The sequence below is a fragment of the Ctenocephalides felis genome, unplaced genomic scaffold (assembly GCF_003426905.1).
Source record: "Ctenocephalides felis isolate EL2017-DRISC unplaced genomic scaffold, ASM342690v1 CF-g0.4_SCAFFOLD_03570, whole genome shotgun sequence".
Classification (NCBI taxonomy): domain Eukaryota; kingdom Metazoa; phylum Arthropoda; class Insecta; order Siphonaptera; family Pulicidae; genus Ctenocephalides; species Ctenocephalides felis.
Genome location: NW_020539724.1, coordinates 25,290,896 through 25,362,984, shown reverse-complemented (window position 1 = coordinate 25,362,984; position 72,089 = coordinate 25,290,896). Strand labels below are relative to the sequence as shown.

The 72,089-nt window shown below is 30.1% G+C and overlaps 1 protein-coding gene, 7 non-coding genes and 1 pseudogene across 8 annotated transcripts in view; 4 read left to right on the top strand and 5 right to left on the bottom strand.

The window, feature by feature from the left end:
- Positions 1 to 13,408, bottom strand: part of LOC113383655 (venom serine protease Bi-VSP-like) — a 19,139-nt gene extending 5,731 nt beyond the window's left edge. Inside the window, exons 1-3 of the mRNA XM_026621907.1 lie at positions 13,330 to 13,408; positions 9,277 to 9,449; positions 6,888 to 7,062 (exon numbers count right to left, since the gene is read on the bottom strand). Coding sequence (XP_026477692.1) covers positions 6,888 to 7,062; positions 9,277 to 9,449; positions 13,330 to 13,408 — 427 coding nt within the window. The remainder of the gene's footprint in view (positions 1 to 6,887; positions 7,063 to 9,276; positions 9,450 to 13,329) is intronic.
- LOC113383818 lies at positions 1,970 to 2,182 on the top strand. The gene has a single exon (XR_003367785.1). It is a non-coding gene; the product is annotated as a small nucleolar RNA U3 (small nucleolar RNA).
- On the bottom strand, positions 3,472 to 3,684 carry LOC113383953. The gene has a single exon (XR_003367903.1). It is a non-coding gene; the product is annotated as a small nucleolar RNA U3 (small nucleolar RNA).
- A 13,979-nt stretch (positions 13,409 to 27,387) lies between the features above and the next one.
- On the bottom strand, positions 27,388 to 27,600 carry LOC113383948. Its single transcript, XR_003367900.1, has one exon. It is a non-coding gene; the product is annotated as a small nucleolar RNA U3 (small nucleolar RNA).
- Positions 27,601 to 47,921: 20,321 nt separating this feature from the next.
- On the top strand, positions 47,922 to 48,134 carry LOC113383970. The gene has a single exon (XR_003367919.1). It is a non-coding gene; the product is annotated as a small nucleolar RNA U3 (small nucleolar RNA).
- A 2,334-nt stretch (positions 48,135 to 50,468) lies between these two features.
- LOC113383969 lies at positions 50,469 to 50,681 on the bottom strand. Its single transcript, XR_003367918.1, has one exon. It is a non-coding gene; the product is annotated as a small nucleolar RNA U3 (small nucleolar RNA).
- A 2,130-nt stretch (positions 50,682 to 52,811) lies between these two features.
- LOC113383827 lies at positions 52,812 to 52,993 on the bottom strand (annotated as a pseudogene).
- Positions 52,994 to 54,545: 1,552 nt separating this feature from the next.
- Positions 54,546 to 54,629, top strand: Trnal-uaa. Its single transcript has one exon. It is a non-coding gene; the product is annotated as a tRNA-Leu (tRNA).
- Positions 54,630 to 57,039: 2,410 nt separating this feature from the next.
- LOC113383979 lies at positions 57,040 to 57,252 on the top strand. Its single transcript, XR_003367927.1, has one exon. It is a non-coding gene; the product is annotated as a small nucleolar RNA U3 (small nucleolar RNA).
- Positions 57,253 to 72,089: the final 14,837 nt, after the last annotated feature.

Below are 72,089 nucleotides of genomic sequence, written 5' to 3'. Positions count from 1 at the left end.
TGTATCTCGATGAGGACTATCGTTTGCGCTACGATCGGCCGTTTCTTTGTAAATCGCAGAAAAGTGAAAAATTTTTCGTCCACGTTTTAGCCCGCAATTCTGAATCGATTCTGAAAATTCAAAAACCGTTAGAAAGATATCGGTTGGGAATCGTGCTGACTAGTTTTTGGTGCAGATCGGCCTGGCCGTTTTCTTGTAATAAAAAGTTAAAAAAAAAATCTACAATTTTTCTTATTATTTTTTTGGCGGTAGATACCATAGTCTTCTAGATCATACTAAAATATTACCGCCCTACGACAACTCGTTTAGCTTTAAAATTCGTCAAAGTTTGCAAAAATTGGTGTCGTTTTTTGGCATTTGTTAAAATTAGACCTTTCATCGACGTTTGCTCAAAAACGCCTGAACCGATTTGAGAAATTTAAAAGCTATTCGATGTATCTCAATGAGCAATATAGTTTGTCAGTTTTGTGACACGATCTGCCGAGCCGTTTCTTTGTAATTTGAAAAATAGTGTTAAACATTTTCGTCCACATTTAAGCTCATTCTACCGAAGCGATTTTAAAAACTCAAAAACTGTTCGAAAGATATTAGTTGGGAATAATACTGATTAGTTTTAGGTGAAAATCTTCCGAGCCGTTTTCTTGTAATTACCTATTGAAAAAAAAAATTAAGCCGATTTTATGAAACTTTCTTTGGCGATGTATATCATGGTCTTATAGAACTTACTGAAATAATACCTTAATAGGCCTTACGACAAGTAGTTTAATTTTCAAATTCATCAAAATTTGAGAAAATGAGTAGTTTTGTTGACATTGCTAAAATTAAAATTAGATGATTTACTTGGTACAACGATAGATTACTTGGTCTTAATGAACATACTAAACCATTAAAGTCCTACGAAAATTATTGATTTGTGAAAATTTGCTTTTAGAAAATACCCCGAGTTAACGTGTTCATTCGTTTTCAATTATGTGTAATAAATCCTCTCGGAATACTCCTAATCACTCATAAATTAATTTGTTTATTATTGATTAAGTCGATTATTTACACATATCGAGAAGTTCATGTAACTTGCCTCAAGGCTAAATAACAATACCAACTAGTTTGGGCATTTTTTTAATTATAAATTTCGAAAAAATATCTTATCTTCTAAGAAAAATTTTCAGCTAAAATTCTAAAGCTCATTTATATAGTTAATAATTTTTAACTTTTAGTTATTTAGTTTATACAATTCTTATGAAAATTAGACAATATCCTTCACTTCAAATGCGGTTGGTTAAGTTTTATTTATTTACTCTTCATGTAAACCAATATAAATATCGTCGTTGGATTTATAAACCTTTATATTTTGTCTATAAAATATTACAAATTATGAAATTTACTGCGTTTATAATAATACATTTGGAACTATTTAATATTTATTTCATATAATGGAAACTATTTAATTTCATTACTGGACGTACGGAAAGTTCCAGCCATTTGCCGTGAACCACTAGTTCAAATTCGGTTTTTTTCTATTCAGAATGACTTGAAACATCGAGGAAACGTAAAACTAGCAAATCAGATTTTTTTGCAAAAGCAAACTTCTCCTTCAAAAAGTTAAATATTGTTTATGCCACATTTAGTTTCATATTTCATATGACTACCATTTGCATTAGCTAGATAAATATCAATTATCAAGTTTGAAATAAAATTTCAGAAAGCATGATAAATGCTGAATTGGAATAAATGACATATTATGAAGTTCCATCATGTACTCGTTATAGGAACTCGTTCACCTAATGCACTTTTCTAACTATAGAATAAACGCGCATAATACTTACAACACTCATTCTATAAACAGCAAGAGTTGAAAATGGAATGTTAGATGTTAGATGTCACCGCATCGTATACCTACGTCACGTTAACCTGTAATTGCCGCACAAACCTGAAAGGATTTTGCTTGTTTCGGTCGAAACGTCGTTTCGGCAAGATCATACTTCACAGGATCATTTCTGTAGTGTGTCTTCACAATCTCTTAACTCAAAAGTGGAGTTGATGCGACCTCGACGATGAGTCATACCATCGCACCCTGAGCGTGAGAAAGGTGATCAAACTTCATTTGGAGTTTGATCATCATCGATGACCGTTCGCCAAAATCTCTCGTGGAATCTGGTCATGGGTGTGATGCTTTCTGAGAGGTTTCTTTTAAACTTCATATTATTGTGGTGATGACCTTTTTGCGAATTTTAGCTTCGCACCTAAACAATATTGCAGTGAGCATAAAATTATGTGCAAAATGCAACAATACTACTGTTTTCGCGCAGAGTCATCGTTTTAAATATCGAAAATCTTTGAAAAGTAAGTTGTGTGCTAGCTCGTTTTTTTTCACGGGGTCTGTTGTGATTTTATTTGATTCGGAACACTTACAAAATAATATTTGTGAATTTGTTGGCAAAACTAAAAAAACAACTAAATTTATTCCTAGGAGTCGTAATTTTCAAATGTTTTGTACAGTTTTTCTTGATCTACTTCTTCACTTTAAGTATGAGCTTTTCCTGGTTTAAAAAAAATGTTCAGTTGGAGTTCGAGCAATATGTAAGATGAGTAAATCAATATCTTCACCAACTACAAAAGTACTTTGTCACACTAAATTGCTTCATCGCTGTTTCAATAATTAGTCATCAGCATCATTATTAGCATGTTTAACTGATATTTTTTTAACAGTAAATTTAGTTTTGAACATTGAAATGAACCGTGATTTGTTTGTGACTATTTGCGAGGAACTGCTCGAACTCGAACTGAACAAATTATTCATTTCTTTAAACCAGGAAAAGCTTATACTCAAAGTGAAGAAGAAGAAGATCGAGAAAAGCGAGACGAAAAAGATGTCGAAACATTTGTAAATTATAACTCCCTGGAATAAATTTTGTTGCTTTTTCGCAAAAAGGTCATTTTTTGACTTTTGACCTTGTGCCATTTTTTTTAGCTCGCATCGGATCGATGAGGACATTTGAGATTTCTTTTATAACATTTTTAAACAATTTTGTTAAGTTATTAATTATTGTAACCCTGATTCAATTAGAATGAAAAATGGAATAAAAAGTATAAAATATATAGATTAGCGATGCATGCTGCAAATGCATTTTATTTTTGTAGGTTCTGTGGTGTGGTTGGTCATCACATCTGCTTTACGCGCAGAAGTAAAATTGACCGGGCTCACAATCAATTTAAAAATAAGTTGACGTTTTTTGTATCTCGCTGAAACTTTAACTGTCCTTGTATCTATCATTCCTTAGTTTTCTTTAGTTTTTATTTCTGTTTTATTACAATACATTACAATATAGTATACAATAACCATGATTTATGAGCTTACTACTAAAAATCTATCATTCCTTTGAATAAGAAGAAACATTAAAAGTGCATAAAATTGGGGCGTCGTTGTTATTGAAACGCTGTCAAGATAATACAATAATATAAAGTTTAAAAGAGACCTCTCAGAAAGCATCACACCCATGACCAGAATCCACGAGGGATTTTGGCGAACGGTCATCGATGATGATCAAACTCCAAATGAAGTTTGATCACCTTTCTCACGCTCAGGGTGCGATGCTACGACTCATCGTCGAGGTCGCATCAACTCCACGTTTGAGTGAAGAGATTGTGAAGACATACTGCAGAAATGATCCTGTAAAGTATGATCTTGCCCAAACGACGTTTCGACCGAAACAAGCAAATCCTTTCAGGTTTGTGCGGCGATTACAGGTTAACGTGCCCCAGGTACACGATGCGGTGACATCTAACATCTAACATTCCATTTTCAAGTTTGCTTATAAAAGCAGCGTTGAACGTAAATGAGTACATGATACACAACTTCATAATATGTACATTATTTTTTCTATTTCAATATTCGTCATATTTTCTTTAATTTTATTTTTACCTAGCTAATACAGATAGTAGTTACGTGAAACATGAAATTAAATATTACATGTCACATAAAATACGATTTTTAACTTCCCGAAGAAGTTTGTTTTCGCCAAAAAATCAGATTTGCTGATGTTATGTTTTCTCGAAGTTTCAAGTCATTCTAAATCGAATGAGACAATATATAGAAAAAAATGTGTGTGTATGTGAGTCGAGCTTTATTAACTTCCCGTAGGGTAAGTTATAGTAATCGCAAAAAAATCGAAAATGAAAATTTTTATATATCTTTACGTTTCAGAGGTTTCTTAACATTTTGGCATACCTTAGAAAAAATGGATGTATGTGTGTGTGTGTGTGTGTGTGTGTGTATGTATGTATGTATGTATGTATGTGTGTGTATGTATGTGCGGATACAAATTTTCGTCGACGATTTCGGGAACACGGATCAACCGATTTGAATAATTCAAAAAACATTCGATTCGTATTGATAAGGAGACGTGCTGATTAGTTTTTGGCGGAGGCAGGTCTAGCCGTTCCGAAGATACGGGGCAAAAAGTGCCGAAAACGGTAACTTAGTTTTTAAGAGAACGGAGCGTCCGATTTGAATAATTCAAAAAACATTTCACTTGTATTGACAAGATGAAGAATCGATAAAATTTTCATGAAGGTAGGTCTAGCGGTTTCGGAGATATGGAGGAAAAAGTAAAAAATGAGCCATTTGGCGGTCAAAAATGATCATTAGACATATGCACATCAAATTATCAGATATTTTATAGAGATTTTAACAATAAGTATACATTTTGTTAACATTCCTATGGGTTCCGTACCAATGCTTATGCGTTAAACAGCGACGCGGGACTTACGTCGCTTTGTCTCTATGCAGTTAAAGCAGTACGATTGCTTTGAAAAGAAAGTTCAGATCTTCCACAATATGTCAAAATAAAGAAAAAAAAAATTTTTTCAAAAAAAAAAAAATTAAAAAAAAAAATTATTTTTTAAAAAAAAATTTTTTTTCAAAAAAAGTAATTTTTTTTTCCAATTTATAGTTTCTCAAAAATCTTATTTTTTCAAAGTAATTTTTTTTCAAAAATGTTGATCGTTTTTAAAAAAATAATAATTTTGGTACGGGAAGTTCCAGCAATTTGCCTTAAGGCACGATGCCCTAATTGCCTTAAGACAGAATTCCACTTACAGCTAGTTTTCGATTTTTTTGCGATTACTATAACTTACCCTACGGGAAGTTCAAAAAAAAACTAGTTTAAAAATTTGGGCATACATTATGAAATATCATCAATAATTACACAGATCCACAATATAAAAAGTTGTCTGTATAGGGTGTACGACCTATCTTTTCCAATTTAGTGCTTACCGCCAAACACAAGTCAAAATGGGGGTCAAATGGCAAAAAATTGAATAAATGTAAAAAAAACGACAAATCTCGGATCTAGTCATTCTTCTGCATACTAATCAAAATCTTATAATTACTGTCGCTTACTGTTTTTTCACCTCAAATGAGTATTGAGTTTCAATTAAAATATCTATTATTTTTTTTGTATAATTCAGTAGTAATTTGCAAATATATTTTTTCCCCATTGCCCCTGAGTGATCTGAAACTATGTTCCAAATTGTATATATAACTAGTGGTGTATGGCATCATGCCTTAAGGCAAATTGCAGAAACTTTCCGTACCAAAAATTAAATTTTATAAAAAAAGATTCTTTGAAAAAAATTGATTTTTGAGAAATTTTAAATTTTTGAAAAAAAATAACTTTTTTTAAAAAAAATAACTTTTTTTTAAAAAAAACTTTTTTTTTAATTTGAAATATTCTGGAAATTTTGAACTTTTTTTAAAGCAATCGCACTGCTTTAAATGCTTAGAGAATAAATATAGAAGCGCGTAAGCGCCGCGTCGCCGTCTAACAAACAAACGATGTCTAACAAAACAAAGATCTCCGAAACTGCTAGCCCTGCCTTCTCAAAATTTAATCAGTTCTTCATTTTTTCAATACAAGTCAAATGTTTTTTGAATTCTTAAAATCGGTTGCTCCGTTCTTCTCGATCAGCCTTCGCCAAAAACTAATCAGCACGTCTCCTCATCAATACTAATCGAATGTTTTTTTGAATTATTCAAATTGGTTGATCGGTGTTCCCAAAATCGTCGACAAAAATTTGTATCCGCACACACACACGTACATCCATTTTTTCTAAGGTATGCCAAAATGTTCAGATACTTTTGAAACGTAAAGATATATAAAAATTTTTATTTTCAATTTTTTGCGATTACTATAACTTACCCTATGGGAAGTTAAGAATGTATTGGCAAAATACTGCTGTATTCTACAAAAAAATAGTAGATCATTTACGTGACTACTAAAATTATTATATCTTAAGTATCATGCAGAAGAAATACTAGATCGAAAATTTTGTCAATTTTTATTATTTTTTCAATTTCCAATTTTACCCGCAATTTGACTTTAGATTAGTGTCCAGCGGTAAAAAGTACATTTGAAAACATATGCCGCACACCCAATACAGACAACTTTTTTTACTTTGTATTAAATAATCACATTACAAAATATCCAAATTAAAAAAATACAGTGTACTGAAAAGTAGTAAACAATACAACGAATGGACACACAAAACAAGAAACATTAAAATATTTCATCTAGTTTTAGATTTTTTTTTTTTGAACAGCAATCAGAACTATCCTTAGTGTTCAATAAGTCCTTAGTCTAAGTTCTTAGTCTTGGGACATAATTTCATTACCTATTGTTATAGGAAAGCCAACCAAGTGGTTGTTATAGATTAAATATTTTAGCCCCAAAATATATTTTCACTTGAAATTATTTTTAGATGTATATTTGGAAGTGAACGATACTAGAACCTAAAACTTTGTGTTTACAAGACCTATGCTTTTCTTATTAAATTTCCTCCTTCTAATGGAATCAAATTTACATAAATGTGTTTTGAATTAATTTGATTACCTTGCTTAGATGTAATTCCGCCTATGAATGCAAATCCGCCGTGATCCCGCAAATTTCTACTTCTGTTTCCACATTGCTGCAATTCACCACTAGGAAGTTCAAATCTGTTTTCAATTTTCTCATTTTTTTCTGGGTTTGGTTCATCAAATGGAGAATGCCCAACAGGGCAACATACCTAACAAATTTTGAATTAACAATATAAATATATTCATACATTTACAGTATAGTTAAATATATTCATTCAGTTTCATGCATTTTTTGTTTCATTCAAGACATAAATATGAGTAATTACTTTAACATTAATTACTTATTGATATACAATAGATATATACCTACAATTATTATAAAGTATTTTTCCTAAATAATAACTATCACAAATACAGGAATATATATATATATATATATATATATATATGAAATATGGGACTATTTATTAGGGGGAAGTGGCGGACACCTAAGATTATTTATAAGTAAATCAAAAAATATTTTTTGTAATGTTTATTAAATTATGACTTATGTTAGATAAAAAAGTTAGAAATCAAACTCAATTAACTAAATTAACTAAATAAACAAAACTAAATTAACAAAAACGAAAAATAATTAATATTATCAATCAAACTTTGGTAAAAAAATATGATTTTAAAAAGTGGCACCTAGTACCGGACATTTCAAAATAACCTGCATTGATCATATATGTAGCAATATCCACATTCTGGAATGTCTGCACATGTGTGTTTGACGAATATTCTTGGATATTGCAAAAAAAAATCACTATTCATCCACACTTTTAGCTGGGCCACACCGATGCTCTCAGCTGGTGCATTTACCATAAGCTTTCATTCTTTGACTAGGATATACGAAAAATGGGGATATGTAGTGATCGTTAGCACTCATACTGAACAAAATTAAATAATCGAAATAATTACGTAAATTTTCACAAGAAATATCAATATGTTTACTGTCCGGCATTACGGGACTTCTCCCTATGATCCATGCGTGTTTTCAAATCAATTCAATTCAGAAATATATATTTCATTACAATCATGTAATGTACTGTTATATATCAATATAACAGTACTTTCGTAGACAAAAAATTCAAAGTATATGATATACGTGTGGCAAAAGAAATCTGAAAAAAAATCATAAACATATTTTTTATTGATAGTGTGTTCCATTTACCGCTTTTGGTTGATCAGGTTATAGTTTGGCAAGACATTTTTGCCATGCCAGACTATCTAATGACTAAATTGCCGGAGGTACTATGGTCGTGATCCTAGATTTAAGGTAGAAATTCTCCGTTAGCTTATTAGATTGTTCGTGTGCTGTTGGTATGTCTGACTGTTTATAATTGTGTTCGGTAGGATAGTAACAGTTGTAGTGTCCTGTTATGTGTAGTCCGTATTTTAAAATTACTTTTATTTTGTCCATGTCTGTCAGTTTGGTGGAGTTGTCGCACTTTATGAACTATTTGTTTGCGTGATCTGTCAGTATGTCTTTGAGTTTCTGCAATTTTGCAATTAGCAGTCTGCGAATGTCGATGATTTTGTGTTTGCGTCAGTGGAAATGTCGTATATGTAGGCGGTCCCAGGATGAAGCTTTGCGTTACTCCTGTTACACCCTGTTAAATGCCAATTGTCAATATGTACTGAGAAGTTGCGGTTTGAAAGAAAATGAAAATAATAATATTGTGATGTAGGATGAAAAATTAGGGTTTAATAATTTCCTCTCATCCACATGCCTTCTCGAAGTCGACCGATATTATCGGGTATGGTTTTGTCTGTTAAAGTTAAGTACGGTGATTTCTATAAGTTGTCCCAATAGATCTGATGTCGATTGCTGTTTTTTTAACCCTGTGGTGTGTATCTAGAATATTTTGTTTTGTCTTATGTGTCTGTTGATGAAGTTACTTCGTTCATTGTTCTGAGGTGGCTGTTGGGTCTGTAGTTCTGTTTTATGTTTGGCTGTTTCTCTGATTTTAGTACGAGAAATATCGTGGATTTATTCCACAAAGCAGCGAAATCCAGTACTTGGTTATTATCCGGTTTGCTATAGAGTAGTATTAGTGCGTTTGTAAATAGTTCTTTGCGCAAAATGTTTTGTAGTTCATTTGGTTCTGGTACTTTCCACTTGGATGGTTTTTGTTTATGATTTTGAATTTCCAAACTGTGGGAGGGCCATACGTATAGGTGGGTTGTTATCCTTGTATTGTTCATTACAATTTCAAATGTTTTTCTATTAGTCTCGTCTCAGGTCTGATTTTGACTTAAAGACGTTTTCTTTGTGAACGTCTTCGAAGTTTGTTGCCAATACTTTAACTTATGGTATTGTGGCAAATACAAGTAGGTATATAAAAATTTAAATAAAAATAATCAATTTGAATTTACATTACCTTGGGTCCTAGTTGATCAAAACCACAAGCTGATTGTTTTAAGTAGTTTAATATGTTTTCATCCTTTCTGGAGGTTGGAAGTAGTTTCATGAGAGAATCACAAGAACGAATGCTAATACATGCTCCAAGAAAATTTTGCGGTGTTTTGCACTGCTGCAGGCATTCCTCAAAATCTAAAAATTAATATATTACAGAATAAAATTTTTTTTGACTGAAGATTTATATAAATATAAAAAATAAGCTGATAAAACGCAAACAAATAAAAATTGTTTATGACAAGATGCAAGATACCGTAAACAAATGCCACTTAGTCAGTCTTAGAAAAAAAAAATTAAATAAAATCATAAAAAATATATTTTAAATTTCTCATGATTATTGACAATGGCAATCATTAACTTCTCTCAGTTATATAAGACTAATAATCGAATGATCGTACTAATATGTAATATGGTTAATGGCAACTCAAACACTATAATATGTAAGAGGAACAAACATACTTTATTATAGCTTAGTGTAGTTTTTAATATTGAAACACATACTTTTTTATGTATTTTATACGCTTTTGTTAATATTTCAGAATATAAAAACACACAAAATAGTTTCATTAATCTGAGAATTTTCAACAAAATATAAAGTAAATGGAAATATTTGTTGATTGAAAATCTTTCTTGATCTGTGCAATGAACTAGTTTTGAGTGAAATCTTTTACTTGTTGTTGCAAATGTTTCCACAAAATTGCAAATTATGAATCATGAATAGCAAGCAGAATATAATCTCAATAATTTTGATAAGAAAAAATTTTAGGCATAAAGTTACTTGTATTTTTACAAAGGTGGAACTGAAATAACAAGAATATCTATTTATAAGACAAAAATATTCAACAACAACAATAGTGGTGTATGGCATTGTGTCTAAGAAAATTGCTGGCACTTCGCAAACTCAAATTAAAATTTTTAATAAACGTTTAACATTATTTAAAAACTTTGAGAATTTTGAAATTTTTGAAAAAATAGATTTTTTTTATATTTCAACATTTTTTAACTTCCCGTAGGGTAAGTTATTGTAATGGGCCGAAAATCGGCATTGAAAATTTTTACATTTCTCGACGTTTTGAAGGTTTCTGAACGTTTTGGCATACCTCAGAAAAAATGGATGTGTGTGTGTGTGTGTGTGTGTGTATGTATGTGTGGATACAAATTTCCAGTCACGTTTTAGGGCGCACGGATCAACCGATTTGAATGGTTCAAAAAACATTCGATTCCTGTTGATAGGAAAAAGAGCTGATTAGTTTTTGGCAAAGGCAGGTCCAGCCGTTTCGGAGATACGGAGCAAAGAGTGCGGAAAATAGAAATCGAATTTTTGAGAGAACGGAGTATCTGATTTGAATGATCTAAAAAACATTCAATTAGTAATGATTGGGAGAAGTGTTTATTAGTTTTTGGCAAAGGCAGGCCCAGCCATTTCGAAGATACGGAGCTAAATATGTAAAAAATGGCAGTTTTTGAGAGAACTAAGCGTCCGATTTGAATGATTCAAAAAACTTTCTGCTTGTCTTAACAAAATAATTGAGTTTGGAAAAAAAAATTTTGTTTCATTTTTTTTTTTTTTTTAGTTTTTTGTTGAAACAAATAATTTCAACTTTGCAATTCAGTTTATATAATTCTTATAAATATTAGACAATGTTACAATATTTATAATAATCTATTTGAAAACATTCAGTATTCCTCGAACATTTCGTTACGGTACGGGAAGTTCCAGCAATTTGCCTTAAGGCACGATGCCACCCACCCCACTAGTTTATACTTTGAATTATTCTGAAATTGAATTTTTTTCAAAGCAATCATGTTGTGTGGCTGTTTTAGAGAAAAAATATCGTAGCGCGTAAGCACCGCATCGCAGCAAAACATGTTAACAAAATTCATATTATTATTAAAATCTTTATAGAATATCTAATAATTTGATGTGCATAAGTATAATAGCGATTACCGAATGGCATTTGTTTCTACTTTTTTCACTTTGAAACTGTTAGACCTGCCTTTGCAAAAACTCAAACGGTACTTCATTTTGTCAATACAAATAAAATTATTTTTGCACCGAATCACCGGACCTGCCTTTGCCAAAAATGAATCATTACGTCTCCTTATCAATACGAATCGAATGATTTTTTGAATCATTCTAATCGGTTGATCCGTATTCCTGAAATTTTCTAAAAAAATTTGTATCCGCACACACACACTCACCTACATCCATTTTTTTAAAAGTATGCCAAAATGTTCAGAAACCTCTTAACCGTAAAGATATATAAAAAAAATATTTTGGATTTTTTTGCGATTACCATAACTTACTCTACTCTATAATTTTTTCTCTAATAATTGCCTAATTTAATACAAATTCAGAAACAGAGAACCCCACGTATCTTATTGAAATAAATAAAAAATAAAATAACTAAATATAAACAGTTATGAAATTATTGGTATGTATATTACTGATATCAGTAGTCAGTAATTATTCACATATGAAAAAAAAATATTTGAAGGTAAACTGGTATTCCCGGTTAATATTGAGAAGCTTGATTCCAACATTCATTGAAATCATTGAATTCATTCATTGAATCATATTGAAATATTTACTTAATAACAGAATATGTTATAGATACAAGACAAAATGTTAATAGTACAGTGAAATATAATATATGTTAAATTAATCAAATTGTTGTTATATAAATAAAATTGTATGCGGCAAACATTCATAAAATTTGCTCATATAAAATTATGAATTTTTTTTAATAATTCTACCATTCTATAGTTAAAAGTCTATTAATACATAAGCAATTAAAAAAAATTACAAAGTAAAAAAAAGCTAATATATTATATAGTTATTGATAACCCTTACTGTACAGATTAATAAATCCTAAAATTTTATTTTTTAGATTTACAAAAAAAACTTTTAACTCATACAGTTTAGTTTTACAGTGTGATCAGAAATTGAATATTTAACAATGTGGTCACAATTAACAAAATTAATACAAAATAAATTTATTATAAAATGTCAAAATCGAATTTTTAAAATATAAAATTTTTAGAAATAATATAGTAAAGAATTACCCACAGGTAAAATCTTTTTCGACTAATATGTAAAATATCATTTCTCAGTTTCATAAAAAGAAGATGTGACTGATGACCAAACAGGGGAAATACTACTGCACTTTGGAAACACCATATAAACTTTCTGAAGAAGTTTGTGTTTTTGCTAATTTTATGTTTTCTCGACGTTTCAAGCCATTCTGAATCGAATGAGATCAAATTTGGAAAAAGAGGGTGTGTGTGTATGTGAACAGATGTTTTGAAGTAAAACTTCTATAGGCGCGACTAGGGTGTAAATCCGTACAAATGCAACGGAAGTCCGTTACGACCGAACTGTTCATCAATCGCTCTCGATGAGATCATTTCTATACGGGTCGATTGTGATTAGTCGTCGTGTATGTGAATAGAAATCTGTCGTTGTATGCATGCCGGCATCAACATTGTATGCGTACCGATATCAACAAGGAAATCGGCATAAATAAATAAACATTTTAAAGTTACATAGTAGTACAAATCTTGATTTAATAAAAAATGCCTGAAGCCTGAATGGGTGAAGAATATTTCACCCTGTTTCTTGAAAACAATAAAACAAATGAAAGATTTGTGCCGTGTACTAAACGTAAGTTTATTGATTATAAATAATTTCTATATTATTCGTAGTTTCTATAAATCATTGAAGTTATTAAAATGAAACCTATTTTTAGGCAAAACAGATATTACAGCTGTTCAAAAAATGAGATTATATCACCAGCGAAAAAGTAAAAAAATACAAGCAGTCAATGAATGTGTGTTAATTTTAATTACATGAAGTTCTTCAAACACAATTGCATGATGAGTGAAGTTGCAAAAACAATATTTGTTTAGACGTTGTTTAACATAATCGACTATGTGAACAAATATTATAGAATTGATTAATCAGCAATTATTTTATTTCTCTAATGAAGGTTTATTTCTAAACCATTGGGCTTACCTTGTCCTGCAATTTCACCAATAACGATCAGAAAAATTATTGCAACACCTAGAATAGTTTTTTGCACAATTTCACACATATTAGAATAATAAAAATTGAAAGTTCTGAATATATAGCAGAACGATAAAATTATAAACCCTAAAAAATTTTGCAATAGATTTAATTTAATTAACGTTAAGTAAATGCCAATATCATCAGCAACACCTTTAAATTTTGCAAATTAAAGTTTATCCATTTCACTCATATATAATGTATTTTGCATATTTACTTGACAAGTTCAAAAATAATTTATTGAGTTGCTATCAATGAAGTATTTTACGAGTGAGTTACACGTGTAAAGTTGCAAATAATACTGACTCTTATTCAGACGTTTATTCCAATATTATATCCGATAAAAATGCGCAAAGAGGAGACCTAATATTTACACTTGAAAACAGGTCTTTTGCAAAATAAAGTAAAAATATACATAAAAATCCGTTATAATCATCAAGAGCGGTGACAAATTTGTACGAATTGTAACTTAGCAGAAGTTCTCAAATCGATGCAAAAATAAAATGTTTAACAACTTTTAAAAATAAAATAATGTCTTAATTTTTTTCTTTTTTCTTATTTCCTTTTTGTTATTTTTTAAAAATAAAAGTGATAATCTTAGAAATGTGATGAATCTAATTTTAACTAATTAAATTTTTTTGTATAAATAAAGGATATATTTTTATCCCTCAGTACGATCATATATACGATAGTTGTGTATAGCATTGTGCCTTAAGGAAAATTGCTCGAACTTTTCGTTCCGAGATGAAATATTCGAATAATCTGAAATATTCTCAAATATATTATTATAATACCATAACTTTCATTTTTTGTATTTTATAGACAAAAAATAAGAGCTTAAGTAATGATAATAAATTGGACGATGACGTTTATATAAGTTTACATGAAAAGTAAATAAACAAAACTTAATGAAGCGGCTGGTTATATCTTTGCATAAACCTAATCATCATTTCTCCCCATCATTACGAATTGAATGTTTTTTGAATGATTCAAATCAGATGCTCCGTACTCTCCAAATTTCGATTTCCATTTTATGCACTCGTTGCTTCGTATCTGAAAAACGGCTGGACCAACTTTTGCCAAAAACTAATCAGTACATTTTTTATCCATAGAAAAACTATAACTATTAATTTAATTTATCTCTTGCAAATTTGCTCTTCTTAACTTAATCTACTTTTTATTTACGATTTTTTTATTGTTTATTGCCAGTGTGAAGGTTTAGTTGGTCCTTCTTACCCCCCATAGAAATCGAATGGATTTTGAATAATTCAAATCGGTTGACCGGTGCTCCCATAAACGCCGACAAAAAATTGTACATACATACCTACATACATGCACACATACATACATGCATACATACATACATACATATTACATTCAACCACACACACACATCCATTTTTTCTAAGGTATGTCAAAATGTTCAGAAACCTCTAAAACGTAAAGACGTGCATAAGTTTCATTTCACCATTACCGACATTTCAGAAAACCGATTTTCTTATCTTAATTTTTTCCGGAAAACCGGTTTGCTTTAAAGCAATTTTGTTAATAATGAAAAAAATATGCAATTTAGCAAAAAATAGAAATAATAGTTGACCTAGATTGAATAACTTCAAAAATGATTATTCATCGTTTATGCATAGTAGCCAGAATAAACATCACGTACCAAACAATCAGCTATCAAACATACATCAATCTGTGGTCAGTAAAATTCCCAATTAAATCCTAATTATACAAATATATGTTGTTTATAACATTGTTTAGCTATTTTCCTAAAATTTGTCACATATCCTTCTCCCAAAATTTGTCATCTGTCTCTTTTTACTCCATAGGCTGGTTAAAAAGGGCCACCCTTCAGACAAACAGATCCGATGTCTTACTTTAAATAAATATTAAATAATGGTTAAATTATTCAACTAATGCAAAATAAAAATTTTATAGGCACATTTTTAAACCGTTTATAACATCGATCTGGTATATCGTGAGAAATATTTGACATCAAAGATAAAATAACTATTAGTTTAATTTATCTTTTGCAAAATTGCTTTCCTTAACTTAATCTAGTTTTTATCGAACTACTTTTTCTTATTGTTTATATCTTTGCCAGTCTAAAGGTTGAGTCGATCCTTCTTACCCCACTCACATGTAAGCTTTTAAAGAAACTAAATCTCTAACTCAGAAATAATAAATCATCTTATAGAACAAATAAATGCTTAAAAATTATATTAATTATCTGATAAACTAAACAATAGTGCTCATTTCCAAAAAAACTAACAAGAAAAGAAAATACTGTTGAAATAAATTTTCAAACATTGCCATTTATCTCCCTATAGCAACTCCGCAAAAATTAAGGTAATGGCTGTTTATACATTTTTTCCCGCTACTTTCAAATATTATTGATAAAAAATTCTTAACTTTAAAAATAAATGCTGCATAGAAATTATTTGTTCATTATAAAAAAAATATTTCGTGATATGAATATTTTTAGAGACTGCTGTATCAACCCGAATAAAAACATCGAGAGCGTTAAATTTACTGTTATTTTTCTGACGTAAATTGAAAAATATGCAATTTAATCCAATTTTTATAATATGCATATTACCAAATATTTGTACAGTGACGTTTTTAAAACAGTTGAGCCTTTTTTAAAAAAACAAGTGGTGTATGGCATCGTACCTTAAAGCAAATTGCTGGAACTTACCGTAATGAAATGTTCGAAGAATATTAAATGTTTTCATATAGAGTGTATGAATACTGTAACATTGTTAAGTTGCAAAGTTAAAATTATTCAATTAAAAGATATAAGTGAGCTTTAGAATTTTAGCCACAATTAAAATTGAAATCTGAATTATTTTCGAACCGAAAATAATTCAGATTTTCGGTTTCGAATAAATTTCCGAATTATTTTTCGATATACAAAAAAAAATTCTGAAAAAAGAGATTTTTTTCTAAAAGCAATTGTTTTTGCCAACACAAGCAGGAAGTTTATTGAATCATTCAAATCGAATGCTTAGTTCTCTCAAAAACTGCTATTTTTGGCACTTTTAGTTTTGTATCTTCGAAATGGCTGGACCTGCATTGCCAAGAACTAATCACCACTTCTCCCAATCATTACAAATTGAATGTTTTTGGATCATTCAAATCGTATACCCCGTGCTCTCAAGAAACCTCTGAAACGTGAAGATATGTAAAAATGTTCATTGTCGATTATCGGCCCATTACTATAACTTAACCTACGGGAAGTTAAAAATCAAGTACCTCAAGTTCTCATTATAGTTTATCGGTTATTGGTGTTAATTTCAATTTGAAAATTGATAGTTGAAAGTTTTTTTTAAATTAATATCTATATACTTAGCACCCTCATTATTCAAAATTACGATGTAAGTTTTATTAGATTGTAATTTTAGAATTCAAAAAACGCAAACTTGTAACAGAAACAATTATAAATTATAATTGCTAATTGAATTTAAACTTGTCTTCATTCAAATCACATGAAAGTTATTGATTATTATTCGAGTGTGAGTAATAAAACTTTGCTTAAAATGAGATTGTTTTTTTTTACTAAATAAAGATGTGAGAATGAAATAATAAATAACCTTATGCCAATACTGGTGATTGAATGGAATGAAATTTAGATTAATGATTATAATCATATTGATTCATTTTCGGACTAAATGCCATAGTACTATTTCGCCAGTTCTTTTGAGGCCGAGAAAAAAATTTTAAATCAGTCAAATGTGATTGACTTTTAACTTCTACTCTAATCACTTTTAAAAACAGACCAAAAGATCTATCGGTAAAAAGAAGAAACTCGCATTTGTTGCAAAAAAAATAGTAATCACCACATGCAAAAGCATCTAATTCCCAACTATAGTGCTTAACCAAATAACATTTAAATATTTTCATCTTAGTCCCTACTTGACTGCTAATGATTTATTACTGCATAAATTAAAATGCTTCGAACAAAATATTACTTAAAGAAACTGATTTTCATTTTTTTCATAAAACACAAAATGTATAAAGATATTTTACATCAACTACCAAAAAAGTAAAAAATAATCGTTTCAATTAATTTATGAAGCATAATAACTTAACAATTTTATGTATATTATTATTGCTGTAACTTTTCAACAATCCAAGGCATATACGCAGATACTCGAGTATATACCCCAGGAAATCCAGGTTCAGCACATCTGTATCCATAAGAAACGATACCTATTAAAAAGTAGACTACTCTGTGTGCAGATTCTCCTCCTACAGTCTGAAATTATATATTCAAAATACATCAATTATTTTTGTTAACTTTCCATTTACACACATAATTGGGTCTAGTAACTATTAAATCTATATAAGATCGATTTTAATTATAGCACTGCATATAAAAAATCATACTTACTCCTATTATCAACAATTAATATTAAAATTAGTAATTTGAGAAAATTATTTCATACCATGGGCCAAAAAAGAGGTCCTCCACTATCACCCGAGCAAGCATCTTTACCACCTTGTTCGTAGCCGGCGCATATTACTCTTTCATCTATTATCTGTAATAATTTTAATTAATTTTACTCAAAAAGGTTTAAACTCAAAAGGAAAAATTTACACTTGGCAGAAAATCCGACTCGGAAGTTTTCCCAAGGTTCCAGACCTAATTCAAAAAAGGCCTAATGTTTGACATCTCATCGACGATTTCTCACAAGCGCCTGATCAAAAATTTATATTTACATTCTAAAAATTTGTAATTTTATTGAAAATTTGTAAATTTTTTTAACTTCTTCATTTTTTTTGAAAATATTAAAATTTCTTGATAATTTTGAAACCCTTTCAAGTTGGTTGATCCATACTTTCGAAATTGTCAAGGTTATTTGTTTATATTTACGCTTTAAATTTTACGAATTTTGGTACGGAATCCATGGAAATGAAAACAAATATCAAGTTATTGAAGTAAAACTTCTTTAGGCGCGTCTAGAGTGTAAATCCGTACAAATGCAACGGAAGTGAGTTACGGCAGATAAGAGTCGATAAGATAAGAGTCGAGTGCCAATGTTTCGTCATTCGCTCTCGATGATTTCTCATTTCTATACGGGTCGATTGTGATTAGTCGTCGCGAATGTGAATAGAGATCTGTCGTTGATGTATGCGTAACGGCATCAACGTTGTATGCGTACCGATATCAAAAAGGAAATCGGCATAGACAAATAACCATTTTAAAGTTGCATTGTAGTACAAATCTTGATTTAACGAAAAATGCTTGAGAATGAAATCAGAAGAATATTTTACCCTGTTCGTTGGAAATAATAAAACAAACAAACCTAAGTTTATTGATTAGAAACTATTTCTATATTATTCGTAGTTTCTATAAATCTCTGAAATTATTAAAATGGAAAATATTTTTAGGCAAGACAGTTATTCCAACAGTTCAAAGAATGAGATTATATCGCCAGCGAAAAAGTGAAAAAGCAGTCAATGAATGTATGTTAATTTTAATTACATGGAGTTCTTCAAACACAATTACATGACGAGTGAAGTTTCAAAAACAATATTTGTTTAGGCGTTGTTTAACATAATCCATTGTGAAAACAAATATTAAAGAATTTATTAATCAGCAATAACTTCATTTCTCTAGTGATGGTTCATTTCTAAATGCTAACTACAATGACAAACCGATCATGTCATATTTGAAGTTTGACTTTAATTACATTATTGTTTTTAAATATTATACATATTTTTAATGCTATTATAAATATATAATTTCTAATTTATATAAATGAGTATAATGGTTCACACTAATAAATGTGTGCATCACGAGTGTTACCAAATCACTAATAAACATTATTCAAAATTATTATATAATGTATTTATTTTTACTTAAATTCCATCTTGTACTGTAGCAAATGTGTGTCAATCGCATGTGAACCTTACGCGCACTCTTTTTTTTAAGTTTAATTATAATTACCTTATTTGGAAATGCTGAGTAAGCATTTTGACACTTTTCTGTAGTTACTGCAGGTAACATAACTTCTTGCAAAATTGAACTGGTGGCACCACCTAAAATATTATAATATGGTTTTTTTTCTCGTATAAAATATAATTAACAAAAAACTTCAAGAGCGCCCTTTTGAAAACGGTTACTGAGATAAAAATGTAGAATATTTCAATACCTTTAATAGATTTTAAAAAACTATTTAGATCTTCAGCTTTAGAGTTACAAAGGAAATCATATCACAATCTTGCCGATATTTATTGTATATATCGAGTGTATATAGATCAAAAACTCGAAGTATTATAAAAATTTGCTTGATAGATCAGCAATAATTTCAACTATCCAAATAAAACCCTCAAACTTTTTTTCGTAATTCATTTAATTTAAGAAATAAATAAATTTTTTCCAACGAGCCATCACCGGATTTGCATTGTTACCATTTTTGCAGTGATACTCGTAGTTTAAAAAAATTCCAAGTTTTCAGCAAGTCTTCATAGCTCAAATTAAAATAATTTTCGAATTAATCTTAAATTAAATATTTAAAATACTGAGGCTATAGTATTTTAAATATTTAATTTAAGATTAATTCGAAAATTATTTTAATTTGAGCTATGAAGACTTGCTGAAAATTTGGAATTTTATAAACTACCAAAAATTAAAAAAACAAATTAACCGTCTCTATTTGTTGCTTAATATCTTTACTTTGTTTGAAAGTTTCACGTAATTTTTTTTATATAGATAAAATTTTCAAAAAATTATTACATATGATCAGAGATTATAATAATATTTGGCATTGGCATATAATAATAATTGCTGCAATATTATCTACATCAAATATGACGTAAAATTCAAACTTACCATACTGCGTGGAACCCCATCCGGCTCCCCAAAGGGTTTCTTGTTCATTGGAAGTAGCAAATATTTTATATGCCACATCCTTTCGATAGGGTAAGCATATAGGATATATTGCAACTGTAATACAAATTAATAAGACTTTATTGAATTTGTATAAGTAAACCATATCTGTAGGCCTTTAACGTTTTTAATAAACTCTATCATCCTAACCAGTGGCGGCGCTAGACCATTCGTGGGCGTCGGCGAAATTCGTTTGCGAGGCCCCCCTTTTTTGCCAGTTGCAAGTTGACTAGTGGTACATGGCATCGTGCCTAAAGGCAAATTGCTGAAACTTTTCGTGCCGTAATTTAAATTTTTGAAAAGCTTTTAAAAAATTTGAAAAGTGAAAGAAATTGACTTTTTTTAATTTGAAATATTTTGTTGAAAACTTCGAACTTTTTTTCAAAGCAATCACGTTGCGTTAGCTGCTTAGAGACGAAATATCGAAGCGCGTAAAAGGCGCGTTGCAGTCTAACTTAACTCACTATTAATTAAAATCTTTATAAAATATCTGATAATTTGATGTGCATATGCTAAATGGCTTTTGTTGTGCTTTTCTACTGAATTTTCAAAACCGCTAGACCTGCCTTCCTAAAAATGTAATCAGTTTGGCACTTTTTGCCCCGTATATTCGAAACGGCTTATCCTGCCTTTGCCAAAAACTAATCAGCACGTCTTCTTACCTTCAATACATGACAAATGTTTTCTGAATTTTTCAAATTGGTTGATCCATGTTCGCGAAATCGTCGACGAAAATTTGCCAAAATGTTCAGAAATCTTTGAAGATATATAAAATTTTTTGTTTTAGATTTTTTTGCGATTACTATAACTGTATATGAGATTTATTTTTAATCAGATAAATACACCAATTGAAATAGACAAAAATTACACAAGTTAAAATTAACAAACTCTTCGGCAAAAATGGTTTATTCTCCAGCTATTAAAAAAGCACTAAAATTAAATAATTATCGCAAAAAAGTTTCCCTTTGCCCAACCATTTGATTAGTTAATTTTATGTTTTTTCGATCATTATGAATAAAAAATAGTTGGAAATCACCGACTTAATAACTAATTAGACAAAATTTTGCAATCTGCAAGTGATTAATTAGATTTAAAAAATCTACGTTCATACTAATTTGAGTGCACAAATCCGCACATCACATAGTAGGTATATACATGGTCTAAAAGCTCGTCCCATTATTTTAAAATTTAATGAGTTTTTATAATTAATCATTTATCGTAGTTCCATAAAATTTATGTTAGATGATACTAACAAGTTTTTGAAAAAAGATTTTTACAATAAATTACGAAGAAACTGTGCGGTCGATCTTGACGAAAAACAATTCAGGACGATCGCCAACTGAAAACTTTCGATCAGTTTTTGAATTTTTAAAATTGGTTCAAAAATGCCAAAATGTCGTTTTTTTTAGGACGCTTTAATTTTTTGTCGACGACATCAGAGCCGATCAACCGATTTAAAGGATTTAAAAAACATTCGATTTGTGTTGATAAATTGTCAAAGGCAGGTTTAGCGGTTTTGGAGATACAAAAAAAGTTTAAAAGGTTATCAATTTTATTTGAAAGAACTGATCATCCCAATAGAATGTTTAAAAAAATATATTGCTTGTGTTGACGATGTGAAACAATGATTAGTTTCAAATTAACAGTTTTTGCTATTATCTCATTGTTATTTCTCACTGATAAATTTTTATTGAACATTGATTACTTTTATTCCTCGAATATTCAATTACTGTTTCGATGATTTACATAGTGCTCACATAAGAAATACACAAATATAAACAACCAGAGAATTAGCTTGCGCAAAGTTGTTTAAATTTAATAATCTATAGTGTTGACAGACGATATTAGATAATGTCCATAAAAGATAAAAGAGTAAAATGATAGTGCCTGTAAACCACTAATCACCTTTTTTACTCGCACATCCGTATGAAAATTAACTAAATTTTAAATAATTAAAATTTTTCCGGGGCCTCTTGCGAGGCCCCATCACGCGCGAGGCCGTCGGCGGCCGCCGACACCGCCGACGCCTCGCGCCGCTACTGATCCTAACTAAGAACGTTCCGCATGATCTTCACCAAAAAATAATCTGCACGATTTACAACTGATATCTTAAGAACTAATAATTGGTGTAGTCATTTTTATTTATAAACAAACACATAGTTTTTTTTTCAATTTCGGTGTCACAACAATTCAAAGTGACTTGAAAAGTGGAGAACGCAAAAAATTATCAAATTGGACTTTCTGGTGAAAACATAAACTTCACGTCCGGAATTTAAGAAATACTCAACTCATTAACAGCACTTACAAGTGTAAGAAGCTTCATCTTGTAAATAGATAATAGCAATGTCAGCCACACGCGTTTTTCTGTTATATTCTTCATGTCTAACAGTTTTAGCTATTTTCATATCAACAACAGCCGGTGAAGATTCGTTGAAATCAAATTCTCCAAGACGAACTAAATATCTGTAATAAAATAATACTGATTATTTTTAACACTTTTTCCATAATGTAATAACAGCTTTCTATGAAAAAATAGCAATTTATCAAATTCAAAAAATATATAAAAAGATATATTAGAACAGTCAAAATATATTGTACATTGAGGTAATTCTAATTGAACTTATAATGTAAGGTGCGGTGGACAGACCTGGGCCACAGATTGGAGTAGGCCACCTGAATAACTATAAGTCTAGTGACATGTATGTCGAGCCGCGTACATATTTATCATATTTTGATACTTGATCCATTTTAAAAAGCATTTGGGGGTTATAAACCTACTCTCACACTGTACGAAGAAACGCGCTATGAATTTCACACTTCTCCCTACATTTTCGGAAAACACAAGAAAAGAAATACTTCCAAACATAATTGTAAGCATTTGCTATGATAAAAAGTTTGCAACTTTGGCATATCTTTGCGACTTAAAGAAAAAACATTTTCATTTTAACTATTTTACAACCATAAATAAAAGCGTGGCTCACTTCTATCCACCGCATCCTACATTTTGGACTCTATCTTAATTTATTGACTTAAGTATGAGCAAGCTAATTCATGAGTAGTTCAATTGTACTTTAACTCCTTCGCTACAGAAGTGTTTTCTGCAAAGGTAACACGGGTCTACGGAACAGCAAGTCGCCCAGTAGCGCTACTGTACAGACCAGGCTAAACAACATATTTCAGAATTTTGAAATTTTTTGAAAACTTTGATTTTTTGTTCAAAGCGATCATGTTGCGTAGCTTTTTTAAAGATTAAATATCGATGCGCGTAAGCGCCGTATCACAGTCTTACGATTATGATTATAAATATTAGAACTCAAAAAAATGTAAACAAAATTAGACTTAGTATTAAAACCAATACAAAACATCTGATAATTTGATATGCATTAATCTAATAATCATTTTTGACCGCCGAAAGGAATTTAATTTTTTTTATTGGTTTTCTGAAACTGTTGGAATTGCCTTCTCAAAAATGTAATCAATTCTTCCGTCTAAACAAGTGAAATGTGAATCAATTAAATTTGATATTCCATTCACTTAGAAACTGAATTGAATTTTTTTGCACTTTTTGCCCCATATCTTCAAAACTGCTAGACCTGTGCCATAATATCATCATAAACTATTCAGCATGTCTTTTCATTACTAGGAATCGAATGCTTTTTGGGATCTGTAGATTCGTGCTCCAGTGATTGTGGACAAAAGATTGTATCTAAACATACGTACATACTATACACACACACAAATACTTACGAATTGCAAATTGCGAATTGCAAAAATTAAAAGAAAAGTATAATTTCAGAGAAAAAATTAGAGTATTATTGATTTTTAGGATCTTGTTTTGATTGAATTTGAATTTACTTTTCGAAGGACCATATGTAAAACACTTAATTGAATAACTGTATATATTTATTTTATAAGTTATAATAGTATTTATAACAAATTTAATATGTTTTGATTATGTATTGATTGAATTGACTTTGATTTTTATAATTATCTATTTGATGATTTTTTGTTTTCTATTCGCATAACCGCCTGCTTTGATCGGCGCGAACAATTATATTCATTCAAAAATTTTCGTTTTCAATTTACCCTAGGAAAAATTAAGAATGTTTTTAAAAATTACAAATTGCACTAATAAACTCTAAAATTGTAGTCACAAAATTTCCAATATTTTACTCAGAGTGATAAATATTTAAGCTAAGGTCTGTAGCGACCTGGCAACCCACATCGCACCTCAACTTGACAGTTAAACATTATCTTTGGCTCATCATGTTGGCAGCACTGCGCAAGAACCAAAGTCCAAGCTTCAGGATTCGGAACGCTCGCTTCTGTCTGCTGCCGAACAGTCAACTTTATGCTTATTTATCTATGCAGTGAACATCTTAAATTACAAATTTAAGAGCAAAAAATTTAAAATTTTAAGAGCACGGATCACCCGATTTGAATGATACAAAAAACAATCGATTCATATTTGTAGGGAACCTTTTTGATTAGTTTTTGGCAAAGGCGAATCCAGCCGTTTCAAAGATACGGGGCAAAGAGTTAAAAAAATGGTAATTAAGATTTTTAGGAATTAAAGCACCCGCTTTGAATTATTCAAAAAACATTGTACATACTTGTATTGATGAAATAAAGAACTGATTTTAGAGAGGCAGATCCAGCGGTTTTGGACATGCAAAGATGATATTTGAAGCTCAAAAATGAACATCAAATCATCAGACATTTTAATAATAAGAACGAATTTTGTTTACATTTACTTTACATTTACACTGAACAATTTAAATTTAAATTGTTTAATATTTGATATAATTTAATAAAATATAATTTAAGAGAATTAAAAAATACAATATAACAATAAATTTGAATAGGTGTAAGTATTGACTCACAGTCCAGTGCGAATGCAGTGAGCAGCGGAGAGCACATGTCTTTTTGTGATGAGGGCGCCTCCGCACCACCAGTTTGTGGTTCCGTTTTCACCACGGTAACCTAAAGCAGCAACCCATGGCCATTGTCCTGGTGAATTAAAAAATAAATATTTAATTGATATTGAAAAACACTACATCACAACTCATAACACATATCAAACAAACTATCGATTTCCTCATAATTTATCATTTTTAACACATTCCATTGTTTGCTATTCTTAACTTTCCATAGGGTAAGTTATAGTAATCGCAAAAGAATCGAAAATGTAAATTTTCATATATCTTTACGTTTCAGAGATTTCTGAATATTTTGGCATACCTTAAAAAAATGGATGTATGTGTGTGTGTGTGTATGTGTGTTTGGATACAAATTTTAGTCAACGATTTTCGTACGGAAAGTCAGAAACTTGTTGATATAAAATTACCTAATATTTAGTTTAATACTGAAATAAATGTTTGGGTTCACATAAAGTTTACCTTCTATAGAATTGACACCACCCACGTATTCAGGTTCAATAATTATACCCTCTGTAGAAATGAAACCACCAACCTTTTCAGGTTCAATTCGTCCATTATAAGATGAGATAGTGATATTACCACACTGCTCCAATTCGGCCAGAGGGAAGTCAAACTTGCCCCAGTTTTCTTGCATATCTTCTATAAATGATTGATCAAAAGCGCAACACACCTGAAGCCAAAGTCATTTTTTCATCATTAATTCATATTTTATATTATTCAATTTATTTATATCAATTTGTGAGTATAGGTAACTGGAATTTTAATTACAATTAGACTGAAAATGAACAAAAGTGTTTCTATCATTAAATACATATTGTTACCTCAGCATATAGTAATTATATACCTCTGATTACATATTTGTGAAACACATATATAGTTACTTTACCAAACTCTGTTTTTCAACTACTTTCATGCATATTATATTTACTTTGGGCCCAAGTTGATCAAAACCGCATGCTGATTGCCTCAAATAATTCACAATGGTTTGATTCTGGGCTGCTAGAGGTAATAGTTCCGTCGCTGAAAGGCAGGAACGAATTCCGATACAATTACCTGGAATCCCTGATGGTGTTTTACAACGGCTATCTGAAAATTTGTTAAAACTATAAAATAAACTGTATATATTGAATTTTTTTTATTTTTTTTAAAGCAAATCGACGCGCGTGATTTTGGACCTGCCTTAGACCAAAAACTAATCAGCACGTCTCCCTATTCGTGGAAATCGAATGCTTTTTAAATCATTCAAATCGGTTGATCCGTGTCCTTGAAATCTTCGATGAAAAAGTGTATCCGCTTTACAGATACACACACACGTATACATAGTGATTTAGTGCACTGTGGTATGGTGCAGAAAAGATATTAAGCCGAAGGATGACTCCAGATGCAGTTGCAAAAGTGATATTGAAAATTGAGGCTGCGTGGAAGGTCATAAACACATTTGCTATCAAAGTGTTAATAGGCTTGCGATCTTCTGAAAGAAGAAGATGAAATGGGAATAATTAGAAGATAAGTATAATTTTAGAGCGAGAATTATAGCATTCTATATTCTCTGCCCATGAAGTATTACGTAACTGCAAATTCGTGGAGACCATTAGGCACATGAAATTATCAGATATTTTGTGGAGATTTTAATAATACGAATAAATTTTATTTATATTTACATGGGTTCCGTAACATCGTTTGTCCGTTAGGCGCTTACGCGCTTCGATATTCCATCTCTATGCAGTTAAAGCAGTACAATCGCTTTGAAATAAAGTTCAGAATTTCCAAAATATTTCAAAACTAGTGCGGCGCATGGCATCGTGTCTTGAGGCAAATTGCTGAAACTTCCCGTACCGTAATTAAAAATCTTGGTACGGAACCCAAAAAAATTTACACAAAATATGTACACATTGATAAAATCTCTATAAAATATCTGATAATTTGATGTACATATGTACAATAAACATCTTTGACCGCCAAATGACATTTTTTAACTTATTTTCAGTCCACAACCTCTAGACCTGCCACTGCCTGCCTTAATGACTGCCCATTATTTATCACACTGAAACTTTTACTGTAGAACTGTACTTCTTTTCTTATCTATTTTTATTTAAGAAGAAGAGACATAAACATCGAAAAGATGTTGGCGTTGTTTTTGGAATGTACAAAACAATAACATTTAAATAGACCTCTCAGAAAGCATCACACCCATGACCAGAATCCACGAGGGATTTTGGCGAACGGTCATCGATGATGATCAAACTCCAAATGAAGTTCGAGCACCTTTCTCACGCTCAGGGTGCGATGCTACGACTCATCGTCGAGGTCGCATCAACTCCACGTTTGAGTGAAGAGATTGTGAAGACATACTACAGAAATGATCCTGTGAAGTATGATCTTGCCCAAACGACGTTTCGACCGAGACAAGCAAAATCCTTTCAGGTTTGTGCGGCGATTACAGGTTAACGTGACGCAGGTATACGATGCGGTGACATCTAACATCTAACATTCCATTTTCAAGTTTTGCTTATAGAAGCAGCGTTGGGCGTAAATGAGTACATGATACAACTTCATAACATATATATTATTTTTTCTAATTCAGTATTTGTCATATGTTCTAAAATTTTATTTTTATCTAGCTGATACAAATAGTAGTTACATGAAACATGAAACTAAATATAACATATGACATAAAATACGATTTTCAACTTCCCGTATAAATGACGTTTCAAGTCATTCTAAATCGAAGAAGACAAATTATGTGTGTGTATGTGAGTCGATTTTCATTTTCGATTTTTTGCGATTACTATAACACTCCCTAGGGGAAGTTAAAAAAAAACAAAAAAAGATTAAATATATGAATACTATAATAATTAAAATCATAATAGTAACAATAATAAACATGATAATTAAAATCATAATAGTAACAATAATAAACATGATAATTAAAATCATAATAGTAACAATAATAAACTTGTTGGTATTGGTATTTTACATGAACTTCCGATTTGTGTAAATAATCGACTTAATCTGTGATAGATAAATGAATTTATGAGTAAGGTAGGGCGGGACTAGTTGAGCATAGGGGCAAGTTGGGCAATCAAAATATCTCGAAAACTATTCACAGTCCATTTAGGCATTATATGGCGGAAAGATAGAGGTTTGGGAAAAATAAACATCCCGCGATTGCTAGTGGCCGCTGGACAAATGAGTGAGGCTCACGGGCGTTTGGTTTATTTTGAGACCAAAAAGTAAAAAAGTAATTCATCACGAGTTTTCGTCTGGTATAGTCAAATGTAATTTATTTTTAATCAGGTAAATGTTATTCTTCCATATAATTATAGTACTTTTATTATGCACAGAGCTTCTATGTATAATTCTCACGTTTTTTTATAAAGTCACTTTTATTTTAAAATTCAGAGTTGGGGTTAGTTGAGCATAGTTGCTAAACTTGTTCTGTCACTAAGACAATTACCATTAACTTCCAGACATTTTTTATTATTTTTAAGATTTAAGCTAAGTCTATGAGTAATAATATAAAAAAATAATGATTTTAAACAAAAATACTGAATATAATGGTAAAATAATTCCTATGATACCATATTGTTTTGTTGATTCTACTTTTGGTTAATTACTCAAAGCAAGTTACTATAAGTTTTGTTTTCTCTGTCAATAAAGACTATAAATATAGAACTGGTTATTAAAAACTTATTTTATATCATCAGTAATCGACATTAAACCTATGATTTCATTATAATTTCTTAGTGCTCAACTTGTCTCACCTATGGGGTACATTGAGCATACTTGACTTTTCGCATTTAAACAGCTGTAGCTTTTAAATTTTACTTATTACCACAAAATAGTATTAACACTTTTGTTAAGCGATAAACAACAAATCCATTAAGCCGTATAGCAATTTATTGAGACTTTTCATTGAGGAGCTACATCCGTTTAAGTAAAAATTTGCTCAACTAGCCCCGCCCTACCCTAGTTAAAAGTATTCGAAGTGGTTTTATTACACATTATTGAAAATCAAACACGTCGGAGTTAGGTCGGAGTATTTTTTAAAAGCAAATTTTCAAAAATCAATAATTTTTATGAGTGAGCCAGTTTTTTGTAGGACTTTAATTGTTTAGCATGTACTCTATCGTTATACCATATTCAGACCAAGTACTCTATCGTTATACCAAGTAAATCGTCTAATTTTAATTTTAGCTAACGTCAAAAAAACTACTCATTTTTTCAAACTTTGATGAATTTTTAAAATTAAACTACTTGTCGTAAGGCCGTAATATTTCAGTAAGTTCTATAAGACAATGATATCTATCGTCAAAAAAAGTTCCATAACTAGCGGGGTGTATGGAACTTCCCGTACCGTAAAGAAATGTTTGAAGAATATTAAATGTTTTCAAATAGATTATTATAAATATTGTAACATTGTCTAATATTTATAAGAATTATATAAATTGAATTGCAAAATTGAAATTATTAGTTCAAAATATATTAAAACTTTAGTCAGAATTAAAAATAAAATCTGAATTATTTTCGACATACAAAAAAAAATTTTTTTTTTGATAAAAAAAAAGATGAAAAAAAAATTTTGAAACATTTGTTTTTTCCAAAATCAATTATTTTGTTAAAACAAGCAGAAAGTTTTTTGAATCATTTAAATCGGACGCTTAGTTCTCTCAAAAACTGCCATTTTTGCACATTTAGCTCTGTATCTTAGAAATGGCTGGGCTTGCCTTTGTCAAAAACTAATAACCACTTCTCCTAATCATTACTAATTGAATGTTTTTAGATTATTCAAATCGGATGCTCCGTTCTCTCATAAACTCAATTTCTATTTTCTGCACTCTTTGCTCTTTATCTGCGTAACTGCTGGACCTGCCTTTGCCAAAAACTAATCAGCACATCTTCCTATCAATTGGAATCGAATGTTTTTTATCATTAAACCATTCAAATCGGTTGATCCGTGCGCCCGAAAACGTGAACGAAAAAATGCGGACACAAAAAAAAAACACACACACACACATCCATTTTTTCTGAGGTATGCCAAAATGTTCAGAAACCTTCGAAACTTCGAGAAATGCAAAAATTTTTTCATAGTAAAATTTTTTCAAAAATGTTAATTTTTTTTAAAAAAAACATATTTTTTGGTACGGGAAGTTCCAACAATTTGCCTTAAGGCACGATGCCATGCACCATTAGTTTTCTTTTATTTTTTTTTTCAAATTACATTTCCATGTAAGCGACACAAATTCATGTTACAAAATATGGTAAACTGTTATAAATATAAAAATGATAGGTTTTTTTTCTTGATGTCAAGTCGACTGAAAACTAAAGAAGGCATACGATCTGGGCCATTTTTTTCTCTTGTGTCCGCCTTCGAAATATAAAGTTGATAATTATTTTTTTAAATATAATTCATGCAAAGTCTTGTAACTATATTTTAATATTGCTTTTCTATTTTCAGCATGAGTGTTAAAAATAATGGTAAACATTTTTTATTTATCTTATAAATCTTGGATCATATTACCTTGTGCAATAACTTCGTTTCTCATAACTATAAACACCACACACACTAACATAACATTTAGTTTATTCATGATTAGTGCTTAACATCACTCATAAAAAATCTTATGATTATGATACAGGTTTTTTAATTATAAAAGAACAAGGAACTAAATTCACGATTGTTGTATTAGCATGTTGTACGTTTGACTATATAATTGTTACTGACATAAGATTTATTTTAATACAGTGAGGTATTCCCCTTTGACTCGACAAAATTCAAAGTACGTATACAAGTCTGTGAGAGCAAATCGAGAAGATCCACCGAACTGTTGAATACAGATGATAGATTAATATCAGCAATAACATCATAAAGTAAATATTTAAATTTATTAACATCTTGATCTTGAGATCTATATAGCATATACTCTATATACTCTAATAGGTATTATGGGAAAAATATGTTTTTTCAGAAAACAAAATTAACTATGTGTAAGTGACATTTTGCCTCGAGCAAAATTATATTGGTAAGTAGAATGAACTTTCTATGAATACTAATCACCGCAATTTTCAATTATGTTTCAATTAGTGATTTAAAAAAATATATATACGTCACTCAATAAGTCCGTAGGATAACACATAGATGATGTCGATATGTAATCATCCATATGATTTGTAGGAAGCAACATTTTTAAGAATATATATGTCAAGATTTCATGACAATCCGACGATTTACAAGTTACAAAGGTTCAAGTGACACTACTTTTGAGTTTTTCGAAACCATGTCAATTCAAGGCAATTGTAAAAATAATAATGCTGCCAAAGTATCGCTTTATTCGCTTTATTAATGAAGAAACTTAATGTTTCATAGATATCATATAAACATATTATTAATTATAGATGTTAATCAGTGTTATCTGGACTTTGCCCAATCGAATTAAATGTTGGAGAAATGGTTTGCCGATTTTAATCATGGCCAAACAGGCTGACGATGGTGAATGCTCTGGATTGCTAATAGAGGTGTTTACACCGAAAATATAAGAAAAGTCCACCGAAACGTTTTGTAAAACTAAAAAGTTGAAAATGCCTGAGATAGCTAACATCCTGAAGATATTAACAAAATATGTTGGACATATCGTCCGCAAATATTTGAATAGGAAAAAGCTCTGTGCTAAATGAGCGCCGCGCGAACTCACATTTGACCGATAGCATAACGAGTTGATGATTCATAATAGTATTTTGATTTTTTGCATCAATATGTTATCATGGATATTTCGCCACTACATTTGCGAGTCAAATAAACAGTAATCCGAGAGGGCCAGGCACGATGGAGAGAAAAAATGCAGACAATCAGCAGGCAAGATCATGGTGTCAGTTTTTTAAATAAAACTTCTTTAAGCGCGACTAGAGTGTAAATCCGTATAAATGCAACGGAAGTCCAAACTGAATAATCTCGAAATGGAAACGAAATAATAGATTTGAATTGAAAATTATATAATTATAGAATGATTGGAGTTATAGTAGAGGGAAGTCCCATAGTGGCGGACACCTAAGGTTATTTATAAATAAATCAAGAAATATTTATCAAATTATAATTTATATTAGATAACAAATGTAGAAATCAAACTAAATTAACAAAACCGCAATCTTTGCTAAAAAATAATTAATACTATCATTCAAACTTTGGTATAAAAAAATATGATTTTGAACAGTGGCACCTAGTATCGGACATTTAAAATGTAAATGCATACGGAATAAATTACGTAATTTCTCACAGGAAATTTCAATATGTTTACTGTCTGGCACTAAAGGACGACTTAGTGTCCGGTGCTAAGGGACAGACATTTTCGTTCATTTGGTGGTACCTACTAAAATTGGTTAAAAGATCTAATAATATTCTGCCATTTTACGGATAATAATCAAGTACAATTTTTATTTTTGCACTCAAATGTAAATGCATAATATTATTATTATTATATTAATATTAACATAATATTACTTCCATTGATATTTAGGTGACGCCGTGATTTTGCGCCAAAAACAGGAAAGGATTGCTATCGCCGTGGCCGTGTGCGTCACAGGCAAGGCTTGGCGCGTGATCCTATACCTGTGTGCCCCCATGACCCTTTCACTTGTATTTTGAATCAAAAAGATTTATATTCGCTTAAATAATATGTGTTAAATAGAGTGTCCGGTGCTTGGCGCCGTCCGGCATTACGGGACTTCTTCCCTATGTTCAAACGCAGAAACAAAGTAACTGCCAAAAATGTATTATTTTTTGTAGTTCTATCAACTGACGTATAATTATTTCTGATTCTATTCGTTTAGACCTGTGGAATTTTATTTTTATTAATGTACAATTCATTTTATGAAACTTACAAAAAATGTGATATAAATTTAAAAACAACACTAATGAATATAAAATTAGTTAATTTAAATATAGCGCTAAAATATAAACTCAAAATGAGAATAAATAATAACTTATAAAATAATGATTTTGAATTGCGTGAAAACTTACTCATATCACTTTTATTTTATGTATATATATATATGGAACGTATATTTTGAAATGCACCTCTAGTTTAATGTAGTGCAGGACGAGGCACAAAGGTCCAATCTGACTTTGAGTAATTATATTGTGAAAACCCAACCAATTATTATTATATTACACAAAAAAACAAATCAAACAAACAAAACAAAATAAAATAAAAATAAAAACAAATAATACAAAAATTATCTGACTAGGTTCAGTAAGACTTCCAGCTAATTCATTATTATAGAAATATTTTTTGTTTGTTCAAGCAGGTCCAATATTTAATTTTTATTTAATTTTTAGAAGGTTTTTATGAAATAATAGCCACATTGGTCCAATGCAAAATATAAAAATATAAATTTTATGGGTACTTTTTTTAGAGAGATATCACTGTATATTACCTTGATCTGGTCATTCGTCAGACATATTTAACAGCAGAGTATGAATAACTATTTATTCAATTTATTTTTTGTAAAATAGCTTTTTCCAAAATACTTTAGATTTTTTATTACTGTTTTTATTATTTATACCTTTTCAGGTTTAAAGGTTCAGTTGGCCCTCTTTACCCCACCTACGTGTAAGATTTTATAGAGGTAATGTAAAAAGCTGGTAATGTAAAACATTTCCAAGTATTTTTTTCAACTTAATCCTTTATGCACGATTTTTTTTGTTTTACATTAAAATCAGTAATTATAAACCTATATAAGCAAATAAGAAACAGAAAAAATCTTAAACAATTTTTGTGGTAGTAAGTAATTATTTCAAGGCTTTCAAGTCACAGCGATATATTATATATTTTATAAAATAGTAAAAGCATTGCCAAACTTCATATAATATGCCCAGATTTTCAATTGAGAGATTTATAATTTTCTCGATAAGAGAGATTAGACTTACACCACTTTCAAAATAGACGATCCATATATATGTAATTAATTTCAGGAGATGTTCGCTCTTATCCAGGGCAAAAAGGAAGTAACACGGGTGTAAACACCAGGATATCCTGGTTCTGCGCATCGGAAACCATAGGCAACCACGCCAACGATATGATATGTAATCACTGCATCTCCAGTACTAATATCGGTCTGAAATAAATTGTATTGCATTATATAAGTCAATAAAAAATATAAAATCTAAAATATTTAAATAAGTGGTGCATGGCATTTTGTCTTGGCAAAATCCTGGAACTTTCTGTATCGTAATTAAACATTCGAGGAATAAAAATAACCAATAATTTATAAAAATTAATCAATAAAAAATTAATCAATAAATGATTAATAAAAATTCCTTTCAACATTTTTAAATAAATATAAACCCTATCATGCTTATCATTGGGCACAGATTGCAATTTATTTACGTTTGCAAAAAATGTAAACATACATAAAATAATCTAGTCCAGTCCGATTAGAATAAAGACATCAGAAAATTTCATTATTAAAACTTCTTTTTCAGTATCGTAGTTTTTTTCGGGTCTGCTAATTCATGAAACAGTTAACAAATGACGGAGCAGCACATTTCTGTATAGTAGGATAGTAGTAGCAGGATAGTAGTTATGAGAGATAAACAAATATTTTAATATCTTTTATCCTATTGAAATACGCCTGTTACTACTTACCCCTACTACAACAAGCTTTTCGCTTCAATATTAAAATTAATATTAATATAAAAAGTGTCTGGTAAAAACTTTAGAATTTATAATCAGAATCAAATGTTACACGCTCGTAACACACAGAAGAATATTTTAATTTTTATTATGATTGTAGCAAATTATAAATATAACAAATAGAAATAAGAAATACATATCTGAATTTATTACAAAACTATATATTAGAAGCTTTATAGGTATATTACCTTTTTCAACATAAGCGGACCACCACTGTCTCCAGAACACACATCTTTCTCGCCGAGAGGATAACCAGCACAAATTGTTCTCTCATCAATAATCTATTATGAATAAAAAAATTTAGTTAATAATGTAAATATAGCTTAAAATTTATTACACCCAAATTGCGTTAGACCAGTGGTTCCCAAACTCATTTCATCTACCGCCCCCTTTATGATCTAACGGTTAGACCATAGTTAGACCCCTAAATTGTGATGATGTGAATATTTTCTTCACAACATGCTCAAATGAATAATTTTAGATACTTAACAACTGTTTGATTTAATTTGTTTATATCGTATAATTATATTTATAAAAATATTTTAATTGTTTAAACTTTTGGTAGATCTTGTTGTTCATATTTTTCTTAAATTTTGAATCTACTCTGATAGACTATAATGATTTTGAGATCGGGTCCAAGGAGAGGGAGAGAGAAGAAGTATGTTTGTTCGAACAAGTTTCCAATATTGCAGTCAGAGCCTTACATTAATATGATTTGTAGATCGCATTGTTTTTAAAGATTCAAAAGTAAATTTACAAAATTATTGCCGATCAAAAAAGTGGCACAACCGTACCCAGTCTTTCCTATATTCAATTTAATACAGCTTCACAAATTACACAATTTTTCTAAATTATTAATATAAAATTCAAAACTTAGTTTGTATCGCATTTTTGTATAGCATTTAAATTAATAAATATACATAAAGTGCGATTATTTGGAACTTATAGCTACTGTGAATAAAATTAACAAATAACTAGTGGGGTGTATAGCATCGTGCCTTAAGGCAAATTGCTGGAACTTTCCGTACCGTAACGAAATGATCGAGGGATATTAAATGTTTTAAAATAGATTATTATAAATATTGTAACATTGTCGAATATTTATAAGAATTATATAAACTAAATTGGAAAGTTGAAATTATTTGTTTAATGTATATTAGAACATAATTTAAATAAAAATCTGAATTATTTTTGATATACAAAAAAAAAAATTTTGAAAAAAAAAATTAAAAAAAAAATTTAAAAAAAAATTTTAAAAAAAAATAAAAAAATAAATTTGAAGCAAAAATTTTTCTTCCAAAATCAATTATTTTGTTAAACAAAGCAGAAAGTTTTTGGAATCATTCAAATCGGACGCTTAGTTCTCTCAAAAACTGCCATTTTTTGCTCATTTCAGCTCTGTATCTCCAAAACCGCTGGACCTGCCTTTGCCAAAAACTAATCACCCCTTCTTCCCGTTCTTACGAATTGAATGGATCGGATGCTCCGATTTCTCAAAAACTCCATTTCAATTTTTTGCACTCTTTGCTCGTATCTCCTAATCAGCACATCTCCCTATCAATAGGAATCGAATGTTTTTGAACCATTCAAATCGGTTGATCCGTGCGCCCGAAAACGTGGACGAAAAATTGTATCCATACATACATTCACACACACACATACACATCCTTTTTTTCTGAGGTATGCCAAAATGTTCAGAAACCTTCAAAACGTCGAGAAATGTAAACATTTTTAATTTCGATTTTCGGCCCATTACAATAACTTACCTTACGGGAAGTTAAAAATAAAAAATATAAAATATACAAATACTTCTATTTAAAACCCCTATTTACATTTAATATTGCAAAATAAAACATGCAATTTTTTATTACCTGATTTGGAAAAGCTGAGTAAGATTCTCTACATTCAGCCACCTCTACGTGCGGTATTCCAACTTCTTGCAAGATTTGACTAGTATTTCCTTCTATAAATTTCAATAAAATTGAAAATTATTTGGTAAATCATGTATTCAAATAAAATGTCTTACCATATATCGTAGCACCCCAACCCACCGCAAACAAATTTCCATCATTAAGGAGTTTCTCATCTACCAATGTAGGCAAGCAAATTTGATGAATTGCAACTAAATAGAAAAAGCATAATAAAAACAAATTATGACATGTCTGTTTAATAATATATCTGACCTAATAAAAAAGTTACAAGAACGCTAAATATAACAATTTGCGATTCAGAAGATAAAATAATTGGTACTGTACTTATTTTGCCATTTACATTTTATGCCCCACGGTCTAATTTTTGAAGTAAAACTTCTTTAGGCGCGACTAGGATGTAAATCCGTACAAATGCAACGGAAATGGCGTTACTGAAATAATATCTATTATTATTAATTACGGCTTGCTTATGAATAAATTAATAAATAAATTAATTTAATAATTTGTGTGCTAAACGTAAGTTTATTGATTAGAAATTATTTCTATATTATTCGTAGTTTCTATATACTTAAAGAAATCTAAAATCTTTGAAGTTATTAAAATGGAAAATATTTTTCAGGCAAGACAGATATTACAGCTGTTCAAAAAATGAGATTATATCGCCAGCAAAAAGTAAAAAAAATACAAGTAGTCCATGAATGTATGTTAATTTTAATTACATGAAGTTCATTGAACACAATTACACGATGAGTGAAGTTGCGAAAACAATATTTGTTTAGGCGTTGTTTAACATAATTCACTGTGTAAACAAATAATATAGAATTTATTAATCAGCAATTACTTTATTTCTCTAATAAAGGTTCATTTCTAAATGCTAATTACAATGACAAACCGATCATGTCATATCAGAAGTATAAGACTTTAATTACGTCATTGTTTTTAAATATTATACATATTTTTAATGGTATTATAAATATATAATTTATAATTTGTTATTATATAAATGTGTATAATGGTTGACAATGATAAATGCGTGCATCACGAGTGTTACCATATCATTAATAAACATTATTCAAAATTGTTATATGCTGTATTTATTTTTACTTAACTTAATTTTGCTACTTTGTACAGTAGCAAATAAGTTTTACTTCAATAGCGTGTGAACCTTACACGCACTCTTTTTTTCAATGTCAATATATTCTTATATCCATTTATTCCACATAAATCTCGTAAAATTCAAAATGAACAGAAAGTAAAATTGTGATTTACAGAAATTTATTAAAATTCACTTTAATCATAAAAATTAAACTCAAATACAGCTGCATCTTTTTAACTAGATGTCAAAGTTATAGGTATATAAGTTGCGTTCACTTGCTGATATGTGCACATAATCGACTTAATCTATAAGAATTGAGATATAACATTTTTTGATTTTGTCATAATAGAATCTAGTAAAAAACACTTCTGATTATTCAAAACTTCGCTTTTCATGAGCGGTTTATTCATAACATAATACTATGAACTTTAGCATCACACAAAGATTCATCAAAATCGACAAAAACAATTAATTAATTATTTGCGAAGAAATTGCCAAGCTAATTTTTACCGATCTTGTAAACATTCATGGACTCTATATATGTCTTCGCCAAAATATGCTAAATTTCAATTGTGGAAAAACAAAATTCTAATGAACACGTACGAATGTTTTTCTAATAAATGTGTTATATTTTAGAAACTTACATTCGCGTTTATAATATTAATCATTAAAATGAAATATTTTACTTACAATTATCAGGTGCTCTACTTGACAACGTAAGAATAGCTATATCCGAAGTTCTTCTCCTTCTATCATACTGCTCATGAACTACTGATCTTAGTATTTCTATATCAACAGCTGAATCAGTATCATTTGCTAAATCAATCTCTCCTAATCGTACCAAATACCTAATATAATTAAAAAGTATTATGATTATAAAATGTAATAATTTTATAATTTTCTCTGTTATAAACTCACAAATCTGAGCGATGAGCCACGCAATGGGCGGCTGTGAGTACATGCATGGGAGTTATCAGGGCTCCGCCACAAAGAAAACGGGGTCTATTTGACCCACTCGGACCTCTGTAGCCTAGTGCTGCCGTCCATGGCCAATCACCTGCAAAATATGATGTAAATGTAAAGCTAATGCTGATTTAGTTCTATATTTATATATAGAGTAGGGCGAGGCACAAAGTCCTCGCCCAATAAAGATTCAAATTTGATTTTGAGTCCAATTTGACTTTGAGCAATTATATTGTGAAAACCAAACCAATTATATAACAACAGATAATACATATCTAACAAACAGCTATCTGACTATGTTCAGAAAAACTCCCAGCTAATTAAGTCTAGAAATGTGTTTTGTTTTGTATATTTCAAAAATTTATAATCTAGTTCATTTTACCTCATAGAAGAGATAAATTGGAACTGCCTGGGGGCTAACAGATCCAATGGCTTACTTTAAATTGACCAGTGCAAAATGCAAATTTTATGGGTACATTTTTTATAGAGATAACACTGAATAAAACCTTGATCTAGCATTTCGTCAGAAATATGCATCATCAGAGTTGGCATAAATATTTAACTCCTAAAAATTGTTTCTTCCAATTTTTTTTTTGTTTACATCTTTGTCAGAGTAAAGATTTAGTTGGTTTTTCTTCCCCATCCACGTGTAAGCTTTTATAGATGTTATATAAAAAATCTCTTGAATCTATTTCAAAGATAACATCTCATCCTTATCTTATAAAACGAATAAATAACGTATACATAAAAATTATATTAAGGTCTCGTAAACTCAGTGTCAGATCCAGGGGATGGGTCACGGGGGTCATGACCCCCCTGAGCAATAAAATTCTTCATAATAATTTATTGTTTATCCCCCGATAGCAACGACATAAGGATCAAGATGATGGCTGATTATGCATATTAATCTTCTACTTTCAAATATTGTTGTTAAAAGACTGTTAACTTTACCTGTTTTAGAGATTACGCGGACCTTTACGCCCCGCTCTATCCCATGTGAATTTATTTTTCCGAATTAGAAGCCTCTTTTTTGTCAGGATATAAATTTTTTGACGTCTGTGTGAAGTTTTAAAGATTTTTGAAAAAGGAGTTCTAAGAATCTTTGAAAATGTTACAAATAAAATTAAATTATTAAAATTCACAGAAAATAGTACGATCGTACATATTATTTAATTTTTTTTAACTGTGGCTCACTTAATATATTCCCTTATAATTTAATTAACTATATATACATATGATCGTGAAAAGCAAAAAAAGAGTAAAATTTCGAATATTCATTCTTGATCATGTTCAAATAACTCTCCTTTAATTTTTCTTTAATTTTTTTGAATCGTTTTACTATTTTAAACAATAGGAATTTTGTATCAGATTTGCGTATACTTAGTCAAAATCTGATTCCATGTTTGTGTTTAAGTTACGTCGGATAAAAATATTTTAGACTTGTGTTCTGTAAAAGATACTGAACTTCAGACAAATTAATGTTCGACAAATTTAAAGCAAAATGTATTGTTTAAAACGAATTCTATATGAGTTCTATTTAAGTAATTATGGTCCTTTTCTGCCGCGGTATATGGTATGGGACCAAGATTAGTATTTGTTTTAAATAGATCTAAAGTTTCCAAAATCTATAGCTGTTTCCTGGATATAAATATTATGCTCAGATATAGACAATGAACAATTACAACTTTATATATTTTTACTTTATAAAACCAATTAGATAAAGTACCTTAACTTTTCATTTTACCTAAAATAGCGTCCTTTCCTCCAACAACAGAAATAAAGAATGTATTTCCATCTCCTCCATCTTCAGGATATCTCATACCGCATCGAGCATTGTTAAGATTTGTTGAATCGGTTTCAACCAAAGGTTGGGAACCTATGCCTATTCCTTGGACAGGTCTTGGAGTTTGAAATTGTTGTTGATTATTTTGTTGATTGTTATTTGACGGAGGTACAAATGGCTGAGGATTGAACGGTTGGGCCGGTGGCCGGTTGTTGATGGCACTGGGAAGTTGAGGAGATGTCTGAATATTGTTAGTTGGCCTTTGTTGGTTCGATTGCTGTGCTGATCCAGATAATAAATTTTCAAATGGTACAGTACCGACAGGGCAGCATACCTGAAAAAAATTGCGGGGTAAATAATTATAAACTTTATTAAACACTATCAATGTAATTCATTTTTTTAACTAGTGAGGCTAACTAATAATAAATATATTTAAAGCAGCGGTATTTGTTTTAGTAAACGATTAAGAGATATACGGACAAAATGGTATATATGGGCAAAATGATAATTTGACTAGTTTTAGTAACGTTGTCACAGTATAACATGAAGAAAACAATAATAATAATCCTGCAACAATAATAAGAAGTTGAACGTCATTGTCACAGATTTGTCGAAGTAATCGATTCAAAATCAATGATACCTGATCCCAGTACGAGTCATTTTGATCAGATTTTGGATCACTTGAAACTTTTAAGAAATTTGATTTGGATTTGAAGAAATTTTGACAAACAAAACTTTGAAGAAATTTGATTATTGAGCGTTTTGAAATTTCTAAAAAAAATTACTTTTTGAAAAATGTCTTTTTTTTCTTATATTTTGAAACTTTTTGAAAATGTTGAACTTTTCAAAGCATTCGTACTGCTCGGCTGTGTTAGAAAAAACATATCAAAGCGCGAAAGCGCCGCGTTGCAGTTAACGGATGAACATTGATGCGGAGCCCACAAAAATGTAAACAAAGTTTGAGCTCATTATTAAAATCTCTATAAAATACCTGACAATTTGAAGTGCATAATGTATAAAGTTTGTTTTTGACCGACAACTTTTTTTTTTTTTTTTTAGTTTTTAGTTTTTATTTCTGTTTTATTACAATATATTACAATATAATATACAATAACCATGATTTATGAGTTTACTACTAAAAGTATTTTACTCTTATTTAATACTACAAACTATCCACTTTAAATTATACATTTTGTTTTAAAAATAAAATAATGGTTTGTGATCGAAAAAAAAGAAAGTTCAAACATTCTTCAAAAAAATAATCACAATCTTTAAATATATATTTAATTTACATTCTTTAAATTATTAGATACTCTTATTTGTGTTGTCCAGAATGTAGTTTGGCATTGGATATTTGCCGTACCATATGATATCAGGCGTGTACTGTCCGAGGGTTCTAATATTATTATTGGTATGGTCTTTGCATTTTTCGTAGAAGTTTTCCGTCATTTTCTTAATGTGGTTAATCACAGTCGGTATGTCTGCTTGTTCGTGTAAGAGCTTTGTTGAGTAGTAGTGTCCGGTAGTTGGGTCACGTATCAGGTTCAGTATTAGTCTCAGTGATTTGTTTTGTAAAATTTGTAGTTTTTTCATATTTGTCCTCGATGTCATGTTCCATATTGGAGCAGCATACATCAGACATGGCCTGATCAGCGTTAGATATATTCTTCTTTTATTACGCATATTTAATACACTCTTTGTGCTCAATAATGGTCTTAAAAGATTAAGAAGCCCATATGTTTGCGCCAATTTCTTTTTTATATGTGTATTAAAGTTAAGTTTCCTATCAAGCGTTACTCCTAGGTACTTAACTTTATCTGTCCATTTAATTTTTTGTCCTAAAATTTTTATTTCTATAGGCTTTTCTTTCAACTTATTTCCTTTCCAAAAAATTATTGCTTCCGTTTTTATGGGATTTACTTTTATGTGCCATTTTTCTGCATATTTTGCTATATTATCTATGTGATTTTGTAGCTTGTTAGCTATCACCGCTACTGATTTTGATGATGTGAACACAGCAGTATCGTCCGCAAATGTTAATGTATTTGTTTTGCTGTCAGTAGGGATATCATATATATATATATATGTGTTAAACAATGTTGGTCCTAGCAAGGATCCCTGAGGCACTCCAGCTACTATACGTTTAGGAGTTGAAAGATTATTATTTACTTGAACCTGAAATGTACGATCTTTAAGATATGAAATAATGACTTTTGTTATGTAATGTGGAAATTGTAAATTTATTAATTTATACAACAGTCCATCTGTCCAAATTGTATCGAAAGCTTTTTCAAAATCTATTAGTACAAGACCAGTGTGTGTCTTTCTGTTAAAATTTAGTACAGTATTTTCAACTAGCTGTGCTAGTGGATGCAGAACTGAATGCCCATGTTTGAAACCATATTGCGTTTCTGGTATGATATTATTAACACTTAAAAATGTATTAAATCGAACAAGCAGCAATTTTTCAACTACTTTGCTTATTGTATTTAATAGACTTATAGGTCTGTAGCTTTGTGGTAGATTTGGTTGTTTTCCTGGCTTTAATATTGGTACCACATTAGAACATTTCCATGACACAGGAAAGTATCCATTTTTAAAAATGTTATTTGTTATTCGTGTAAGTAGGATAATAGCTTTAATAGGTAACTGTTTAATTGCTAAGTTCTGTATACCATCTGGTCCTGGAGCTTTCTTATTAGACAGTTTCTTAATAGTATTTATAACTTCCGCAACAGTTACTATCTCTATTTTGTGATTTTTGTTATAAGTATTGTTTATATATTGTCTTACACTGGAACTAACAGTCTGTTCAAAAGCATTTTGAGTGATAGAAAGATTGTACTGATGTGCTAATTCGAAGTTAGATGCTAAAATTTCGGTCTTTTGTTCGGGCGTTGTTGCAATGTTATTGGAATTTGTATGTAAATATGGTATGGGAGCAAAAGTTTGGGTCAGTCTTTTTGCAGTGTACCAAATTTTATTTGGATAATAGTTAATATTTGTTAATTTAGCAGCCCATATTTTATTACGATAAACCCTAATGTCCTCAGTAATTATTCTAGTAAGCCTGTTTAAATGTTCTTTGAGGAACGTGGCACCTGATTTTTGCCACAACTTTTTAATTTGATTTTTTAATTTAATTTTGGATATAATTTCCAAAGGTAAACTAATTGTTTGTGTTGAAGTGGACTTTCGCAATGGAATGGTTTTACTTATGGCATCAGTAGTAGTAGTTGTTAGGTGTTCTACAGCTTGATCTATACTGTCATTGTTATCAATTTGTCTGGTGTGAGATATATTATCATTTATTATTTTCTTATAGAGCGGCCAATTGGCTTTATTATAATCTAAAACATTTTTGTAGGATTGAGGATTGTCGTCAAGTGGGTTTGAGATACTTATAAAGACTGGATTATGATCTGAGTTAAATAAAGATTTGGTTATAGGTTCAGAAAGAATAGATAGATTTTTTGTAAGGGCTAAATCTATTGTACTATGGTCTTGATTTGGTATCGCAGGAAATCTAGTTGGTGTCTGAGGATAATGTAGTTGAATGGTATCATGGTTTTTGTTTAAGTACTTAAATAGTTTGAGTCCGTTTGTGTTATTATATTTACAATTCCACATTATGTGTTGCGCATTAAAATCACCAGCTACAATAACTCTTGGAATTAAGTTAAATATTTTATGTAAGTCTGCATGCAATAGTTTTGCAGAAGGAACATATATGGAGACAATAGTTATTTTACGTCCTCTATTGAACACATTTATAGCAGTAATTTCAGAGTGTTTTACAGATAATAACGGTAGTTCTTCATGTCTGATACAAGCTTTTATAAATATTGCTGTACCACCCCATCCTGTCATGTTTTGTCATTCCGGTATATTTTGTAGTCGTTCATGTATAATTTGTCAGTGGGTTTTAAGTGAGTCTCATTTATTAATACGATGTCTAAGTCCATTGTAACGATCGTTTGTCTGAGTTCATCAATGTTATTTTTTATTCCATTTGTATTGAAAAACATTATTTTTATACCATACTTGTCAATTATGGGCATTTAGTAAGAAAGTTTAAAATTTTAGTATATTTTTCATTGTATGTCATGTTAGTATTTATAGTCTTTGTAAGTGCATAAAGTTCCCTGAAAGTTTTTATTACCTAAGGATCTGAAAAAAGCAACTTGATTTGTCTTATTGCAGCAAAAATGCCCTCGGTGGAGTTAAAATCGGGATCTTGATTCGATGAAGTTGATGGTATACTTCTTTGTTCAGGAATAGCTTGGAATTTTGGTAGTTCCATCTGGACAGTGTGTCTGGCATCTCTCGGCTTCAGCGTTTCAGAATAGCTTCTTGTCATAGGTTTAGGTTCAATGGCTGCATGAATCTGTTGTTTTTTAGCCTTGTAATTCAGTAAGGATGTACTGAATTTTTACAGTTAACGCACTGGGGCTTTTCTTCTGATAATTTTTGCAGCAGCCAGGAGAATGTGCTTTTGTGCATTTAATGCATCTATATTTCATATCACACGAGTAAGACGTATGTCCAAAACTTAAACATTTATGACATTGTAGGATTTTGAAATTTGACTTATACATTTCCCATTTAATAATGTGACCATTTAAGTTCGTTATTTCTTTTACTTTTGACATGTCTTGCGATTTGTCAAGCATAATTAAAATTGGTAGATTATGTTTTTGTCCATCAGAATAGGTTTTCTTTAATTGTATGACCTTTTGCACAAGAATACGTCGTACACTCAGTAATTCAAATACCTCTAATTCAGTAATTGCTGGATGTAAGCCTGTTAGTGTGATTTTCTTTGTTGTTTCTCCAGTGGAATACGTATAAAATTGGTAACTGCAATCTCTTAATGTACTCTTTATCTTGTTATGATCTACTAGTGTCTTAGTATATATTTTATGGGTATGCGTTTTAATATATTGTATGGTAAAATTGACTTTCGTAACATCTCGGATGTAGTTTATGGCCCTGAGATCTAAGTTATGTTTTACTATTATCGGTGGTACCTTTACTTCTATAGGTTTCGTGTCATTATTCCCTTGTATGATTTCCATTGTTTCTTGCTTTTGGCCACGCTTTCTTGACTTAACCTTTGTAAATTCCTCAAGTTCGAGGTTGGTATCTATATCACTACGGTCAGTAAGTGACTGGTACCTGTTTTCTTTTTTATTCTTTTTACTTCGTACCATTGTTTGTTTGTTACTTTTGATTTCAAGCCTTTTGATAGATTTCCTAGGCTTATGCCTAGAAAACTCTGTGTTGGAGACACCCACCTGACTATAGATTTTCTTTATCTTCTTGTAATAATACTTAAGAAATATTCTTTAAAATACACTAGCTTCTAATAACTTTAAATTTCACTACACTCTTGCACTTCCGGGTCGTATACTTCAGAAACGATCAGCTCCCTCTTCCGGGTCAAGTTGAGTCGAATGACCGACAACTGGATTTTTTTTTTCTTTTTCAACAAAATACATTTTTCTGTGCATAACACAAGTTACTTATATTTATTATTGTTACTAATTATTTTATTTATTCATTTATTTAAACCATTTTAACTTCCCGAACGAGAAGTTTGTTTTCATCAAAAAATCCGATTTGCTAATTTTATGTTTTCTCGACGTTTCAAGCCATTCTGAATCGAATGAAACCAAAATTGGAAAAAAGTATGTGTGTGTGTGCGTGTATGTGAACAGATTTTTTGCCGTAAATCGACGTTTTCTCAAAAACAACTGGACCGATTTCAAAAATTTAAAATCCATTCGATGTATCTCGATGAGGACTAGCGTTTATCAATTTTGCGCGACGATCAGCCAAGCTGTTTCTTTATAAATAGCAGAAAGATTTTAGCCCACAATTGTGAATCGATTGTGAAAATTCAAAAACCGTTCGAAAGATATTCGTAGAGAATCGACCTGATTAGTTCCTGGTAAAGATCGGCCAGGCCGTTCTCTTGTAATTTTTTTTCATGATTTTTTTTTGGTTTACGGCCCTACAACAAGTCGTTTAATTTTGAAAATTCTTCAAAGTTTGCAAAAATTAGTATCGTTTTTTTGGCATTTGTCAAAGTTAGACCTTTCATCGACGTTTGCTCCAAAACGCCTGAACGGATTTCAGAAATTTAAAAACCATTTGAAATGTCTCAATGAGGACTATTGTTTGTCAGTTTTGTGCGATTATGTGCCAATCCGTTTCTTTGTAATTTGGAAAAAAGTGTTAAATTTTTTGTCCACATTTAAGCTCATACTACCGAATCGATTTTTAAAAATCAAAAACTGTTCGAAACATATTAGTTGGGTTGATATTGATTAGTTTTAGGTGAAAATCTACCGAGCCGTTTTCTGGTAATTAACTGTTGAAAAAAAATTTAAGACGATTTTTATGGAACTTTTTTTGGCGATATATATCATGGTCTTATAGAACATACTGAAATATTCCGACATTACGGCAAGTACTTTAATTTCAAAAATTAATCAAAGTTTGAGAAAATGAGTAGTTTTTTGACGTTTGTTAAAATTAAAATCAGACGATTTACTTGGTATAACGATAGAAAGCTTGGTCTTAATAAACATATACTGTTTTAACTAAACGTTTAGCTAAACCATTAAAGTCCTACGTGAACTGGTTAGATTATAAAAATTATTGATTTGTGAAAATTTGCTTTTAGAAAATATTTTGAGTTAACGTCTTCGTTCGTTTTCAATTATGTGTAATAAATCCACTCGGAATACTTTTAATCATTCGGTAAGTTATAGTAATCGCAAAAAAATCGAAAATGAAAATCGACTCACATACACACACAATTTTTTTCTATATTTTGTCTCATTCGATCTAAAATGACTTGAAACGTCGAGAAAACATAACATCAGCAAATCTGATTTTTTGGCGAAAACAAACTTCTTCGGGAAGTTAAAAATCGTATTTTATGTGATATGTAATATTTAGTTTCATGTTTCACGTAACTACTATCTGTATTAGCTAGGTAAAAATAAAATTAAAGAAAATATGACGAATACTGAATTAGGAAAAATAATATACATATTGTGAAGTTGTATCATGTACTCATTTACGCCCAACGCTGCTTCTATAAGCAAAACTTGAAAATGGAATGTTAGATGTTAGATGTCACCGCATCGTATACCTCCGTCACGTTAACCTGTAATCGCCGCACAAACCTGAAAGCAATTTGCTTGTCTCGGTCGAAACGCCGTTCCAGCAAGATCATACTTCACAGGATCATTTCTGTAGTATGTCTTCACAATCTCTTCACTCAAACGTGGAGTTGATGCGACCTCGACGATGAGTCGTAGCATCGCACCTTGAGCGTGAGAAAGATGATCGAACTTCATTTGGAGTTTGATCATCGTCGATGACCGTTCGCCAAAATCCCTCGTGGATTCTGGTCATGGGTGTGATGCTTTCTGAGAGGTCTCTTTAAACATTATATATTTTATAACGTTTCAGCGGGACTTGATCTTGACTGCGTTCTAATAACAACGAGGCCCAATTTTATGCACTTTTCATGTTTCTTCTTATTCAAATGAATGATACATACAAGGACAGTAAAAGTTTCAGCGAGATACAAAAAATGTCAACTTATTTTTAAATTGGTTGTGAGCCCGGTCAACCTAAATCAGTGTTACAATAATTAATAATTTAACTAAATTGTTTAAAATTGTTATAAAAGCAATCTTAAATGTCCTCATCGATTTGATGCGAGCTAAAAAAAATGGCAAAAGGTCAAAAGTCAAAAAATGATTTTTTTGCAAAAAAGCAACTTAATTTATTCCAGGGAGTTATAATTTACAAATGTTTCGACATCTTTTTTGTCTCGTTTTTCCCGATCTTCTTCTTATTCACTTAGAGTATAAGCTTTTCCTGGTTTAATGAAATGAATAATTTGTTCAGTTCGAGTTCGAGCAGTTCCTCGCAAATAGTCACAAACAAATCACGGTTTATTTAAATGTTCAAAACTAAATTTACTGTTGAAAATATATCAGTTAAACATGCTAATAATGATACTGATGACTAATTATTGAAACAGCGATGGAGCAATTTAATGTGACAAAGTACTTTTGTTGTTGGTGAAGATTTACTCATCTTACATACTGCTTGAATTCCAACTGAACATTATTTTTTTTTAAACCAGGAAAAGCTTATACTCAAAGTGAAGAAGTAGATCTAGAAAAACTGTACGAAACATTTGAAAATTACGACTCCCAGTAGTAAATTTAGTTTTTTTTTTATGTTTGCCAACAAATTCAAAAATATTATTCTGTACGTGTTCTGAAACAAATAAAATCACAACAGACCCGTGAAAAAAAATGAGCTAAGCACACAACTTACGTTTCAAGGTGTTCGAACTTCTTTAAAACGGTGGCTCTGAGCGAAAACAGTATCGTTGCATTTTGTACATAATTTTATGCTCACTACAATATTGTTTCGGTGCGAACATAAAATTTAGTGATGTGCCAAGTCGAATCAAGTGATTCGAATCATTCGAATCAAGCCTTTAACGACTTGATTCGAATCAGATTTTACTTGATTCGAATCAACTCGCATCAAGCCGCGAAATATTTACTGTGATAAAATATGTATTAACACAAATTTTTCATAAATATAAAATTTTTCATAAATATAAATATAAAAAAATGTTTTAATTTAATTCAATATTATAATAATATAAAAAATAAATATCATAAATATAAAAAATAAATAATGAATTAAATCATGCGAGCCACCCGACTTTAATATGCTTAAATGTATCAGCCAACTCCAATCGTCTTTGTGTGACTTTAACCGCATTCATCGACTAACTATATCATCCGACTTGATATGACTCAACTCGAATCAAGCGGCGTTATGAGTTGTTCCGACTTCATATGAGCCAAACCGAATCAAGCGGCGTTACGAGTTATTCCGACTTCAATTCTGATTCGAATCATCCCGACTTCAAGCCGTTCGAGCGATATGAGTTCAAGCGCTATGAGTTAACCGTATGGGCGATACAATGCGTCGTCGTTCTTGCGTGTTTATTTATTTTACGGAGCGCTGAGAGCGATTTTATTCGTGAAATATCAATACCCAATTTTGATAATAATTAAGTGTTTTAGATTTTAAATGTTATCAGAATAAACCACTCGAAATTATGAAACGAGTTTCGGGAATCTTTCAATATAATTAGTAGTTTAGTAGTTGTTCTTTTGAAACAACTACTAAACACCAGAAAGTCAGTAAATAATATGTTAACTTCTGATTATGTAAGTAATGGCAAATTCACATTAATGAAATTAACTTTCAGCTCTCAGTTTAGATGCGATCCTTTACTGATTACATAGTAAAATAAACAATCGACCCATGATTCCAAATATTATTTTATATGCTTTAGTGATGCACAATTGTTTGATAATCTATTATTGTAAATTAATTTGAAGATATGTTTTAGCCGTTCTCAAAATTACATTGTTTTTAATAATTTTCAGAATATACTTTTTGATAGTGATTTATGTTTACAATTTCTACTTTGTCGGTTATATTGGTTAAACTGACAATTTTGATTATAAATTTGGATCACTTTTACTAAATTAATACATACATCATTTTTTTTGTCCATATATATACTTCATTCGAGTTGATTCGAATCATGATTCGAATCAGGTTTTTTTCTGATTCGAATCATTCGAATCGGGAATTTTTCGAGTCGGCACATCACTAATAAAATTCGCAAAAAAGTCATCTCCACAATAATATAAAGTTTAAAAGAGACCTCTCAGAAAGCATCACACCCATGACCAAACTCCACGAAGGATTTTGGCGAACGGTCATCGATGATGATCAAACTCCAAATGAAGTTCGATCACCTTTCTCACGCTCAGGGTGCGATGCTACGACTCATCGTCGAGGTCGCATCAACTCCACGTTTGAGTGAAGAGATTGTGAAGACATACTACAGAAATAATCCTGTGAAGTATGATCTTGCCGAAACGACGTTTCGACCGAGGCAAGCCAAATTCTTTCAGGTTCGTGCGGCGATTACAGGTTTACGTGACGCCGCTATACGAAGCAGTGACATCTACCGTTTCACATCTCTTGCTATTTATAGAACGCGGTTGTATATGTATTAAGAGTCTAAGGGCGAATTCTCGGATAAAATAAAAATATTAAGGTAATTCTTTGTTACGCGTCTATAATCGTATGAGTTGATAGTCACGTGGTTTTAAAAGACTATGTATTCGCTGTGTGATCAGGCGTTTTACACATAAACCTCAAAAAGACTCAAATGTGAAATAATTATAAGTATGTTCAAGATATTAACTGAAAATCGTATTGATTAGTTTTTAGTGAAAGTAAAAAAAAATATTTTCAAAATAAACAGTTGCAATATTTATCTGAAAAGTTTAATTTTAATTTTTATTGAATAAAACGAATATTTTTACGTATCGGAAAGTTCATGCAAGGGAGGAGCCTGCTTTAGAGGTTGCTCGGTTTTTCATTTTTTCGATTCTTCTTAATTGGCGGTAAAGATAGAAAAACTAAACATCCTGTCGAAACGAGACAAAATTGATTGTATTCAGAATTGAATTCTCTTCTAGTTGAACCTAAAAAACCTTAAAAAAGTTGTAATTACCCCACTTTTTAAACAATCTAAAGTGAATTTTTTTATCAAAAAAATGATTTTTTATCGCAAATTTCTCACTTTTTCTGGATTTTTTTCAGGTTCTACTAGAATCTATACTATTGAAAATATAAATTTGTTTTGTTTTTATATTTTATCCGGATGGAAATTGTGACCTGCATCTTTCCCACCAAATGACGTCTGCACGCTCGTGGCTTATCAGCAAAATCCTTGTACCCGACATTTATGAAATATATTTCAATGAAAAAAATTGAGAAGAATATTGAAATATATAACAATAAAATCTGAAAGATTTATTCCAATTAAATATTTATTTACTTCTTTAAAAATACCGCAAAACCCGATTTTTTAAAGCCTCTAAAGCTCTGGTTTAAAGAACCAGGCTTCCCCTTAAGGGTAAACGACACTTTGTATAGTTTTAAATAGTTTTAGTTTTTTTACACTAAATAAAGTTTCGGAATTTAGCCTAAACGTAAGGATTTTAATTAATCTTACATATAAAAATTACATCAAATACATATTGTCCATAAAAGGAAAATAAAATAGTGAAACATATGATCCTGATGTACTAAAAATATGAATACACTATATTTTTTTATTAGAATCAATTAATTAAAAAAATAATGTGCTAAAATGATTATTTTTTATGAAAAAATAAAGAATTGAATAAAAACAATAAATTCGACTTATTATAAGAAAAATGCTATGTCAGGTGTGGGGTTCGAACTCCCTCTCGGGAACCAGAGCTTAAATCTGGCGCCTTAGACCGCTCGGCCAACCTGACTGATGATTGTACTGAGACCTTAACTGCATTAACTTGAAATTGGTAGCATATTGCCTTAAAGAAAGTTGTATGAACTTCCCGATACGTGTAGCTAATCGACATCAAGATTTAGAACTAGCTATTTAGATAAAATGTTCGACTGTTTATTTAGAAAATAAATTTACTTTATTTAAAGACAATTTTCAATTGATATCTTATTTATAATGTCTGTAATTATATAAATTAAATTAATTTATCTAGCACATTTAATTTCATTCATTTCGGGTTTTAAACATGTTTTTTATTTCAGGGTGGGCGGCCGTTTCAGCAATTTGAGTTACGGCACGATGCTATACAGCAGTAGTCATCAACATTTTAGGCCACAATAATTTTAAGAACTGTATAAAACACGATAATTCAGCTTTTGAGAGAACGAGAGCGTACGATTTTATTAATTAAAAAAATAATTGACTTGTATTGACAAAGTGAACAACCGATTAAATTTGTTTTAGGCAAGGTAGACAAGTCCAGCGGTTTCGGAAATCTGGTGAAAACAGTTAAAAAAGTGCCATTTGACTCTCAAAAATAATCATTACACATTTATTGGTCTTTTTGTCATAAGTCGCTTGGTTGCCAGGCTTCCTAATGGAGGGGAACTTTAACTTACTTCTACGAAAAAGTCATATAATATATTATGTTTAAACAAAGACCTCTCAGAAAGCATCACACCCGTGACCAGAATCCACGAGGGATTTTGGCAAACGGTCATCGATGATGAAAAACTCCAAATGAAGTTCGATCATTCGATCGTCGAGGTCGCATCAACTCCACTTTTGAGTGAAGAGATTGTGAAGACATACTACAGAAATGATCCTGTGAAGTATGATCTTGCCGAAACGACGTTTCGACCGAGGCAAGCAAAATCTTTTCAGGTTTGTGCGGCGATTACAGGTTAACGTGACCCAGGTATACGAAGCGGAGACATCTCACGTTTCATTTTCAACTCTTGCTGTTTATAAAATGAGTATTTTAAGTATATGCGCATTTCGGTGAACGAGTTCCTATAAGAAGTACATGATGGAACTTCATAATATATTATTTATTCCAATTCAGAATTTATCATGTTTTCTGAAATTTTATTTCAAACTTGATAATTGATATTAATCTAGCTAATGCAAATGGTAATCATATGAAACATGAAACTAATTGTGGCATAAACAATATTTAACTTCTTGAAGGAGAAGTTTGCTTTTGCGAAAAAATCCGATTCGCTAGTTTTACGTTTCCTCGATGTTCCAAGTCATTCTGAATCGGAAAAAAACAAATTTGAACTAGTGGTTTAAGGCAAATGGCTGGAACTTTCTGTACGTCCGGTAATGAAATTAAATAGTTTCCAATATATGAAATAAATATTAAATAGTTTCAAATGTATTGTTATAAATGCAGTAACTTTCATAATTTTTAATATTTTATAGACAAAATATAAAGGTTTATAATTTGAACGATGATATTTATATTGGTTTACATGAAGAGTAAATAAATAAAACTTAACCAACCGCATTTGAAGTGAAGGACATTGTCTAATTTTTATATGAATCGTATAAACTAAATAACTAAAAGTTAAAAATTATTAACTATATAAATGAGCTTTACAATTTTAGCTGAAATTTTTATTTAGAAGATAAGATATTTTTTCAAAATTTTTAAATGAAAAATGCCCAAAAAACATCGTTAAGTTAACACGAGCAAAACGTTTTTTGTATCATTTAAATTGGATGTTTCGGTCTTTCAAATGCTGCCATTGTTTGAGTATTTAGCTCCGTATCTAGGAAACGGCTGAACCTGTCTTTGTCAAAAACTAAACAGCATGTCTCCCCATTAATAGAATCTGATATTTTTTTATAATTCAACCGTTTGTCGTCGGCATATAATATTTTATTATGTTATTTCAGATCTATCTTTATGATATATATCTTTGTATAAAGTTTTATCAGAATCGTCAAAAAACTATTTTCTTGAATTTAATTAAACGGCCCGGCCGACGTTTACCAATCTTTTATACAGTTCTTGAAATTATTGTGGCCTAAAACGTTGATGACTAGGGGTGTATAGCATCGTGCCGTAACTCAAATTGCTGAAACGTCCGCCCACCCTCAAATAAAAAACATTTTTAGAACCCGAAATGAATGAATTGAAATGTGCTAGATAAATTAATTTAATTTATATAATTACACATATTATAAATAAGATATCAATTAAAAATCGTCTTTAAATAAAGTAAATTTATATTCGAAATAAACAGTTGAACATTTTATCTAAATAGCTAATTCTAATTCTTGATGATAAAGTGGATACACGTATCGGAAAGTTTATACAACTTTCCTTAAGGCAATATGCTACCAGTTTGAAGTTAATGCAGTTAAGGTCTCATCAGAATCATCAGTCAGGTTGGCCGAGCGGTCTAAGGCGCCAGATTTAAGCTCTGGTTCCCGAGAGGGAGCGTGGGTTCGAACCCCACACCTGACAAAGCATTTTTCTTATAATAAGTCGAATTTATTGTTTTTATTCAATTATTTATTTTTTTCATAAAAAAATAATCATTTAGCACATAATTTTTTTAATTAATTGATTCTAATTAAAAAAAAATGTAGTGTATTCATTCATTCATTCATTTCACATCAGGATCATATGTTTCACTATTTTATTTTCCTTTTATGGACAATATGTATTTTATGTAATTTTTATATGTAAGATTAATTAAAATCCTTACGTTTAGGCTAAATTCCGAAACTTCATTTAGTGTGAAAAAACTAAAACTATTTAAAACTAACAAAGTGTCATTTACATTTAAGGGGGAAGCCTGGTTTAAAGGCTTTAGAGGCTTCAAAAAACGGTTTTTGCGGTATTTTTAGAGAAGTAAATGAATATTTAATTGGAATGAATCTTACAGATTTTATTGTTATTTTTTCAATATTCTTCTCATTTTTTTTTCACTGAAATATTTGTCATAATATGCCGGGTACAAGCATTTTGCCGATGAGCCACGAGCGTGCAGACGTCATTTGGTGGGAAAGTTTACATCAAAAAATCCGATTCGCTAATTTTATGTTTTCTCGGCGTTTTAAGCCATTCTGTTTCGAAGGAGATCAAATTTGAAAAAAGTATGCGTGTTTGTATGTGAACAGATTTTTTTGCCGTAAATCGACGCTTTGTCAAAAACGGCTAGAACGATTTCAAAAATTTAAAAGCCATTCGATGTCTTTCGATGAGGACTGGCGTATATAAAATTTGCGCGACGATCAGCCAAGCCTTCTTTGTAAATCGCAGAAAAGTGAAAAAATTCGTCAATGTTTTACCGCAATTCTGAATCAATTTTAAAAATTCAAGAACTGTTTGAAAGATATTGGTTGGGAATCGTGCTGATTAGTTTTTGGTAATAAACGGGCCGTTTTCTGGTAATAAAGTGTACTTGGTCTTAATGAACATACTAAACCATTAAAGTCCTACGGAAATTATAAAAATTATTGATTTGTGAAAATTTGCTTTTGGAAAATACTCCGAGTTAACGTGTTCGTTCGTTTTCAATTATGTAATAAATCCACTCGGAATACTTTTATTCACTCATAAATTAATTTATTTTTCATTGATTAAGTCGATTATTTACACATATTGGGAAGTTTATGTAACTTGCCACAAGGCAAAACACCAATACCAACTAGTTTACTTTTCATTAACTTCCCGTAGGGCAAGTTAAAGTAATCGCAAAACAATCGAAAATGAAAATTTTTATATATCTTTAATAAATTTTGTTTACATTCCTATGGGTTCCGTACCAATGTTTATACGTTAGACGGCGACACGGCGCTTGCGCGCTTCGATACTTCGTCTCTATGCAGTTAAAGCAGTACGATTGGTCTGAAAAAAAGTTCAGAATTTCCAAAATATTTCAAAATAAATTTTTATTCAGTCTTTTTTTTTTCAAAAAAAGTAAATTATTGTCAAAAATTTATAGTTTTTCAAAAATGTAATTATTTCAGAGAAAATACGAATAATGAAAGTTACAGTATTTATAATGATCTATTTGAGAACATTTGAAATTTCTCGGATTTACAATAAGATTTTGAAATATTTGAAAATTTTGGACTATTTTGTCTTTGTCTTTGTGTGTTTCGTTTGTGGCTGTTTCGAAGCGCATAAGCGCCCCGTCTAACGGATAAACATATAAGTCCGGAACCTATAAAAACGTAAACAAAATTTGTTTTTATTAATAAAACATCTATAAAAATATCTGATAATTTGAAGTGCATTTGTCTGTTTTTTTTTCACAAAATACATATTTCTGTGCATAATATAAGTTACTTATATACATATATATATATATATATATATATATATATTGTTACTATTATGATTTTAATTATCATATATTCATATATTTCATCCTTTTTGTTTTTTTTTAACTTCCCTTAAGGTAAATTATAGTAATCGCAAAAAATCGAAAATGAAAATCGATTCACATACAAACACATAATTTTTCTATATTTGTCTCCTTCAATTTAGAATGACTTGAAACGTCAGAAAACATAACATCAGCAAATGTATTCTTTTCACGAAAACAAACTTCTACGGGAAGTTAAAAATCGTATTTTATGTGTTATATTTAGTTTCATATTTCATGTAACTACTATCTGTATTAGCTAGATAAAAATAAAATTTTCGAAAATATGACGAATACTGAATTAGAAAAAATCATATACATATTATGAAGTTCGATCATGTACTCATTTACGCCCAACGCTGCTTCTATAAGCAAAACTTGAAAATGGAATGTTAGATGTTAGATGTCACCGCATCGTATACCTGCGTCACTTTAACCTGTAATCGCCGCACAAACCTGAAAGGATTTTGCTGGTTTCGGTCGAAACGTCGTTTCGGCAAGATCATACTTCACAGGATCATTTCTGTAGTAGATATTCACAATCTCTTCACTCAAACGTGGAGTTGATGCGACCTCGACGATGAGTCGTAGCATCGCACCCTGAGCGTGAGAAAGGTGATCGAACTTCATTTGGAGTTTGATCATCATCGATGACCGTTCGCCAAATTCTCTCGTAGATTTTGGTCATGGGTATGATGCTTTCTGAGAGGTCTCTGTTTAAACATGATATATTATATGACTTTTCCGTAGAAGTAAGTTAAAGTTCCCATCCACTAGGAAGCCAGGCAACCAAGCAATTTATGACAAAAAGACCAATAAATATGTAATGATTATTTTTGAGTGTCAAATGGCACTTTCTCAACTGTTTTCACCAGATTTCCGAAACCGCTGGACTTGCCTACCTTGCCTACAACTAATTCAATCAGTTGTTCACTTGGCAATACAATTCAATTGTTTTTTGAATTAATAAAATCGTACGCTCCGTTCTCTCAAAAACTGAATTATCGTGTTTGGTCCCGTACCTACCTTTTCCAACAACATCAGCACATCTCTTTATTAATAAGAATCGAATGTTTTCTGAATCATTTAAATCGGCTGAATCGTGTTCCTGAAATCGTCGACGAAAATTTGTATCCGAACACACACACGAACACATACATCATTTTTTTCTAGAGTATGCCAAAATGTTCAGATACCTTTGAAACGTAAAGATATATAAAAATTTTCACTTTCGATTTTTTGCTATTACTGTAACTCACCCTACGGAAAGTTAATTACTAGTACTAGCATAAATTAATTAATTTTAATAAAAACAATTACAAATAACAATAAATAAGGCCCAAAAAAACATAAGAATACTACCCTCAAAATAAACTTCTGAAGGCTCGATACACTTCAGAATTAGTTACTGCGACACGACCGCGATAACGACGTTCAACATCTGACAATATTGTTATTATGGCTTTCTTAACAATATAATTTCGCAATAACGTTGTTAAAACTATCTATTTTTTCTACCTAAGCAAAATTGAGTGAAAACCGATCTCACTACTGCTTGACATCAGGCTACCTGCAACGGGTATCAAACCTGGAACTTTTAATTAAAATCCTATAGCTCAAACCACTAATCAATAGAAGACCTAAAACTTCTCAATAAATCTTTAATTATAAAAATAAAATTGATCCATACCAATGGTCCTGTTCGATCAAATCCACATCCAGAATCCTTAATATACTTCGACACATTTGGATTTCTTGTCGAAAGCGGTAGAAGTCTCAGAAAACTTGAACAGTCTCGTATGGGAATGCATACTCCCAAAGAGCTCATTGGACTTACACATCGTGTAAAACATTGGCCTAGAATGAAAAAAGACGTAGTACAGTGTAAATTTACATTAATATTATTTAACAATATGTAATATTTATTAATTTCCATAGAACCAAATCTTGCAACACGTTTCTGTTACCGGTACAAAATGGTAACAAAATGGTAATATATGAATTAATATGCAAGAATTGGATTATGACAGTTGTTTTCGGTAAAAATACTGTCAACGTTGAAGAATAATATTATATATATTATTATAATAATATGCTTCAGCTTTTATATCTTTGTATTCAGTTAGTTTAGCGGGATTTGCAACAGGCCATAAGGGCTACATGTAACATAAAGTGGGCAACAAAGATATCACAAATAAACCTGTAATACATGTGCAAAACAGTAGAATAGGAATTTTGTCTAAGGATAGGGTCAATAGTTTCAATTTATTTAGAAGAGATTCAATGCCTTCTTCTAAAACTATAAAACGTAAACTAGAAGAAAATGCTAAAAATAAGGATTTAGAGCACCGCATTTATATTTTAGAAAATGAGGTTGCCAATTTGCCCGATATAAAAAAGCAATTGAAGAAATGGTCCACGATAACAGAATAAATTCGGCTAAAACTTATTATTGATAATTTATTATTAAGCAACAAATCTCTGCGAAAAGAATTAAAGACTTTGACCGACACAATTGAAAAACAGAAGACGATCGGGCAGAATTTGCAATCACCTGAAATCCTTATAAATAAACTTATAGCATATGCAAGCATTCAAATCGGCAAATTAATTGATAATTTAATTAAAAAGTGTCCAATGTCTGAGAAAAATTTAATTCCTGAGGAAGTGACCATGTCTTCGAAATGTTAAACTGTACATTTTGAAATAAAAAGAAACATTAAGAAATATGCCAATTAATAAAATAATAAAATAAATTTAAATAATATTGTATATTCGTAATTCTATTACGAATTATATATATATATATATATATATATATATATATATATATATGTGTGCAAGAAAAGCTACATTTTTTATTTGTGATTTAAAATAATATACAAGTTTATAAGGATCCTTATTATATATGTAAGGAGACCATATGTCCCGGATTCCACCTTCTGTCCCGGATTTTTCTAAAAGCAATATTTGTCCCGAATTTAGATCATTCGTCCCGGATTGTCCCGGTAGTTTTAAAAATTTATAGGTAAATTAACAAAAATTATTTAAAAAATAATTAATGCTATTTTTTCAAATTAATTATGAAAAAAGTTGAATAGAATTGAAGAAGGTGAAGATGAAGGATCAAAAGCAAAGAAACATTTATTTCGAAAAATATAAGGTATGATATAATATCATATATAAAAGAAGTATTACATATAATCCAATATTAAAGTTGTTACTAAAAGTCCGCAATTCTGATTTAAAAAAAAGATTCAAATATAAAACTCTTTTTTTATCCATTTTTTATTATATCCTTAAATAAAATTTGTTATTATCTTAACAAAAACACACCAGTCACAAATTATCATAACAAAAAATTGATCCCAGTTCTATTTAAAAAAACATGATCACTTTATCATTATGGTTTTAATATATTTCATTAAGAATAATAAATTATTTTTGTCAATATACAGCGTTTTACTGCTATTTTTAGCTAATTATTAGCTAAATTTAAGCTGCAAATTTTTAGCTAAAAATGAAGAATATTTGTTCTCCATATGTTTAAAGCTACAAAAAAAGCTTTTAATAATTTTATTTTATTATAAAATATGAATATATATATATATATATATATATATATATATATATAAATATATATATTATAAGACTGTTACAAAAAGCCCCTAGCTCCCCTATATTATTATTATGTATCTGTATATATACATCATATGTATATGTATTTTTGTGACTTGACTTACCTTGACCGTCTACATTTGGCAAGAATACGTAAAATAAGTATAAAAATGCAAAGATAAATATAAAACCTTGCATTTTTATTACTAAAAATCAATAAACTGGTTTGGAGTCATTCAGCGTGCACAGTTTAAAGTATTGACGTCAATCCGCACTTATTGGTAAACTTTAAGTGGCTTTAATTCAGGTTAATGAGAAAATATAATGAAACTAAATAGTAAAGAAGGTGATTGTTGTTTAAAAGAAGTTGCAACAATTTTATTCAAGTATTTGTTATACATATAAATGTAATTGTAGATGTGAATGGTATGTAACCATTGGTCTAATTAAATCCAATTCACAAACATTTTTATAGATTAGTTAGATAAAATATATAGTTGTGTAAAATTCTTTAATTTAAATTTAAACTCCTCTCCCTGGGCTCGCCTATGGGTAAAAATGACCAGGATGACCAGCAAATGAATTTTTTACCTCGCCTATGGGTAAAAATGACCAGGCAACAAATTTTTAAAAATTAGCAAAAAACACATTTCACAATGATGATTTTTTTGGCAGTTTTACTGAACATAGTCAGATAGTTGTTTGTTTGTATAAGTTATGTATTGTGATGTAATTCATTTACTCTAGACATCATAATTACTTAAAGTTGAATTAGACCTCAATGCCCCGCCTTACTCTATATAGATTTTCAAGCCAATTTTGATTCACGTTTTAAAAAATAAAAAAAAACATAATTATTAGGAAATTCATTAAACTCGACACTTATTTGCAGTGTTCGGAGTACAGTTACTTATTTGAATTGCGCTTTAAACACCCTGATATCAAGCAGTAATGTAATCTATTATCTTTAAGAATATAAATCAAATTATGTTTCTAAGGAAAAATGGTCCTTTCTAGCATTGCTGCATTAATTGCTAAAAGAATATCATCACTAGTAAAATAAGACAATAATAAAATTGTCTTCTATTATAAAAATATAATTACAAATAGAAAGGATAGATCATCATTGAGGTTCGTTTTAGGAAGCCATGTGATAAAACAGAATTTCCATCATAATTTTATAATAGCTAATAAATCTTTTCTTATTGTAAATGCTGGTCAAAAACAAAACAAACTAATATATAATATATATGCACTTTCATATATTTTCAAGAATTATGTGTGTTTTTGCATTTATTATTATAAGCAACGATTATGTATAATAATCAGAATAAAATATCTTTGTATATAATTCACGGTACTTGTACAATTGAGCAATATTCAAACTAGCGTAAAAAATAAGCTAAGCATTAAATATTTGAAGGTATTAAAGTAAATATCTGAAGGCGCATGCAAAGGTTGTGATTTGGCAACAAAACTCTTGAGGATTCACACGCTATGTGACTATAAACTAGAACTTGGAAACTAATGTCATTACTGCTTGACATCTGGCTCACGGTATCAAACCTGAAAAATTCAGGTTGCAAGACTTAAGCTGTAACTATTAGGCCACAGGAATGCTCGGCCGTGGTATCCCGAATGCAAATATTAAATCAATTGTTTTACTACTTAATACAAAGATTTACTATTAATTTTGAAGACTGTTAGATAAAATCTATTGAGTGCTTTATACTATATGAATGTGCTTGGAAAGACAACCAGCTTAAAACGTTTAAAATCACAATCCATCCATAGTATATAAGAAACGCCTACAGTCGGAAATCATGATAAGAAAACTGTACTGGTTGTTAAACCGAAATTCTCAGTTAAGTACATGGAATAAATCAAACAAAGTTGTATTAAAACAGATTTGGACATACGGAATACAGCTCTGGGGAACTGCATGCAAATCCAACATCGGCATAATTCAAAGATTTCAAAACAAGATTTTGAAAGAAATATTAGCACACCCAAGTATGTCCCAAAGTAGTTGGTTTATACAGATTTGAACATGAACTCAGTTAAGGAAGAAATTGAAAAATTCGGTCTGAGATACAAGGAGAGAATGCAGAACAACCCGAACATAATGGCCAAAATTTTAGTGAAGTATCATGGCATCGAACGGCTCAAAAGAACGGCCTTCTTAACGGCTTTCTTAAATCCTTTGCTGATATTTGGATACATATTATTCTATTATGTACTGTGTACTAATTTATAATATTAAAATTTATTTTTTAGTAGGTTTTATTTAAATATTTCGCATCAGTACCACTATTGCTTTACATAATCAACATCGAAACGGATTACCACTGGGTGACTTTTTGACCTTTTTTCCTAACATAATTAACTATCAAAATTTCTGAAAGTTGTTTCCTGTTTATAACGACAGATTGTAATTCGTAAAAGCAAATAAAAAAAATCCATAGTATTTCACACCAAAATGATATGTTACAATGAAATCACATTGTGGCGGATAGAAAAGCAAATATTAATTATTTTAAAATAAAATATATTGTGTTTCATGCACTTTAGAATCACAGTAAAAAGATTAAATTATCCAAAGACAAAATTTTATTAATCTCTTTTATATGTTATTTATCTATTGCCAACTTTAATTAATAGCACTATAGCACTATATTCCTATCACATCGCACATTTGGAAAACACTCCACACTTCAAATCCTACTACTTTACCAGTTTCAATTATTATCAGTCAGAAGAAATATTTATGAACTGCATAAAATTATATAAAAAAGTTATATGAAGTATACAGCATTTTATAAAGAAGTATTTCAAAATGAAAAAATGGAAAAAAATAATTTTAGAAAATTAATCAAGATTTCTCGCCATGTTGCAAGGTATGTAAATAAACTTTCTGAATATTACGTCTTTAATTTTTTATCAATTTATGGTTTAATTAAAGTTCGTGTTTAAAAAATAAATACAATACAATAATCAAAACGATTTGGTCTTCGACCAAAAACTGAAATTGTAGAAAAACCTTGTTGCACTCTTGATGTCCGTTAACAGCAAAATAATTAGAATAAAAATCACCTACGAAACGTCATACACAGTAGATAAAAAATTTATTCATAAACCAGTTGAATTTAATGAAAATAATTAATTACGTTCTATGATAATTGTGGAATAATTAAAAATCGGACTTGTTTACATTCGCATAAGAATGTTGTTATTGTTATTACATTTCTTAACGCGCGAGTGATCGTAAACTGTTGGGCTGCGATGCATAATTATTTTTGTATTGAGTGAGGTTAAATTTATCAAGAAGGGGAATCAATAAATCCAGTGGTGGACAACTTTTTGTGCAACAATTTGATGAAAGTGCAGAGAACGTGAAAAATATGAATTGAAAGATCAAAGGTTAATATGACACATTTGTTGAAAACAACTATATACTGATTTCTTCACGAAATTATTTATTCCCAAGCGAAGACTTTCATATTTGTTACGAAGGCCATTTGTTTTAAAAACTTTGGATGTTCAAAGCCATTGTAATAATCAAAAGTACCGCGTGTTCTTGGGTATACGAAGCGAAAAAAAAAATATATTTTTTAGTTACTAGTGAATTGTTTTTTATTCTTCCTATATACAAGTCAGGATATAAATTGATAGTTGATCTATTTCTAGTTCGAGATTGACTAACTTCCAAGTCAAATCTTTTCAAAAAAGTACCATCTCAAGAATATGAAGTGATATCGGGAATACCTCAAGGGCTGCATTTAGGATCATTTTTGTTCATAATATTTGTTATCGATACAGGTATAGACTTTACATCCGATTTTTTGCCATTATTTGAAGGTTTATAAAAGAACCGTTTTTAAGGTACCGTTTCTAAAGATTTAGCCCAAGTCAAAATAAATCCAAAAATGTCGTAATCTATCGAATTTGCATAAAACTGGAAATTGGTACAGATGTTAAATAAGTTAATACAAATAAAGTTTCAAAATTAGCCATCGATCCGACCTCTGCATTTTTTTTAGTTCAAGATCATAGGTACCAGGTCAATTCTGATTTTTCCCATTATTGCAAAAACCATCATATTTATCACTATAGAAGAAATATGTTTGACAGTTATGTTAACTATGAAATTCCCTTCTTTTATTCTTATAATTTTATCAGTTCATGAGATATTGCCAAATGAAAAGTTAAATAATGCATTATTATGATGAACATAAATCTGAAGACAAATAAATCGTATGTACCATGTTAATAAAAATGTCGATAAAATATAATAATCCTAATTACAAACTTGATTTAAAGAACCTAGGGCAAGCAGCATTCATTATACATTGGCTTATAGTTGTACATATAATTTTCAAATTATCTACTTTGAATCATCGATTTCTCAAAGCTATTCGTGAAATGATATTATTAATATTTGAGTTCTTGTAAGAAGAGCAATCTGTGTCAGTCAACGTAGGCAGTGTCAAAAAATGTTCACTAAAAAAATATTTTACTGCAGTTTTAATTTTATCATAAATCATAATGTTTCTGCACTAGAATTGAAAGACTACATAAAGATAGCTCGAATTCGTTTTGATGACGTAGCAAAAGCTGGTTTCCGTATTTCTTATTAGTATGGCTTTTAACAATTAGTTGCTGCTAAACCTAAAAACCATGGTAATTATTATAATGCTTTTCTAAGACCCACTATGGGTAACAAAGTCGGACGTCCCGATGTTAATGTAGTTAACTTGGTGATGAAAAACATATTTGCATACATCAAAAATAATTATGGTAATGATGAAGTTTTTATCGTAAGACCTATAAGATTTAATATCTTAAACAAACTGGATATAAAAAAGAACAATATATAAACTAACTATTAAGAATACTGAAAAGCGTTGCTTCAATTTTTGAGAATATTAACGGAAATAATCTAGAATCATTGACTTAGTTTTTGTTACAAGTTTTTTTTATCATCGTTTCAACAGCAATCAGAACTCTTACTTTACATATTCTATAAGCTGTTTGTTGAAGACTTATGACCTAACGTATTTTATAAAGGCAACCCATCGGTTTACCACTCTCCTATGTGTGGGGTTTATATTAGCTCTCACATCTAATAGTTATTATATGATTGAATGTTGCAACTATATCAACGAAGGACGATTTCCACTTGAAATTATATTGTGGTATATAACCCCAAGTGGAAATTTGACATCAAAGCTGCCTAATGCCAGGCTTTCGCGGTAGCGGGAATCGAACCAGCAAACCCGGGACTAGTTGGTGCTAGCTCACGTTCAAATCGATTTCGCAACCGAGCAAAAATATTGTAAAACTAAATAATTGGTTCCAAAATAACACTATTGTGATTGACTATAAAAAATATTGGGATCATTATAGGGAATACATTAATTGAACTTTGAGCTTCTGTTTTGTATTTGTGAATATATAAATATAATTACCCCTCAGGCTATTCGACTACATTTTTTTCAAAATGTACTGAAAACACTTTACAGTTTCTATTCCTTGCTATTTTATATTATTATTTAAATATTCTGGTATTGAACAGCATAAATTCGAGAGTTCAATATATCAAATTTTGCATACCATAAAAACTTGGCAGAGTAAAAATATTTCAATTTAAATGATTATGCTATTTTAATAGATGGTTGTAAACGACAGTCAGCAAACCTCATAACAAAGATCGAATTCGTTACTATAAGACATGATCTTCTATAGAGTAGAGTAATCAATACTACATTTAAACAGAGTAGCCAACTAGCTCACTAAAATGTAAAAAGATAATATAAAACCACATAAAGTTTTTATGTTAAGAGAACCAGAATTTGTTCTTCTCATCTGGCAGAGCATGCGTAAATATTTTGTATCTATAATATTTTTCTTGCAGTATACATAATTTCTTGATAAAACTAGTTAAAGTTGCAGTTTTCTTTTATTCATAATTAATTGAAAATTTATGGGGAAATCCATCTGTATCACATGAAACAAAATGAAAGACATTCCCTTGGTTTTATTCATGGGAATACTATAAATCTGAAAGCACTATGTCATAACAGTTTAGTAAATACTTTTCCAATTCCATTTATAGTCATTGTGTCAATGACTTGCATATTGAAAGAAAACCCCATGATTCACAAGACATGCGATATCTATACCAAAAGTACATAAAATATGCACTTCTTCAATCCATACTTTTGAGAATGAATAAAATAAACTTTTTCAAAATACTTTATCAATGTTTAAATAGTATAGAGATTTATTCTAGTTATATTCTAGTATTTCACGGGTTTTTACATTACCTAACTTATTGTAATCAGTATTTAATAGTAGATATTAACAGCAAAATTATATGAATTTTCTGAGATAAGTCTGTGGAGATTAAAATACTAATTTATACTGAAACTATTGATAACACCTAAACATTTTTTTCCTTATGCAACTATGAACTTATTTAATTATTATAAAATAGAAAAAAAAAATTTTCAACAACATTTTCCAATTTATAGACTCAACAAAAATCAAAACGTACTAAAAACTATATTTAAGGTTTAGGGGCAAACTTGAGCATACCATAATTTAAATTTTTTTTGAGAATTTTGAAATATTTAAAAAAGTTGGACTTTTTGAATAAATTTATAATTTTACATTCTGAATTTTGTTTTGAATTTTAAATTTTCTTGGAAGCAATCGTGTTGCAAAGCTGTTTTATATCGAAGCGCGTTAACGCTGCGCCGTAGTTTAACGATTAAAAATTGAAAATCTTGGGATGAAATGCAAATGGAATTTCTACTTATTTTAAAATCTCTATAAAATATCTGATAATTTGATGTAAATATCTAATAATAATTTTTGACTACTGAATAGCATTTTTTTACTTTTCTCATTATGCTTCTCGTCAATACAAGTAAATTGTGTTCTGAATCATTCAAATCGGGTTCGTTCTTTCAAAAACTGACATACTGTTTTAGGCACTTCTTGCTCCGTATCTACGAAACGGCCTGACTTTCTCGGCCAAAAATAACCAGCACGTCTTCCGATCAATATGATTCGAATGTTTTTTAAATCAATCAAATCGGTTGATCCGAATTCTCGAAACCATCGACGTATAATTATATCCGCACACACATACGAACCAATAGGCACATGCACGCATATATACACCCAGACACACACACACATCTAAACATTATTTTCTAAGGTATGCCCAAATGCTCAGAATACCTTGAAACGAAATGATATATGAAAAATATATTTTCGTTTTTTTTACGAGTCCTCTAACTTCCTACGGGTAGTTATAGTAATTAGATTAAGTCAAACTAGTCAAACGTGGCATCATGCACAAGGCAAATTGCTGGAACTTACCGTACCAAAAATTATTATTTTTTAAAAAAACGAATAACATTTTTTAAAAAATTTTACTTCGAAAAAATTAGATTTTTGAGAAACTATAAATTTGACAAAAAAATACTTTTTTTTTAAAAAAAATTTGTTGAAAAAAAAATGTTTTCTTTATTTTGACATATTTTAGAAATTCTGAACTTTTTTTCAAAGCAATCGTACTGCTTTAACTGCACAGATACAAAATGTCAAAGCGCGTAAGCGCCGCGTCGCCGTCTAATGTATAAACATTGGTACGGAACCTATAGGAATGTAAACAAAATTTATACTTATTGTTATAATCTCTATAAAATATCTGATAATTTGATGTGCATATGTCTAATGATCATTTTTGATCGCCAAATGGCATTTTTTTTACTTTTTTTATTAGATCTCCGAAACCGCTAGACCTGCCTGCATGAAAATCTGATCAGTTCTTCATCTTGTCTATACAAGTAAAATGTTTTCTAAATTATTAGAATCGGACGCTTCGTTCTCTTAAAAACTGAGTTACCATTTTTGGCACTTTTTGCCCCGTATCTTCAGTACGGCTAGACCTGCCTCCGCCAAAAACTAATCAGCACATTATTCAAATCGTTTCATCCGTGTTCCTGAAATTGTCGACCAAAAATTTGTATCCGCACACACACACACGCACACACACACACGCACACACACACATACACACACACGTATACACATACATCCATTTTTTCGAAGGTATGCCAAAATATTCAGAAAACTTTGAAACGTAAAGATATACAAAAATTTTCATTTTCATTTTTTTTGCTATTACTACAACTTACCTACGGGAAGTTAATAATTGTAGATTAAGTACAGTTTAAGAATAAAATTTTCCAATTTATTTTGTAGGCAGATTTTTAGTTTTGTTGGTATCTATGTATATAATCTATAATCTTTCTAATTTCAATGTGTTTACCATTTGTAATTATATTTACTTATTTTATGTCTTTCATGTATGTTTATAATTAAAACTGAAAAAATTGCAAATATTAAATATAAATACTAATAAAACAAAATCTGTTAAAAAAATGAATAGAAAAATTTCATTTTTAAACAGTAATCAGAAGAGTGAAGACGTATTTTTTTTGTTATAATTTATTTTTGTTAATCAAGACTTTAAAAGATTTGTGGAAATAAATGAAGTTAAATTAATTGCAAAAATTATTATCTGTGTTAAAATCTTTCTTGTAAAGTATTTTTTCTGTATTATGAGAATTTCAAGATTGTTGGTGATTTTCACTCAGTCTGCGAGTTTTTTGTAAAATCTGAAGTCTAAATGTCTGTATTTAATTTGATGCAGCATGCAATTTGCTAAAAATCCCCTTAAAAATTACTGAATGTCACCTTTAGCAGAAGCTGCTCACCATGCGTTCAATTCAAACCGCAAAATTTTATGTAAAGTGATTTCGACTAAAGTCAAAATGATTTAGCATTTACTTCCTTACAGGCTCATAATTACGTAGTTTTAGATAAATAATAAAATTAAAACCAGTGATGCATGGCATCGTGCCATTCTAAAAAAGCAAATTACAAATTACGGAAAAAAGCAAAAGCTAATTACTGAAACTCTCCGTGTCGTAATTTAGAATTTCTACAAACTTTGAGAAGAAAAATTAGATTTGTTTTTGAGTATTTGGATTTTTTTTGTACATTACTGAATATTTTGGAAACATTTAACAAATTTGAACATTTTGTTGAAAATCATGAAATTTATATAAAATTCTGGAAATTTTTGTAAAATTAGAAAATGTTAATAATTTATTTTTAAAAGTTTGATTTTGGTTGAAATCTTAAACATTCTGAAATTTCAGTTGTTCCATACTGTCAAAAATGTCGAGGACATTTGTTCGAACTATATAAGTAAACCCAATACAAATCTTGATTGCGATTTTGTATGGGTTTCATACCCATAAAACTCGAAACAAAATTGGTACTTATTACACAAATCTCTATAAAATATCTGATAAAATTATGTGCATATCTCTAAAGTTTATTTTGGTCTGTCAAATGGCATTATATATTACTTTCCTTCTGAAACTCCGAGACCACTAGACCTGCATTCGCAGAAATTCCAATATTTCGTTACAATTCAGATGTTTCTTGAATCATTCAAATTGGATGCTCCGTTCTCTCAAAAACCGAATTGTCATTTTCACACTTTTTGCCCCGTATCGCCGAAACTTTCGCTAAAAACTAATCAGCACCTCTTCCCATCAATAGGAATCGAATGCGTTTTAAATAATTCAAATTGGTTATTCGTGCGCTCAAAATCGTGGACTGTTTTGGACAATTTGTATTAACACATACAAATTTTTTTTCTAATTGTAAGGTGCGCCAAAATGTTCAAAAACCTCTGAAACGTAAATGTAAGCAAAAATATTCATTTTCGATTTTTGAACAATTCCTATAACTATCCAACGAGAAGTTAATAATAACCTTATATGTGTAAAATATGTGTATGTAAGGCAGTGATTTCCAACCTGTGGGGCGCGCCCCCCTGGGGGGGGGCGCCATACCGTTCCAGGGGAGGCGCGAAGCTGTTTCAAAAATATTATTTTTAATTGCTGAGTAAGTGTCAAAAACAAATCAGCAAAATACTTATAGTACTTCTAAGAGTGTTTGAACTCAAAAAAGAAATTGCTATATTTCTTGCTGATAACGAAAGAGACGGAGCAATCTTGTTTTAGGACACAAAGTTCCTCGCAAAATTTGCGTATTTAGTTGATATTTTTCAAACACTTAGCGATTTAATTAAATCAATGCAAGGATCTCAAATTCGTGCTTTTGTTCAGAAAGACAAGATTACGGCTTTAATGAAAAAATTAGAACTGTGTATAGCTAGTATCAAATAACTTTATAACTTTAACATGTCTCCCACTTTTAAAATTACTTGTATTTCTGATGAAATAGAAGTAAGTAAAGATCTTATTATTATATCAATCATATGACTAGTCTACGAAACCAATTTTCGCATTACTTTATCTAATTACGTCCAAATACAAATGGATTAGAAATCCATTTGTCATTGAGAAACATGATGATTTTGGTCATTCAACAGCAAAGCAGAAAATAATAATTGATTTATCTAGTGATAGAACATTGACGCAGATGTTTCGGAACGAAAATATATTGTTAAGTTTTGGTTACCAGTAAAAGACGATTCTCCTACTTTGGAAAATAATGCTTTAGAAATGTTATTACCATTTGTGAGATCTTACTTATGTGAAACAGAAAATTCTTATAATAAATAGTTATGTTTGTATGTATATTTTTTATAATACTGTGTATTATTTGGCATAATTTTAGTTATATAAGTATATTTAAATTAAATTGTTAGAAAAATAAGAAGGGGGGGGGCGCAATATTTTTTTTATTCGAAAGGGGGGCGCAAGGAAGAAAAGGTTGGAAACCGCTGATGTAAGGCATGCGTATTTAGTATTTGCTTATATATGTTCAATTTAATTTTTAAATGCATAAATAAACATGAAAGGTTTGGGCGTTATGAAAGCAAAAAAGCTAAAGTATCAAGAGTCTAAAATTATATATTTCACATTTATTCGAAAATAATATCCAACATTTTTCTACACAAACCAAAGCATAAAAAAACACTAAATAGATTATTCTAAAATACTTATAGTGATAATATCATAATTATTGATACTAAGTAATAATTTATAAGTAATTACTAATAAGTTCGTATTGGGCTAAAATACTGATATTTTTTTGTCTTTAGTATACGGTAGACAATTGTAAAATGTTCTTCATGTAGTGCTATTTTCAAGAACAAAATATTTACAACTTTACCATTGGCAGTTTCAAATTTCCTTACCGTGAAAAACAAAAAATGTTATAATTATAATTCTAATAGAGCTAATTCGACGAAATGTTACTCAGAAATTATTGAATAAACAGTGCCTTGATTGATTACAAAAAATTGAATTTACTTCAGGTGCTTTCTAGAATTTTATACATTGACAGATATAAAATTGATGTAGAGTAGAGCGGGGCACATAGGTCTATTATGACTTCAAGCAATTATATATACTATCTAAACCAGTTGAAATACATCACAATATAGAACTCGTATCAAAAACAAAACTATCGTACTCTGTTCAGTAAAACTCCCAGTTAATTATAATTACTATATATTTCTTCTTCTGTAACTCAGAAACTGAAGAACTTTATCCTCAATACAAGTAAAATATTTTTTAAATCATTCAAATCGAACACCTTGTTCCCTCAAACTGAATTACCATTTCTATGCACTTTTTGCCTCGTATCTTCAAAACGGCTGGACCTAACTGCGCCAAAAACTATCAGCACTAATCTCCCCGCCAATACAAATCGAATGTTTTTTGAATTATTCAACTCGGTTGATTTGTGTTCACGAAATCATGTACAAAAAATTGTATCCAAAAATTATTTGCAAAAGATTTCATTTTGAAAGATTGGACTGGATTTTTAGCGATAACTATAACTTACCCCGTGGGAAGTTAAATAGT